Here is a 71376-nt window from a genome sequence, read left to right on the forward strand (position 1 = left end):
TACCAAATACTTCTTGATGTAGCACTTAGTTCAATATTCACTTTTGGAAATTTCAATGCATTTTTCTGTTTTAAATCTAGTGCTGTTTGTGTGGAGAAGACAATAGAATTCAATGTAAGTCAGTGATGTTAAACCAGTCTTAATATTTCCACTAAAATTCATAAAAATGCTATTTACTTACCCGCCTTAACGAAGAACTGCATGTTATGGCCAAAGCTGGTAAATTCACATGAAAATAGAAAAGACAAAGCGTTTTTACAATGTTAAATATATTATGCTGATTTCTATGGGCGAACCTTAAATCTCTGACATGCTTAAACGCTCTGGGCTGGTCGGATGTTTTTTGTGTCTGTTTACTTTGCAAGACCAGCCCTACAGGTTGACTTATGGCGTTGATTTAATTTCACGAGCGTTAAGTTGCTTTAATCTTTTGCTGAACTTGATGTTTTTTGCGATTGCGTTTGAATCTAAAGTGCCTGCGTGTGTCGTGTGACCTTTAAAGTGCTCTTAATGATGACTGCAAACCTGCGTGTTACTGATCTACTTGAATACAACTATCCTCCCTCTTATTATGTACCTGCTAGACACGCATTTGGAAAAGGGATATTTTAACTCTGTCCGCGGATACTTTTGTACCTTTTGTCTGATTCTCGAAATTATTTTTGTATCTGCTCCATTTGTGCTGCCTTTTCTGAAATCCGGAGACCTCTTTTCTCTCTCCTCCTTCCAGTTTTATACCATATTTAATAGTATTTATTTTGTACTTTTATTTATTTACTCTGTTGAACACTGAGCTGGGATTATAATTGAAGGCTGTTCTCTTCTTAATAAAACTGTCTAAGCGAACCTGGTGTCACTGATGTGTGTAGCATGTGCGTGAGTGATTGACAGAGGAATGTCAGAATGGCTGCCGGGATGTTTAGTCTTCACCTGGATATCCTTCCGACCTTAATCCAGACTGATGTCCTCTGATAAACACTGGAGTTCTCCATTTACCAGTGTGGGAATATCAAAACACATGAATAAGATAATATATCATGGTTCATAGCATATTAACTGAATTCAAATCTATTGAAATGGACAAATCCTTCAGGTTTTGTGCAGTTTCTGGGGAGGTTTTAAGTACTGGAAACTACCAATACCACCCACACATACACCATTCCACCCCAGTCCAGAGATGGCCTTATACTGTACGTGACATTACAGCACATTTCACAGGAAATGTTTTGTCTTCGTTGACGCATGGACTCAAATAACATGAAATAAATGAAATTGACATTTTCAGACAAGGTGAGTTTCTTTTTATGCGTTATGCTTAACTGTCTTTTGTGTGGACCAGTGGTGGAAAGTACCAAAGAAAAAATGTTGTATTTAAGTACATTTTGCAGTGAATACTTACTTTTACTACATGTGAGAGCAGGTATCTGTACTTTACTCAGCTACATTAGTACTTTATTTTAGCTTAACATCCCAACTTTGAACAAACAAAACCATACGAATAAAAACAGCCACAAAAACTAAGAAATCCATGCAGTGTTTTCCTGTTTTTGTTTTTCAGTTGAACAAAACCAGACTCTCCCTGACACTAAGGCTGAGACGACTTCTATAATCAAATATGTTCTATATTAACTTAAACACAACATATCTGCGTTGGCTGTATATAGCAAGTGGATAATGCATTTTTCTCCTCGACTTTGCTGTTGGGGAGGGACCGTCTGTGACAGCTCCTCCACGCACTCCTCACTATTACGACTGCTGTTTATCATCACACCACAAGCTTGTAAAGTCGTGCGGCTTTGCAATGTTTAGAAATGTGATTCCAGTTTATTGGCTAAAACGGATATTCGTTGAGTATCCTATCCATGAATCAGAGGATTAGCTGCTGGCTGCTGTACTGGCACAACTCATAACTCTTTCAACTTTTCTGATGTACAGCGGTGATTTCTGACACAAATTGTGTTAGCGTTGCTATGTAAACTGAATGATTGAGCTGATTTGAGTGACATTTCTCGGCAGCCATTAGCTCTGTTGCTTTTCCATATTCTCACAGTTGGTTGACTGACTGTAGTATTTATTTGAGTTTGTGTTTGGGGAGAATGATCCCATACATCACTTCTTGAGTAAATATTTGAAAGACTAGATTACAATTAGACTGTTAGATGTCACACTTTAGTGGTGCTCTATAAACATTAGGGCTTCTTGCATTTAAAGGGGACTTATGTTTGATTGTGGTGTTTTGTTGCTCCTTTATATAATTTACCCAAACTTATAAACTGAATCACACCATGTGCACTGTGATTCCTAGTTCTTAGTTAGATCACTTGAATATTAACTCTATGTAATATTATTGCCCATATTTTGCGGCCATGAGCTGGACACCTGAGTGTTCGGTGGATGCTGCTTGGACTGGAGGGCGCGAGAACGTCAGTCTGCCAGTTTTACGCAGACTGGGACAAGGATTTTGGGTGAATATGATGTGATAGAAGGGATTTATCCAATTTCCCCAAATAGACGTTCCTCTCTAAGATGAGCACATTCAAGTCTGCAGGTCCAGTTTGGTCCAGACCGCGCAGAAACAGGTCCAACACGGGAGGTGGAGATGTCCAGCAAAGAGCTTTAAGAGCTGAGTGTGTAACAGAGCTGTGCTGTTTACATGAGTGGGAGACAAATGTAACCACTTAAAATTGTATTCATTATTATAATTTGTGTTATTTATGCCCCTGAAGGTTGTTTTATTTTTATTATTATTATCTTGTCTATCTCTGTGTCAGCCCTGCGACAAGTTGGCCACTGTCCAGGGTGTACCCCGCCTAAGGCCCGAAGTCACTGGGATAGGCTCCAGTCACCCGCGACCCCAAACGGGAACAAGCGGTAGAAAATGGATGGATGGATGGATTATCTTGTCTATATTGGAATAGTAACACAACTCCAGTACACTAAAGTTTTGAAGTTTATTGGTTTCGATTCTGGCCATTCACAGAATGCACCAGACCACGCCCTAAAGTTGCTTCACTACACCTCATGTTTTGGCACGATAACGCCTCAGAATTCCAGGCTGCGCTGTCATCTATTGCCATCCATATACCAGGAAATGAGCTCCGCAGCGCCCAAGTTAATGCTAAGACCGGGGCCAAATATGACTCAATATGTCTTCCAAAATGTATTTAATGTTTCATGTATTTCAAATCGTTTTTAAATCCAAAATGCCATAGGCATAACACTATATGTTTATTCCTTGCTTACCGTAATCTATCATGAGTTTACATGGAACACAAAAAGAAACTATTCATCAATATCAAAGAGAGTCAATTCAAGGTAACACAGAAAAGACATATGGTTTCATTTTTGTTTTTGTTTAATTACTTTAACACGTATTACTACCGGAAAATATGTCTTTATTTCAATCTGTCCAACAAATAGCATTAAATTGGGGATGATACCAAACCTAGATTTATGTTAAAGTTAGGGCACCAGACCATGAAAGTAGATGTTTAAATAGATCCAACTTGTCTCTAGCTCTCAAAAATCCTTTGTTTTTTCATTTTCAGGCGAGTGCACGGCTTTAGAACAGCTTTTTCAGACTGTGAAGTGAAGTTGGGGTGGACCACACAAGCACAGCCTTCCAAAGAGCTGCACTCAACTCTTACTTCCTGGTCGACACAAAATAAAACTTAATTATTAGCTAAAGACAGCACGCTGTGGTCTCATTTACTCAGAAAGTGTTTCTTTTACAATATATTATTGGGGAAAACACAAAAGTCACTAATTTACAACAAAAGAAGGTCAGGTACCTCAGCTTTAATGGATACTAGTCTAAGTTATATTTTACACTGTAGATCATCAAAATAATCAGTTGTGTGGCTACAGACATGACCTTGAGTTATCTCTGGATTAAATCTATTGAGATACTGTCCAAAAAACAGACATGTACGAGCCTGTTTATTGGATTGTACAATGAAATAATTCTAAATAACTGTTAGTCATCTTCCATAATCTTCAATTCCAAGTTGCTGCAGGAAATTTGCACCAGGTACAAAAACATAATGAGCAACTCTAGCTTCTGGTTAACACCTTAACATCAGCACAACCCAAATGCTATTGAAGTCAGCCATGGGAATAATAGGTCTGTCATTTCCTTGTGAGTGGAGCCCAAAATGGCAGGAGCCCAACATGGGAGTGGCCTGACCTTCCCTTGAGTGAAATCTTTAAGTCAAGTGTGGACAATTACAGAAACGGCAAGTCAACACCTGCCCTGAAATGGCTCCTTGAACAGGCTGCAGGGGAGTGGCAGGGGCACGTTGAAACACAGACTCGGAGGATCACACTTCACCTGCCGCATGCCTCTGACCTCACCGAGTCCCTGAACCCTCCCCCAGACCCAGGTGGGAGAGCGGGTGAGGCTCGAAGGCATTCCTCAGAGGGAAGGAGGAGGAAAGGCAGGATTTATGGCTGATTCATTTTTGGAATATTACATGACATTTCGTAGTGTTGCAAAAATGAACGTCAAGTCGGGGTCAAAATAGTGTTCATTCCTAAAAAACGATTACGAAGGAATTGCGAAAGAAGCCCTTACAAAACGCACATTAGTTTTATTAGGTTGCGTTCACGTGACAACACATTCTAGAATCCTTATACTTTAAGTCAGAATTGTTTGGTAGAATGACTGTTGCTGTCAGATTGCACGTTTGCTGACCTGGTTTATGTATTACTTGTATTACTGTAATTTCTGGGCCTGTAACATGGAAAAGAAAATGACACAAACGTCTTTTCTGTCAGTATGAATAAACAAAGGTTATACAAAATGTCAAAATTGCTTCAGAAAGTGGTGAAATCATTCATCTCTAAAGACAACTGTCATTTGTGGCTTTCAATTTTGGATATTTCTTCTGAGAGCAGTAAATTCCAATAAAGTTACACAGGCAGTTGCCCTCCATTTGGGATTATCACATCATCAAATTCTAGAACATATATTCTGGTTTATTGACGTGCAAAGGGAGCAATAATATGTTCATGCATTTCATCATCATAATATTCTCTATTCATAGGTTACAGCTCCCCATTATAGTTATATTTGTTTTTAAATTGTTAATCCCTATGATAACAGTCTTAATCTTTCGTAAAACTGCATGGACACATTGGATTATTGGTGTTTTTCAGACTCTCAGATGGAAGAGCCAGATTCCCCAATTGATTAAATACTCTGCTATGCAATATCTAAAAGGTCAATTCAGAATGTTTAATCTGATTATTTTTTCTAGACTCATAAAACTACTGGACTATGACTAGACTCACAAAACTGAATTCTTACAATATTCATTTTAGCTGCCCCCATGTGTATAAATATCATTGGACTAGAGCAGACCTGGGCATTTGTGGCCCCAGGGGCAAGATGTGGCCCTCGGCATGTTTTAATCCGGCCCCTAGAAAGATTTTAGTTTTAGAAACTGTAGTAGTCTGTTTAATCTGTCTGCACTTGTATCCTTAATAAAGATGACATGGAATGAATTAAATAATAGATTCAATAGCCTATATTTGACATTTTATTGGATATTTAATTTGATTTAATTGTACTTTTTTCACCCCAATGATCGGCCCTCCGCTACTTGCCTGGATTTGAATATAGCCCTCGGAGGAAAATAATTGCCCAGCCTGGACTAGAGTGTTGTAATGTCATCTGAAACCCAGCAATACAGTTCCATGTTAGTTCTCAAATGTGTTTCTTTCTTGTTTCACCCTTAAAACACACAACATCAGTATAAACAGAAAAGACAAGTAGATTTAACAAAATAAAACGCCCCCTGTTGCACAAAACTTTCATTTGAGCTTTGAATGTAGCATCTCAATCACCACCGCTGTAACAAAATCATCAAAAATGCATTCTCCCTCAGCTTCATCATCCCCTCGTCACTATCACACACTCTCTCCATCACCGTCCACTAGTTTTTCCATTCAATAAAGTTCTCGTTCTCGTGTCTCTGTCACTTTGGGTCTCCTCTGATTGGATTCGGGTCCTGTGACTAAACAAAGAAAGTGTCCCTGGAGTGCAGCTGCTCCAGGCCTGTGTGGTGATGGTGGCAGTGTGGGGATCGGTCCAGCCCTGTCCAGCTGTTGTTCGTGTCCCTATAGGCATAACTTTAAGACTTTCCCCTCTTTCTTGTGGCCTGTAGGACGCCTTTGTTCTTTGTTGTTGAAGGTCATTTTGAGAAAGAGAAGAGAGGGCGCTGGTTAGGAGCATTGGGGTGTGACCTGGGCTGTGGACGTTCCTCTGGCAGCTCTCTCTGTCACATGTGGATGCACAGAGCAGAGGAATTTACATCCTGCTCAAATTTAGCGCTGGTTCCTGACCAGAAAACACATCCTTGTCCCTCGGTCTAAATGTGTCCCGCTGAGTCTTTCCGCTGCTCCGTCTCTGCAGGCGCTATTTGTATCTGCTCCGTCTGACACTGGAGCATCCCCAGGGAAAAAATAAACTGGACACTTCAGGTCAAGTCCACAGGAATGTGTTCACGTTTTAAACAAACGTGGAGAGATAGCAGTTATTGTTTTCATGTCTGCAGAGCACATGCCGATCAGTTTTTCATTGATTTATTGATTTTCAGCTCCTCTGTGGTCTGTCCTACTGTTCTATCAGGAAGTAGTTTGTCTCTCTATACTCTTGAGTTGTCCCTCTATCCTTTAGAGGAGTCACTCTCTGTCCATCTGTCCTTTAGAGGAGTCGCTCTCTGTCCATCTGTCCTTTGGAGGAGTCACTCTCTGTCCAGCTGTCCTTTGGAGGAGTCACCCTCTGTCCATCTGTCCTTTGGAGGAGTCACTCTCTGTCCAGCTGTCCTTTGGAGGAGTCACTCTCTGTCCATCTGTCCTTTAGAGGAGTCACTCTCTGTCCATCTGTCCTTTGGAGGAGTCGCTCTCTGTCGATCTGTCCTTTAGAGGAGTCGCTCTCTGTCCGTCTGTCATTTGGAGGTGTCACTCTCTGTCAGTCTGTCCTTTGTAGGAGTCAGTGTCTGTTCCTTTGTCGTTTGGAGAAGTCACTCTGTCAATTTGTCCTTTAGGAAAAGTCACTTTCTGTCCTTCTTTCCTTTGTAGGAGTCACTCAGTCTCATGCCCCTTGGCCTATCTCCGTCTTCTGTTTTATAAAAGTGATTAAGTAAATACGACGCACAAATCCACCTTCCATCCTCACTATCAGTGTCTTCACCACTGTTTGTTCTGGGTTTAGGAGCTCAAACCCAGAGGAAGTGGTTTGTTTACAATATTTAGATGTTCAGTGGTCGATAAATAGAGAGCTCTCAAACCGCCACTGATTTGAGGGAGCAGGTCTGTTTGATCCTCATAGGGGGGGGGGGGGGGGGGGGGGGGGGGGGGGGGCTTGAGGCTCCTGGGGCTGCTGTATGTGAGACTGGGGTACGGGTGGTTCATGTGGAGGCAGAATCAACTGGGGGCAGGGATCAGAAACACTAGCCCCTGTTGACATAAGCTATGTCTTTCGGCAGTCCCTCTGTATATTTTGAAACCTGGGCCTAATTTGTTCCATATTGCGGTAATGGCGGCGCTGATGTCACTCGTCACATGAAGTGCAGGGCGATGCGTTTGTGTGAGAGTAAACAGCATGCTCTACTGACAGCACCAGCTCACTGTTTAAACAACTCAGAGACAGTAGCCGTGCTCAGTATAAGGTGGTCCCACGTCATCAACAACAATCAACATCATACCTCAGATTTTACATTTCCACATAAATAACGTAATTAACATAGTACAAAAATAGTATGGTATAGTAATAGTACAAAATAGATGGCATACTGTATGTCCATTTTCCCAATTTTCAAAGAACTACTTTCAAATTGACTGCAAATACAATCTTTTCCTTTCTATACATTTCCGTTCTTATTAGTCTTTGATTGTTGGCTCATTCTGCGTTAGCCGTTTCTATGGCTTTGGCTGCTGCTCAAAGCCCCAGATACATGCTCAAGTGGGATGTTAATGTTGAACATATTTTGCAGTGCTTCATCAATCTCAGTCTAACTAATATTTAATGAACAGTCAGACAATCTCAAAACCCATGTTAAGGGTGGGTTACCTGATTTTTTCTGCAACAAGCTCTGTGAATAGTGTGCATTTGGACATTGTTTTGTAAAATACTATGGTACATCTTTCGAAATATGAGATTGTGCTGTTGTCTTTGCTTTGTGTATGTTCCTATTCATCATTTGTTATAACAAAATGTCCTCCTTTTTTCCATTTTTTCTTAATGCAACCAGTAGAAAGGCTGTTAAGAGCTGTAATATCTTCTAAAATTCCTGTGTCTGAGTAGGTTTTTTCTGGGTGCTCTGGTTTCCCCCATCAACCCAACACAGACGGACACAATAGGGGCCCGCTGCTGCTGACAGGTTGCCTCAGTGGCATTTAGGGTGGGTCAAATGCAGAAGGCTAATCTAATCTATAAGCAATGTTGTCGAATGGTTATGTAAAATGAACATATGTGACCTGCAGAGAACCAGTTGAATAGATGTCCATAAATAGAGCCTTTGCACGTACACTGTAAACGTGTGTATACAGTATGATCTATATTTACTGCAGCTCATTGTAGCTGCCTGTCTCTCTCGGAATAGTGTTTACGCCTCTTTGTTTGGTCCCTCTATATTTGACGCTCCCTGTACTTTACGGAGGACGGCTGCAGAATCACCTCCTCGTGTGTCCTCAGCAAGACAGTGCCAGAAAAAGGACAAATTCCTCCGGCCCAGTTTAAACCAGCTCGTCCTGCTCGGAAATCACATGTGAAAATACAACTTTAATAGCACGTTAGAACTCGACGATCCAGGGGCATATGCTGAGGTCTAAAACAACATAAAAAAGTTAACATTTTAATATTACTGAAGAAAAAGTAAATAAACAAGTGCCGTTTTATAGCTTTGTGTGGCTCTGGAAAAAAATGTGCTTCAGGGGCCCCTATTTGCAATGGAGTTTTTGTTGTATTTGTTTATTATTTGTTCAACCAGGATAGACCCACTGAGATTTGGTTTCTCATTTTCAAGGGCAGTCCTGGCTCTCTGGACTTTCTCACTTTCTCTTTACTTTCTAACTGTGATTCATGAGAGTAAAGAATGTACCGCAGACACGCCACAATATTGCACTTCAATAAATAAATATAATAGCCTATAATAATTTACGTGTGGATATGTTGAACCCTGCACCTGAACATTGTGTAAATTAAAATAAAACTTCAACAGACATGCAGTACAGAGAGCAATTTTGGATACAATGCTACTATTGTTACTTGTAAGAACACAAGCCAAGTACACGCCAATAGTAAGCTCCAAGGAAGAAGGTGGAGGGCAGTGGGGAGGAGGGCTGACAGGTACAACGTTGCCATGACCGAGAGCTCTAATTTGATGAGAAACATTTAACTGTAGACGGGATGGATTATTTTCTTTTTTTTTTTTAAAGCAACTCAGAGTAGTCCTTTGTCCAGATATAAAACAAGTTTATGTTTCCTAAATACTGCACATGGAAGATTCCTTTTACCTTTTCTGGAACAGTTAAACAGCAGCCCCTTATGTGTCACAAAGAACCCATCTATAAAAGTGTTGGCAGCTGTTGAGAGTAGGTAGCACCAGCAGTAAAGTTATAAATAAATACTAATTGTGCAAGTAAATGTCAACTTTTAGCGAAGGACAGTGATGGAGCCAGGTTTCCACGGCACCGTAAAATCCTCAACCAAGAACATATGTCTGACCCGCGCTATTGAAAGACTACATATAAAAACTGTTAAAAACCATACGCCGTGCCAATGTGTCACACTCAATGTAGGGACCGGTATATTACGGTTTTCACATAAGCGCTAACTTTACACATGTGAGGGAAAACAGCCGAAAATACCATATATGTCCAAAAAAAGAAAGAAAATAAGACAAGACGGTTTTAATGTGTTACAGTGGTATTTAAATTATTTTAGATAATTATTAAGTAAGTAAACACAAATTAATATTGTTTGTATTGGAGATTATTTGAAAAGTCGCACCTTTTTTGATAGTTTTGGCTGGGGTGCGACTTACTTATACTTATACTTATATTTATACTTATATACTTATACTTATACTCCGGATCAACTTATTTGTGATATTATTTGTTATTTTCACACTTGCAACCGCATTTCATACTCAAGTGCAAATTATATATGTTTTTTTCTTCTCTATTATGCACTTTTTGGCTGGTGCGACTTATACTCCAGTGCGACTTATAGTCCAGAAAATATGGTTAACTAAAATGTAACTTAGAAAAAGGATTGTGTGTTTTTTTCTCTTTTTGCTTGCCTCTCAGGGCTTCCATATTAAAGGCAAGAGAACCAACAGTACAACATGGTTAAATGAGAAAAAACAATCTTTACTTTGGTGGGATTGGTGTAATCAAAGTCTGATGTTTATGAGACTAATAAAGTGCAAGCATAATTTTGATTAGAGCGTTCACTTCCACAGCCACCATGTTTTTCCACTGTTTTCATAAATTAGCAGTTGATTGTGTGAGCAAACAGCAGTGCGGTCATTGCCATTAGAGCAGACTTGGTTCACACTGGAGGCATTTAAGTCAGCGAGCATATTGTTGCTGGGACATAGGTTTAAGTGAGATATATCCAACTACTTCAAGTTCTTCTGCTGTAGATAGAATAGTATATATACTGTAGACCCTGACTAGAGTCTCCTCTCCCAGCTCGACATTCCTCCCTTTCTCCAACGTTTTGGATCCTGTTAACTAAACCCTCTTATCATACCGATCTATTATCCATAACAAAAATGAGTTCCAATTCAAACTAAAGCTGTTCCTGAACCTTTGGAGTGATTGGCTGAACTCTTTGTGAAGCTGAGAATCTTAACTCTGACGTCTGATTTACTCTAAGTGGCATCAAGCGTTGACCAGAGGAAAATCCTATTTCAGATTCCACCTAGATTTTATTTGGTAAATATACATATTTTTACGTCATAAGGCGCTGGTACAGCTGGCAGCCCGGTGTAAACGCTCTCTCTTCTTTCTCACACTTATTGTGCTTTATCTCCTATATTTTGTAAATATAGTTAGTATATTTTTTCTATTTTACTGTACGATAGGGACACCCGCCAAAATAGTTTTTTAATTCAACTGTTTTTGACTTTTTTCGGCTGGATTTGAGCGTTTTTCGTTGCGTTCGTTGTGTTGTTGTGACGTGAGCTAGCTCCGAGCGAGCCCACCAGCCCCCCCCCCATAAATATATATATAAGTAAGTGTAAGTAAAGCTGCTGTTTGCATGATTGACAAATTCTCAAAACAAAATCTAATTTCACCAAAAATGGGGTTCAATAATAAAGTATAAAGTGCTGCGACAAGTTGGCCACTGTCTAGGATGTACCCCGCCTAAGGCCCAAAGTCACTGGGATAGGCTCCAGTCACCCGCGACCCCAAAAGGGAACAAGCGATAGAAAATGAATGAATGAATAATAAAATTGTTGATAAAAGTGTTGATTTGACAGAAAATTCATGGGTTAAAGCTTTCTATTTATATTTTGCATTCCCAGGAGCTTAGCAGACATTTTTTATCAGGTGGTGGACAAAATGAAATAAATTAGGAAAAAAAATCAAACTCCTGCCGATGGGACGCTGGTATTATAAGGTGGTCCCCAGCTCTGCACGCTCCCAGTGCATAATGAGGGTCATTAAATCAATTACAGGCAGCACACAGGGCTGGAGCTCTGAGTCAAGAGCGCCTCCAGCACCTTAAAACTCTCTGTCCTGCAGGACTGTGTTCAAGTGAGAGCAGGACCACTCAATACATGAAAAAAGGAGGTAGTGTCACTTTAATCTTTGCATTAATCAAGTGTAGTTTGACTCAGGGGATGTGGTTAAAAACTTCCCGTATTATAACATTGAGGTGGAGGAAAGTCAATAATTCCATGTAGAATTTGCTCTTAAAAACTGTCAACCTGAATAAAAGTGGCATGATTATAAGCAATATTACCGGTAATACATTTGTGGACCTAACCCCAACTAAAACATTTGTAGATTTTCTTAGATATACATATTTGATTTCAAGAACAGCAAATCAATTATATAAACTAGGAGTGTCCAAACTACAGTCTGGAGGCTCTTTTTCTTGGCCCTCAGGCTTCCTGCTGTACCGGCCCAATGACCAAAAGTAATACTTTTGACTGCACATGGAAAATCCTGTTGTATAACCAAACACAAATGTTCTGAGCCTTATTAAAGTTAAAGGTGTTGTGGCTCATCAAACCTATGTCAAATGCATCATGTGAATAGTCGTTCCCTCAGCTCTGTATATGTTTCAAAATGCAGCCTTTAGATTTAAAAAAAGCTTGGACCCCCGGAGTACACGCCCTCAATCTGAAACTATGACGACGAACACAATCTATCCATGGGTTTCAGAATGCCACAGCAATTAACAATTTAAAAAAACGCCTCTAAAGTCCTCTAAACACGCAGCTAAACCCAATAAAGCGGCGGCTGTGTCCTTGGGCAAGACATTGTGTCCTGTGTGAAATGTGACTGTGTCGTGGAGCAGTAACAACTGGCCCAACATTAGTAAAAGGTCTTGTAAAAGTGGCAGAACAGATGTAATGAAGATAAAACATAATAGTGTGAACTGACTGTCCGTAGGCTATTGGGCAACTTTAATACATTTAACACATGGACTATCCAAATATCTGTCATTTGAAGTTACTATCTGGACTTCATAAACATCTTAAAGATAATACTTCTGTGACAGCGTTCAAACATGATTTATGAAGCTTTATTCAGACCAGATTTTGGCTGATGAAATAAAGACATTATAATATGTTCTCATAATAATCCCTGAGGCTCGCGGTGTCACTAGCTCTCCTCTGCATTCACCCACACAGCCCAGTGTTGTGTTTGGCTCCTCTCCTCATCTCCTCTCCTCATCTCGTCTCCTCCTTCTCGTCTCCTCATCTCGTCTATTCCTTCTCGTCTCCTCATCTCGTCTCCTCATCTCGTCTCTTCCTTCTCGTCTCCTCATCTCGTCCCCTCATCTCGTCCCCTCCTTCTCATCTCCTCATCTCGTCTCTTCCTTCTCGTCTCCTCATCTCGTCCCCTCATCTCGTCCCCTCCTTCTCATCTCCTCCTTCTCGTCTCTTCCTTCTCGTCTCCTCATTTCGTCTCCTCATCTCGTCCCCTCCTTCTCATCTCCTCCTCGTCTCTTCCTTCTCGTCTCCTCATCTCGTCCCCTCCTTCTCATCTCCTCCTTCTCGTCTCTTCCTTCTCATCTCCTCATCTCGTCCCCTCCTTCTCATCTCCTCCTTCTCGTCTCTTCCTTCTCGTCTCCTCATCTCGTCTCCTCATCTCGTCTCCTCCTTCTCATCTCCTCCTTCTCGTCTCTTCCTTCTCATCTCCTCATCTCGTCTCATCTCGTCCCCTCCTTCTCATCTCCTCCTTCTCGTCTCTTCCTTCTCATCTCCTCATCTCGTCTCCTCATCTCGTCCCCTCCTTCTCATCTCCTCCTTCTCGTCTCCTCATCTCGTCTCCTCATCTCGTCTCCTCCTTCTCACATCCTCCTTCTCGTCTCCTCCTTCTCGTCTCCTCCTTCTCGTCCCCTCCTTCTCGTCTCCTCCTTCTCGTCTCCTCCTTCTCGTCTCCACCTTCTTGTCTCCCCCTTCTCGTCCCCTCCTTCTCGTCCCCTCCTTCTCGTCCCCTCCTTCTCGTCTCCACCTTCTCGTCTCCCCCTTCTCGTCTCCTCCTTCTCGTCTCCTCCTTCACCTCGCTCTCCTCGTCTCTCGCTTAAGCCAACAATATAAGCATCTGAGATAAGATCAGCTCAGAAACACATGGAGCAAAAGGACTGACCACTGCAGTCTGTATTATACTGACACATATTTAAGGCCGAGAGTCAAGGAGTACGAGTGATTTATTTTGGCAAAACAAAACACGTCTTTACGGGAACACATTTCTAGTTCAACTGAGCTTTTTCTATGTGTCACATATGTTCACTGTCAGGAACTTATTTTAGATACGCCACAGACTGCACATTAGTCAGCACATACAAGCACAGCACATAGGTGGATAGAGTCAGGAAGAAGAAATTGTTCTGGATCTTATTGGGATTTTAACTTCCCGAAGACAAGCAAATAGCCGTCTTCATGCCCTTATGTCATAAACCTTATCCAAACAAAGTGCTGTGGTACAAAATAAATCACGGTGATGGTTCTGATCCTGCAGCTTTAGACAGTTGGGCACAAAACTAAACAAAACGTGGCCTTCATCTTGCCTATAAGCATTTAAGTCCCATGTTCCCAGCTTCCTCTGATGATCTTATAATGGGGAATTCCCACATGCTGCGAGTGTGGGAGTTGATTTCACATTCATTTCCACAGACGGCAGAACTGTGCTTTTCTTTCAAATGTGAGAACCAAGAACCCGTTATTATTAACAATTCCAAAATACACATTCACCAAGTTGGCAAATATGTTATATACATGCGATTGAATGCAAGTAATCGTTATGATATTTGAACATAATTATGCTTATTAAAAGTTTCAACTTCTTGGGAAAGAAAATGAAACTATATTTAGGAAGAGAAGAAAACACCTAGTGCAATGATCAATGATGAAAGAATGCAAATGTTTAGTTTGAATTTAGGGCTGGAACCAACGATCATTTTTCTAATTGCCTAGTGTAGGGATTCTTTCGATGAATTGATTAGTTGTTAAGATTGCAAAAGTCTGGTGAACATGTGATTTGTACTGAATTAGACCCAGATGAACTAATGTGATGACGCTTGACGATGTCCTGATATTTACAGGCAAAAAAACACTACATTTACACGTTTTCATGCAATTACTGCTCAAACTTCTCAGCTCACTGTGATTGTTCCAACAGGTTTTGCAGCAACTCAACTAAAGCCACTGCACAGAAGAAAGAGAAGCAGGATGGATGGGACTCTTCTTTGATGTCAAGTGAGTTATATTCTTGAAATTGTTTTTACTGCGTCTGTAGCTCTGTTTTATGTTTATGTAGGGGATTGGTCCAGTCACGTCTGAGGGAAGAGCGCTGCCCATCGTGGTGGACGGCAGCATATGTCATGCTTAGAACGATAAACATATTTTTGTGATGGTTCCTTAATGGCCATCACTGTTTCTTGGAACTGACCTGGGTTCAGCAGGATCCATGCTGCTCCTCAGACTACTGACATGTTTTACATCAATGTGCCACCCATCTTCACTTTAAATGTTACATAATCATACTCTATTTACATTAGTTGCATTCATCAAAAGGTTAAATGTTGATTAGTGTTATTTCAAGGTGAAGACACTAATGTGTGCAGCTAGATGAGAACTGCTGAGTTTGTTGACTTCTTCCGGACTAAAGAAGAGTGGTAAGATATAACATTTTTAACACATCAATCATGTGACAGCCTGGATCAGGAATTATATTATCTATCTAGTTGTTCTTGTTCAAATCACAAGTTTTTTGATAATGTATTTAATTATTACTTTCTTGTTCATTCATAGGTCTGTTTTCCCTCCTAAGCAATGGAGCAATGTGTCTGCAGAGTACAGGCAGATCTAAAGCAGGTCTAAAACTAGGGCTAAAGTAGAGCAAAAGGGCAGAGGGTCCACATGGGCCGCCAAAGAACCAACATGTGCCAATGCTCAGATGAAATACAATGAACGTTTTTTTTTAATGCAGTTTTTTTGTCTGTATATTTTTTGTTCTCCAACAGAATAAACCAAGGGGAGAACACCAAGTGTTTCATCAACCCTTACAACAAAAACTAGTATGGATTCAAGAATAAAACTATGAAAATATTCAAAGTAATGCTTTGTTACTGTTGGCCTAAATAGCCAAATACTAAACTGCAAATGGAAAAATAGGACATTATTGATCATAATGAATTGTGCCACAAGTTTGGTTTAAGGCAGTGTTTATTTTATTTTAAATGGGTTCTGTGTTTGTCAAAACACATTTGTCAAACAAAACTGAACTCAAACCCATAATATGGGTTTATATTATAAAGAAATAAAGAAAATGAGTTGCCAAAACACCAGGTCATTTCTGGGTAATAATAATGGAAATCTGCCAAACGCTTGACCATGACCATGTAAATGTCATTGTGTATCGTTGCATTTTTCAAACTCTATACATCACATACGTCATTTATCCTTTCTTACTTCATATTTGATGAAATGTACTATAATTTATGTCCTCTTACAATTATTAAAAATGTTTCATCACATGTACAGGTTTAGCAGATTTCCATACATTACAGTCCCTTTTTTACCAGGTCACGTCTATGTTTTTAATAACATCTTCCCTGGCCGAGGCTATTTATTTTGAATTTGACACATAGTTGGCCTTCCCTGCTGTATGTGACGGATAGCAGCTTGTTGCAGTGGCTAATCCTCTTGTCAGAATTGTTAAACTGCCACTACTTCAGTTTTTGCATTTGTATGTTTTTTTTGCGCAGAGACATCTCCAGAGAGACCCCAGGGCAAGAGGGACACACAAGGCCCCACAGACTAATTAGTTATAAGACAAATTAATCACACATACACTTAATTAAACAAAGAACTGATTATACTCTACAATATGTTGTTCAAATTACAATAAATGTGCTTGCGGCAATGCGGTGAAAGATTTGACAAATGGCTCACTTCCTTGTGTAAACGTCTAAATACCTTATTAGCACTGACCCTTTAAAACAACTCATTGAGGACACAGTCATTACTGCACATGAATGTGTTATTTTTTATATATATGCTCTTATATGTAAATTCTAAAATTACTTGATGGATGGTTGTTTTTTTTTCAATTGGAAAGAGTTTGTCAATTTCTAACAGATTTTTTTCACAAATTGGATTTTTCGAGAAAGGCGGTTCACATTAGAAATAAAATGTGACTCATCAGTTGCATGTGTGAACCTCAGAACCCTGATGTGTCTGATGTGGAGAAGAAAACAGGACAAAAAAGGACTCGTGCTGTTGTCACATTATGAGACTAAGTGCATTCGTTGGATCAGAATCAGGATTCATTTGCCTCATTGTCCGATTCGTTTGGATGATTGTGAATCTGCAATCAAACTCTGATCCAGACCAAAAAAGCTCTCTGGTTCATTTGTGTTCACAATTCCGACCGGAGTATGTCTGCTTACCTGAAAACAATAACAGTGTATATCTTTTATGCATGCTTTCTTTGATACATTTTCTTTAATTGACTGTTTTGTTATTGCCTCTGAGTGTGAAAAACACCATAAATAAATTGTTGCCTACTTTTGAAGCAAACGTTATACTTTTAAACCGTGATATAAATAAAAGTCTATCATTGTTCAGTAAATTTAGATTTGTCTTGAAGAGTGCAACAAGTCCAAACAGAACCTTTATCCTCTGGCCTCTGACACCAATTTGTCTTTGCCGCAACTTGTCCATCTATAGTTTTCATCCTCTGTTTGAAAAGCTTTCAATCTTTCCACAGAAATCTCTACAACAATAAACATAAGTTTTTACTTTGTTCAGAGGTCAAACGTGGCCTGATCCTGAGCGTCTGCGAGCTGCTCTGACAAAAGCTCAGACAGACAAAGTGCTCGTGGTTGTGTCCATGTCTGCTCGGAGCGTTTCTGCTGAACTCCATCGCTGTCCGTCGCACCGTGTTTCTTTAATTTCTTTTCGTGCCAATTATTCCAACAGAACACACCAATAGCAGAGAGTCTTTGTTTCCATGGCGACCAGATCCTCCCTGATTGAGCAGCTGATGTTTGCAAAGCCCTTCTCCATACACAGAAGGAGGAACATGGACCCGATACTCTCGAGGTAGAGAAGTCCCAGGCCTCCTCTGAGAGTGCAGCCGCAGGTTGTGTTCAGCTGTCAGAGCATTCTGGGCCGTAAAGGAGACACGTTATCCTCTTTTTCTAGTGGATGGATCATCATTTTCATCGTGAGCTGCAATATTGACCAAAAAATCGTTATAAAAGAAAACAATAAAAAGTAAATCAATAAAAACTGTTCCATTGACTTCCTGATCAAAACTGCAGAGCTGATAAGCCCCACCTCTTCATAGTGAACAAGGTTGTCATTTAATGAGTGACATTTTTGAACAATCAAAACTAAGTACAGGGCTGTGGGCCGAGATAGGGGGAGGATGAAAAAATAGAATTTTCTGAGCGCTCAAGCTTCGACTTATTTTCATTCAGTTCCACATGCCATATATGTAACATTTTAAGTGTATATACACTAAATATCCATTAGATGGTGCCATTTTAAAAAGTTTACAATCCTCTTATGAGCTTATGTTTCTTTAGTTGATCCTTTTTGACCATAGGCCATCACAGATAACTAATCACATAATATAGAAAAAGATTCAGTTGTTGACATCTGGACACAAAAATAATTCAACAAGACTCTTTTGACTCTCATCCAAGAGTCATTCTGAATCTGCTCACCAGGTCTGAGAACATTCACAAAATAATGTTTAATGTTTCCTTCCAGACGTAACCAGGCACATGACAGAGTGACCACTGTGTGAAGGGGTGAAATGTCTCATGAGACACACTGCTCAGGCAGGACCAAACAACAACCCTCCAGGTTTCAAATAAAAACATGTAAAAAAACAATTGCAAGAGCAATTCATGTAAATGTAATTGTTAGTGAAGCCGATGCTCTCTGTATTTCTGTATTAAAGTCTGTGCTGCCAGGCCATGTCCGCGCTGTTGTCTTTTGTTATTTCTTTCTGCTCAAACCAAGTCAACATGAGGCAACTCACCTCTGCCAGTTCTACTCACTGTGGATGCTGTTATATTGCACTTCATAAAACAATAATTACATGAAGTGGGTGGAAGGGTGAGCGAGGTCTTGTGCTGTGGAGAAGAGGAACAAGTGCTACTGTACTACCATGTAAATTCATACGCCAGGTTAGACTACACATTGTAAACATGGATTTAAAGGCGCAATGGACGATTTTTTTCGGCGATTTGAGAACTCAGGCGGAAGTGCGCATGCGCACTCCTCGTGCGGACTGATACAACACACACGTGCGTTTGTTTATTAGCGCAATGGATCGCATCGCATCTCTCGTCTCCCGTAGATTTCCGTCTTTTATGAGTCAACTCGAACTGTCTTTCTCCGTCTTCATTTTGCCCCGTACACTGAGGGAACTATATTATGATAGATCAATGCGCTTAGACACGCGGAACCGTGCTGCTCTCGGGGGACGAGCCACACGCGGCTAAAGGTGAGCGGTAGGTGCGTTTTATGATTGATACGTGGCAGGACTAATCGGCAGTCCACGCCACGAGGAAATAAGACTTAGATTTGGGCCAAAAAATCGTCCATTCAACCTTTAACAACACATGTCAGTCCATGAGTAGTAATGACCGGATCATGTCCTGGAAACCAAGCCAGGGATTTTATAGTTCAGGGGTAAAGACTTTTGACATTTCCACTGAGCTGCAGTAGGTTCTTCAGTATCCTGCATTAACATACACAGATCTGACTTGCATTAGCTGTACTCTTCTACTGACCTCTTGTGGCTGGAGAAATCTGTGATATTCCAGACTATTCACACACGTGTCAACTTTGTGAGTTGACACGTAGAAGGCTTCTAGATCCACTTACATTGTTATATAGCTTACACGTGGACAAATCAACCTGCAAAACTATGTAAAAGTCAATGTCTACAGAGTAAAATGAGTGCATAGTGCAAGTTGTGTTGAACTCTTGTGTATTGACGGGTTTGCCAATGGCCAAAACTGCCTTGTCAGACTCAAGTTATGCAAATATTTTAGTTTGTTAAACTAACCATGTTGCACGATGCCACATGTCAATCTTTCAGTCTGAGAAAGGCTGTAGCATTAAGTCTTAGATGTTATACCGACATCACACGAAAAGAAAATCCACAGAATTCCATCCTGACAGCTGTGACGTCACTTGAATCCCAGCAAAATACTGACAGCTCATTTGCATGTCCAAATTTAGATATTCATGTGTTACATTTGCATATTGGCTGGCGTGAGGAGGTGAGGCGGTGGAAGCAGGCAGTGTCAACATGGAGAGTCCCCTCAATCCCAGGAGACACAGATCGAGGAGGAGCGAGGAAGCGAGGGAGGAAGCGAGGGAGGGGAGTCACCAGAGCGTCAGCAAACACATTCTGATTCCTCCTGTTCCTGCCTCTCTCCCCTCTCTGTGTCTGCTCCTCTCCTCCACTCAGCGCTCCAGCCTCCTCCGCTCCAGACCACACTCCACCGAGCAGAAGAAGTCTTAACCCACTGTCTTCAGACTTCAGAGGACGGTCTGCAAACAACAACGGACTGACTATATCTGCAGAACAACAGACCCAACGGGCGACAAGTGGGAGCAAAGACTTCATGATCCAGTCTTTGTCTGCAACAGTTATGGGGTGACAACTCTCTGCGTCTGAGAACGTTCCTCTGACTGAAGACAAACACCTGCAGAACTTGTTTGCAGACCTCAGCGTAGAACTACAACTGGATTTTCTCAACGACCGTCTTCATTCAGATTCCACCTTCAGATTCGGAAGAGGACAACAAACAACACTTGAGATTAGCATGCCACTTTTACTCCTTTACGACTTCTTCAGTCTGCGCCCTTCAACCCACAGCCTACATCCCTGACCCTAAGGTGACTTTGTGTTTGAGGTTTGCGTTGCTTCAAGGGGCAGTCGTTTGGAATCAGTCAACATGTGACTCTTCGCGCATGTGACTCTTCATTTATCGATTTATTTCGGAATGCAACCTGCAAAATAGTTCCACTGACTAAAGCCTACTCTCAACAAAGTGCAACTTATTTTCCTCTTCCCTCCGCTGTCTCCAACCTTCTTCAACTTCTAGATTCTCGATATGCCCTGAACCCTACGACCTCCAGGACTACACCTTGCGCTGCATCCTCCTTGCACCCAGACTTGTATCACCCCCCTGCCCCCTCAGCCTCCCCCTGGTCCGGAGCATGACGGTGAACAGATAACCGAGCAGCTGGACGTCCTCGCGCCATGGGTGCCTGCCTCTGCACAGGTCACAAAGGTCAGTCCAGCCGCGGGGCACTTGTTGGGGGTCGTCCGTTGGAGACGCAGAAGGTGTGTGAAAGATACAGCCGGTGCTACATCAACATACCAGGGGTGTCACTTTGTAGTTGAGAGACGCATGAAGCAGAGGGTGACGTGAGAGAAATGTCAACAGCGCAGAGGAAATGTAAAGCTGTTTTCACAATCGCAATAGGAAGCGATGAGAAAACAAGAAAGTTGAATCCTGGGAGCAGCCTGTGTGTGTTTGTAAGTCTTTTGGGAGGATTTGGATTAGGACCATGGTGTGTATGACAGTTTAATCCCGGTCCGTGCTGTCAATCGTGACTGGGGTTGTAATGTAATATCCCTAAACACTTGCCCTCTGCCAGTGCTTATGGTGCTTATGGTGCTGAAGGAGAGAACGTGCAGAGTGGTAGTTACAGCTGTCAGAAACACCCCATCTCATCAGGGGCCACGGTTTCGAGCAGGGAAGGGGGCCAATTTATGCTGTCAAAACCATCTCTGATCCCTATATTTGAGGCGACAGAGCCATGGAGCGACAGTGTGCAGCTCGAGCACAATTAGGAGATTTTATTGGTCGACTTGAGGTGCCTCCGATAAGCCCAGAGGGATTGATTTATTGATTGACTTTTTTTTTTCTTCACCTTTTATGTCACGAAACAAGCAAGGCCATAAGAGACCGAGTAGCATGCATGAGGTGAAATAATTTAAGGGTTTGTGCACTCCAGGTTGGCAATAACATATTTTTTACATTTTATGCTCAACACATCTAGGTCAACAGAACCATTGCAAGATCAACTGGCGACGCTTAATTGTAAGATCGACTCGGCCTTTTGTTAAGTCGTACATTCTGAATTAATCTTGGCAAATTATTTACAATGCCTTCTGCAACTGGAGATAACTTTATCACAAGTATATTACTTTCAGGAGGGACAGACAAGTGTTTGTTCAGTAACACGAGGGCTGGTAGTTGGATCTTCCAGAGAATATTCCTTGGGCAAGACATTGGTGGCACGTTGTCCCATTGTAGTTAATACACCTTCCTCACAAAAAATGTCCTAAGTTTGAATTGTATGATGTTAATTTGCTGCAAAGGAGAAAAAAAAAATAGCTCCCAGTGATTTCCTGACACATCACTGTACAGAAACTGTTCGTACAGGCCATGTTTTTTGGTCCATCTTTTGCTAAGGAAAGCATGAATTCATAAAAGGTGCCCACAGCGGTGATTAACCCAGTGCAATTATCAATAAATTAAATCAGACACAGGTACAAATATTAAAGCCAGCATAATGAGTGGATAATGTCTTATTATTTCACCGGTTCGTGGCATTTCACTTTACCCCTGGCTGTATTCATGACCTTCACCAGCAGCAGCCTGGAACATTTTCCAAAACAAGTCCTTTTGTTCACAAAGGTCTTGTTTTTACAAAGCCCGATGGAACACTGAACGCTGAGCTGCACAGGAGGAGTGGGCAGCTGTGTGCCTCAGCAGAAAGATAAGAGGACAAGAGGGAAGATTTAACCCAGACTCTAGAGGTGGAAGGAGCAGAAGAGGGAAAGGAACAGGGGAAGACAGAGGACAGGAGACAAGAATTGAAAGGAGGGACAAGCGTGGGTAGATGGAATTGTGAAGTGTGAGGACAGAAAATCACAGACAAATATTACAGAACAGGCGAGAACTGGGAAAAGTGTCAAAATAAAAACGCGAGGAACAATGTCTCTGAGACTTTTTAGACCGAAAAATTGGTTTCTCTCAAAAAGGGCAGTGTTTGGTTGCTGGGAGTTTCTATGGTGATATCTCTTGAGTCCCGAGAGGAAAGCCCTGGCAACTGCGCTGTTTCTGACCTTTCTAATACCTGCGCTGTGTAAAGCTTTCAATCTGCCCCTGTCATTTATGTAACTCCATCATTAGCATTCATTAGCGGAGAAAAGGGGTGTCTGCTGCTCCAGAGACAACCCCGGCTCCAGCGCTCACATCCAGGACCTGAATCTCACCTGTCCTCATCACCAGAGTTTCCTTTTTGTTTATTCACTAGTCTATGTGAAGAGAGTCCCAGATTTCTAAAACCACGAGACTGGAGTTTTGTATACTGACAATTTCTGTATTAAAATTGAGTATGTGCCACAGAGAATGCATCATTTTGTGAAAATAATTTAGCTCATATTAATTGATAGAAAAGCCAACAATGCCATCCCAATGAAGAGAAAAATAGACTAAAGTAAACTTAAATAAAAGGTACATATTTGTTCATTGAATGAGGCAGGCAGGTGTTATGGTTACTTATCTTAATTTACAACGGTCTTATGTTTTGGTGTGGTGTACTGGGACTGTAGATTCAGATACAGCTTGCATTCATTCTGAGGTGGTCTCAAACGAGGGTCAGTCGTAATAATCTTTCAGCTCTGTGTCATTGAGTAGAAATGGGAATGCCACACTTGCTTCATCTAGAGCTGAGACAGACATTTGAGAGCGCTGATGGAGTTTGGATGGGGTTATGAGAGCACTCTTTTAGCATAAACAGATGTCTGCTCCCAACATGTTTTCCAGATGCACTGGTTGAATGATGGAGAGAACACATTTACAGAGTTGTGACTTTGACCCATTCTAACCCTGACCCTCTCTCTGACTCTCCTGTGATGTGTCTTTAGATCTGCAGCAGCCCATGACTGTACTATGGGCCCAGACAAATGAGGAAGAGCCTTCATCTGACAAAGTGAGCCCTTCACTCCTCTTCCAGTATCAATGCAATGTTCTCAAACATCACGCACGACAATTCAGTGTAAAGAAAGGGTTATTTTAACACTTTTTTTTCTAACACTTGCAGACACATTCTTAATGATTTTCTCTGACTCTAGAATTGTTTTGTCCATTCAATGATAATGACCTTTCGCTTTCACTGTCGGCACTGATTTAATCAGAGAGGTGAACTTGTGTGAAAAATATGCAAATTGCATCTAGGATTCAGTTTACTGTGTGACAGAATAGTAGGCACTATAACACTGCATGTTCTGGCAGCGCTCGGGCAAATAAAGTGCAAGGAGGGTCCTGCAAACTGCTGCTTGCAAACAATGCCATCTGAATACTAATTACTCTTCCAGAGCAGAAACACTAATTTCATCTACAAGGCATCATTCGTTTTTTCTGAGGGAAGTTAGAATTATTTTGATCTGAGTTGCACTGTGTGCATCTGTCCAGACAGGAGAGCAAGAGTGTGCAGACAGAGTGTGCAGACAGAGTGTGCAGACAGGAGAGTGCAGACAGGAGTGTGCAGACAGAGTGTGCAGACAGAGTGTGCAGACAGGAGAGTGCAGACAGGAGTGTGCAGACAGAGTGTGCAGACAGAGTGTGCAGACAGGAGTGTGCAGACAGGAGTGTGCAGACAGAGTGTGCAGACAGGAGAATGCAGACAGGAGTGTGCAGACAGAGTGTGCAGACAGAGTGTGCAGACAGAGTGTGCAGACAGAGTGTGCAGACAGGCTTGTGCAGACAGAGTGTGCAGACAGGAGTGTGCAGACAGGAGTGTGCAGACAGGAGTGTGCAGACAGGAGTGTGCAGACAGGAGTGTGCAGACAGGAGTGTGCAGTCAGGAGTGTGCAGACAGGAGTGTGCAGACAGGAGTGTGCAGACAGGAGTGTGCAGACAGGAGTGTGCAGACAGAGTGTGCAGACAGAGTGTGCAGACAGAGTGTGCAGACAGGAGTGTGCAGACAGGAGTGTGCAGACAGGAGTGTGCAGACAGAGTGTTCAGACAGAGTGTGCAGACAGAGTGTGCAGACAGGAGTGTGCAGATAGAGTGTGCAGACAGGAGTGTGCAGACAGAGTGTGCAGACAGGAGTGTGCAGACAGAGTGTGCAGACAGGAGTGTGCAGACAGGAGTGTGCAGACAGAGTGTGCAGACAGGAGAGTGCAGACAGGAGTGTGCAGACAGAGTGTGCAGACAGAGTGTGCAGATAGGGTGTGCAGACAGGAGTGTGCAGACAGGGTTGTGCAGACAGAGTGTGCAGACAGGAGTGTGCAGACAGAAGTGTGCAGACAGGAGTGTGCAGTCAGGAGTGTGCAGACAGGAGTGTGCAGACAGGAGTGTGCAGACAGGAGTGTGCAGACAGAGTGTGCAGACAGGAGTGTGCAGACAGGAGTGTGCAGACAGGAGTGTGCAGACAGAGTGTGCAGACAGGAGTGTGCAGACAGGAGTGTGCAGACAGAGTGTGCAGACAGAGTGTGCAGACAGGAGTGTGCAGACAGAGTGTGCAGACAGGGTGTGCAGACAGGAGTGTGCAGACAGGGTTGTGCAGACAGAGTGTGCAGACAGGAGTGTGCAGACAGGAGTGTGCAGTCAGGAGTGTGCAGACAGGAGTGTGCAGACAGAGTGTGCAGACAGAGTGTGCAGACAGAGTGTGCAGACAGGAGTGTGCAGACAGGAGTGTGCAGACAGAGTGTGCAGACAGGAGTGTGCAGACAGGAGTGTGCAGACAGGAGTGTGCAGACAGGAGTGTGCAGACAGGAGTGTGCAGACAGGAGTGTGCAGACAGAGTGTGCAGACAGAGTGTGCAGACAGGAGTGTGCAGACAGGAGTGTGCAGACAGGAGTGTGCAGACAGGAGTGTGCAGACAGAGTGTGCAGACAGGAGTGTGCAGACAGAGTGTGCAGACAGAGTGTGCAGACAGGAGTGTGCAGACAGGAGTGTGCAGACAGAGTGTGCAGACAGAGTGTGCAGACAGGAGTGTGCAGACAGGGTTGTGCAGACAGGGTTGTGCAGTGGCAGGAGCAGTTTGTTGAAAGGTTCATTCACACCTCTTTGTTTGTGAGCGCGGCATGTGGAGAGAACAGCTGCTGCTCTCATTCAAAACATACATCTGAGGTGGATGTTGTCATCAGGAGGAAGTATTGTAATTGTGAATTAGAGTTATCTTATTGTGGGACAAATAAAGCTTTTCTTATCTTAAACACGTTCAGGACAAACAAGAAATTATTTCCGAACTTGTACGTACGGATCTAAACTGCAGGGTAAGCAGTTTTATCCATACAGACAGTAAGACAGAAATGTCTATGGTGTTTGTGGAGGAAATTATGGTGATTAAAAAACTTGTGTTTAGTGATTTGCTATTTCAAATTCCGATTATGATTTGAATAATCTTGCAGCTCAGGTGCTGGTTCTTCTGGATAGATACAATGTCACTCTACTGCTGAATAAAAAACATGTTTTTACATTTTACTCTTTGGCGTGTGGATTTTTCCTTGTTCCTAGGACCTGAACTCTAGCATGGCATGCTTTAGTAATTTATCTTTGTTATTTTGACTGATTGGGATGACTGTAAAAACAAAGAATTATAATTATTATTATTAATTTAAAAAAACGATTAATTTAGTGCCTGAACACACCAACATTTTTCCTGCGTGTAAAAACATGAGAAAATCAACTGTGCCTCTTAATGAATAAATAATGTGACTAATTTCAAGTGCTGCCAACAGGTGCAGGAAGACTATGCCTTTAACAAAGTCAAACAAAACATTCAGAACATTTTAAACTCTAAACTTCAGGCATCATTGAAGTGGCAGTATAATGACCTCAAATGTGGAATTTTTTGTAGAGAAAATAAAATTGTATTGTGGTCTAAACGAGCCAAAATGTGTTGTACACTATGTGGACACCAGGTCCCAGGAGGTTCATCATTGAGTAGTGTAGTACTGGTTCCTCTTTTCCCAAACTTGCTTTGGTCAGACCAATTCACACCTCATTACCTCATTACTAGTTCTCCGATAGTTGCTCTGATCCACTTCTCTTCATCGTTACAGAACAACTAGTCTAAGTGTGTTTGCACGATGTGTGAGCTCCAGGCGGCAGAACCAAAATACCTCAGTTCACAGTTCATTCAGAGAACCCTGTGACGTCTGTTATTGTTGTTTCCTTCATAAGTGAGAGTGGGAGTGGAGATCACACCTGCTGCTCTGCAAACACTTACACCTCAGGAGTTTGGCTGATTTTCTCAATATTGAAATGCACAGGAGAGAGACAATGAAATGTCTAGATGATGATGAAAGAGTTTGTGGATTTGAAATGCAGAAGATTCCATGATGTGTTGTAATGTGTTCGTAGGAAGGCCAGAATCCCTCCAATGGTGATGCGACTGACAAGAGCCGGTACGACATCGGAGAACTGGCCACTTCTTCACTCCTGGGTAAGAAAGAAACAAACAATCCTGTCTTGAAAATGAATTCATGTTACATTTAGTGGTGGAAAGTAACAGAAGTACAAACGTTACTTTTTAAGGTATCTGTACATTACTAGAGTGCGATTGACAGTGAATACTTTTTACTTTTACTTCACTATAATGCGCAAGTATCTGTACAGGCTTTGAGTTCAAGTCTCGACTTTGAGCAAACAAAAATATACATTCAAAAACATTGGAAATTTGATTTTTTTTAAATACAAATCTTTAACAAAATCACCATATTTCACTCTTTAATAGTTATGAAAAATCAGCATGTGATGCTTTACTTTATTTTTTAAATGTTCTTCAATACTTTTACTCAAATAGATATGTATATTATCATTTTACTTGATAAAATATTTGCTCCTGTATCTGCATTTTTACTGAAGCAACAACACTGAGTACTTACTTCACCACTGGCCATTTTTCTGAACCCTAACCATTAAAAAAGGTAGGTGGAATGATTAATTACGGTGCTATGACAACCGTGCAAATGTTTAATTCGTAAACCCATGGATGCAGTAGTGCAGAATATCGCTTCACCATGGCTAAGCTCTCCATGTCCTGACTGTCCAAAGCGATGTAGTACACACACCTTTAGCACCTGCTGTGTCTCATTACAGACCTAAACATGGAGCTGGTGAAGTCGACCCACGGGTGATTCTCTTATCATTTCCCTACTCGATCTGTGACCTACATTCACCCTCATTTTGAGACAGGGTCCACACAAACATCTGTCTGGGGTTCACTATCACCCATAATGTTCTTTTCTGAACCCTTCTAGTCCAACTGCCTCGTGGATATAGTAATTATGGCAGATGGATGCATCAGCTCCAGACACCTGCTTCATTTCAATACAACAACAAAGCTTTGGTTGGATTCAATCACACGTCGCGTTTAAAGCTTCTGTAGTCCATTTCCTTACACTCACATTGATTAACTTTTCACTTTAGCCACTTTATATGCAAATACACCCAGACATTTTACATTAACAAATCCCAATCCATTTCAGATTAAAGGTCTTTAATGAGGGAGCATTGGTCTTTTACAGATACAATGTTACTTACCATCAGAAGTTGGAGTGCAGCTTGTCTCCATGCTTGGAATGTTCCACACTATGCAATACTATCTACTAATAAATAATATGTGTGTGTCTGAATGTGGAATGCAACTCAAGAAATGTTCAACAATAACTGACCAGTTCAAAGCTAAATACAAAGAAATGGTTTTCTTATAGCAAAGTGCTGTAGAAAGAAATTAAATGTTAGATGCAAAATTGTCATCATTATCATATGTATCAAAAATGTTATTAGTATATCACACAGTATAGATCTAATTATTGCACGTTTAACAGTATCACTGGTAATGTTGGTGTGAATAAATTGATTATTGTATTTTTACATTAATACATCCTATGGAATGAATATATTATCAATAGAAAACTTACCTTAAATTGAAAAAACATAAAATAACATATAGTAATGTAATTATATACTTCAACAAGAGAGTTGATGTAATTTGTGGTGGGAGTAAAACAAAGTACTAGTTTGTTCATAAAAAGTGTTATTATGTTGTCTGCAATTTAGATTATTTGTGGAAACTGAATACTGAAACAAAGCTCAAAGTTTAAAATAAAAGATGAAAATAATACTACTGTAATAATACCCTTGAAGGAGATGGACCTCTTACTAGAAAAGTTAGTGCAAATGAATGCAAACAGTATTTCAAAAAGATATTATCAATTGGGAGGAAGAACAACGACTATTGCTCCTTATGAAACATCAAACCCACGTTGACATGTGTCAGCTGGACGCAGAAATAGTCAGACCGATGTCTCCAAGCACCAGTTTGTCATGTTCTGCACAAATGTAACTGCTGGGATGAAATCAGGGAATGAAAGTCAAATCACATTAGAAAAACACAATGCTGAGATTATTGGCACATTTATCTCCCTCAGTAAAGTTTAACTGCTGCCGGCTGCTGTGCTTTTATTTGCCATATTGAGGCCTGGGGCTCAACAGCAGCAGCAGCAGCCAATTGAGACACGACAAATATAAAGTTGAAAATAACAGGATGTTTCTTGGATAAAAAAGTGTTGCAAAAATCAACACTAAAACAATCACATATATTCTCTAAGGCCTGGAAGTGTTTCTGGCTTTCCAATCTCGTTATCACATACGTATGAGGTGCAAATGCATATGCAATTTTTGTCATTTTGGTTTCTTTTGCATTTATATTTTAAGACATAAAAATACACAAATATCAGCTACGTGAACTGTCTATAAATGCTGAAATCCTGCTGAGAAATAGTCCCGTTTTAGTCTGTTCCATCTGGTTTATAGCAGTGTCCAAATCAGACAAACATAAACACAAATACGATTTTATATTATCATTATATTATTTTACTATTCCTCTCAGGGCTGTTTATGGTCATCTGCAAACCACTCGGATATTTTGAGTAGCGTGCAGAGACAGAACAAACTCCAGAGGCAGGTGTCTGTATTCTGCGATCAGTTCCGAGTCCCATGCTAATGAGAAGTGATTAGCATAATGATTCTGCCAGCGCACTAATGAACAATGCAACCGCTTTAAAAACATCCGTTCTCCTGTCCCGCAGTGTGCATGTGCCAGCGCAGCGTCTTCAGCAACGACCACACCGCCGCAGACAGACAGTGGGCGTCGTGTCTCTTTGTGGAACATTTCCAAGATCACGTCCAATAACAGAATATCGTTGTACTTGTAGCAGCAGTTCCTTCCCCATTTGACATGTGTGACCTTCTCGTGATCTTTGCTCTTTTCTTGACATTTTTCTTTGCTCTATGTGTAATCCCACCTGAGTCTAACAGCAGGAATGTCAGAGATCTGTGCAGGATGATCACAGACTTCATCAGCTCACCTTGTTTCAAAATCTGCTGCTCCAAAGTCTACGATATTGTAATGTCTGTGTCAGAGAACCGTCTTGTATGAATGTGCCGGACCAGACCAGTCCACGCATGGATGAGTAAACTATATGAAAGGCCAGACTTAGCCTGTAATAGCTGACCAGACCTGGTTTTGTCTTCATTTCAGAAAGGACTGAAGTCACATGTTGCGACTGACTCATAATATCGGCCCCTTTACTCTGGTACTTGCAATGTAAAATTAACAAATTGTAGGATTGTTTTAGGTTCGTCAAACATTGTCAAATACGAGCTGTGGACAAAGACATACTTAGACCCTTATATACTTTATGTAATGTAGGATATTTGCATTTGCGTCAGAGAGGCTGTATGTGTCCATCTCTGAACAGAAATGGGATTTAATGTACAATCTGTTATCCATTTACAACCCCATCCTCAGGCCTAAACCAAAACAAAGGGAACAATGAGGCTAATCAAAGTATGCTAATGATCCATTAGAGTAGCTTAGAGTACCGTATTTTCCGGACTATAAGTCGCACCAGCCAAAAAATGCATAATAGAGAAGAAAATAACATATATAAGTTGCAGTGGAGTATGAAAGTGTGAAAATAACAAATAATATCACTATAAGTCACTCCAGAGTATAAGTATTAGTATATAGGTATAAACATAAGTCACACCACGGCCAAAACTATGAAAAAACTTATACTCCGGAAAATATGGTAGTTGAACCCTCCTAAATGTGAACTAGTTTGTGTTAGTTTCAGTGTCATTAGCTCCTCCCTTCAGACGGATATAAAGCATGACTCACCAGTTCTCTGCAACTTGACTCTTAAAACATTTGTCCAGTTGACAGAATTCAGTTTGTTTATTCTAATTGACAGTTATTCCCTGTATTGTGGTGGTTCTGACGTGTGCTCTTTGTGCTGTGCTTCCCAGGTCTGGTGGCCACGATAAAGGATCACATCACCAAGCCCACAGCCATGGCCCAGGGCAGAGTGGCACACCTGATTGAGTGGAAGGGTTGGAGTGTGGGCGAGGGGGCTCCTGGGGGCCGGAGCGGGGCTGGTTGGGGCCGAGGGGGCGCTGGATGGGGGGGCATGGAGGCTGAGCTTCAGGAGGACGCACACTTCTACTCTCAGATGACAGATGAGATTAAAGAGGCACGATTCGCAGCAGGTAAGAGCGCGCTGAGAGAGATTAAAGAGGATATATTCTGCTTTTAGGGCATGTTTAGTATTAAACAGATTGTAACAGACATAGATTATTATTTACATTTTGTTTATTACAAATCGCAATATGAACAACACAGCTTAATAGTAAAAACATTTCCTTCGGCACCCCCATTTACATGTTTTTATTGTTGTAAATGTGCTAGGTGACATTTTCTCGCTCCATGTTTGACACAGATTTTTAGTTTTTTTAAATAATGGCAAGTGGAGATTGTGGGTGACTAAATGAAGAAATGAAGGCCGTTGTTTCGGTTCGGTGGAAGTGTCCGAATCAGATTGCTGAATGTCTGTGTACCCGTTATATGTTCATTGCAATAAACATTGTATAGATCTTTGTAACAATAGCACTGGAATGTGTACAATATCATTCACTGTGAAATTGCAGTCATTTATCGGTTCTTATTTGTCACTTATTATTGATTATTGAGCGTGATGGTGGGCTGGGTACACTCTTTGTCATGTGGAGATGTTTTTGAATAGAAGAATCCTTTTTGTTTGCAAAGCCAGCACACACACGGACAGAAGATGTTCTCCTCTCTGTGGGACACCTCTCGGTCGATGGTCCTTTTCAGAGCCCAGCGGCTGATCGATGGGCCTCGGGGCAGAGTCAGGGCAGGACCTTGGGAGCACTGCTCTTACCGGATCAGTGGGGGAGACTCTTGGTGTAACAGGCTGTTTGTGTGTGTGTTTGTGTGTGTGTGTGTGTGTGTGTGTGTTTAGGTGTGGCACAGCAGTTCGCACTTGCTGAAGCTTCCATGAACGTGTGGCCCATTGGTGACGGCCTTGATCGACCCTCCACCAGTTTACAAGGTGAGGACAGAGGGACGGTGCACACATAAAGAGATATTGTTTCCTCTTTGCATCGCCAACACTTTCATCTGACTCGTTCTAAGTGCCAGAATGTGTTCGTTGTCCTTCACTCAATGTCACTCTCCTGCTTAAAATTATAATTAATTAAAATACTCTTCTCTAAATTAGATATTGACTGTATTTGAATATATTATGTCATATTTTTCCATTTAATTATTTTATGGTGATCCAAAGCAATTAACTTGGATTTTAACAGCTATTGAAGATATTTTATGTTTACTTTTTCAGGCGCTGTACCTGATTTTTGTCTTAAAACTTGAAAAACAGTATGTGGCGACCAAGAGGTAGGGTTAGCTTAGGCTACTTAATTACCCACTAACTCCCCAATAAGTTACCCACAATCCCAAAATCTATGCAACGCCACCTGATTAAGGGTCCAGGAAACCCACTTAAATTTAGCCACTCTAACTGGGCACCAAAATAAAAGGACTGACTGGTCGGAGACAGGAAGTATGAAAATTTCATTTATTTTGACAAATCTTAATTTAAACACATTTTAATTACCAAAATACTAAAAGCAAACCATAGACCATGCACTCTCTCATTCACACATAAAACCTGGCCGTTAATAGAACAATACTTAAAAACTAGAAATAGCTGTACAGGTGACAGAACAGTGCAATATCATGAAACTTTGCTTTGAGAGCGCGAGGTAACACGCCTGGAAGGCCTTTAAACTGACGCGTTTTTGAACTGGCGGCTCTGTTTCAAAGTTCCCACTTGTGTGCCAACGTCAGAGGTGAAAGCCAAGAGAGAGACAAAGGTGAGGATACTTCCCTAAATTAGCTTTGCGTCAACGTGATTGGCCAGCCTGCGGATGTGCGTGCCACTACAAGTATAAAACATGTATAGAACAGAACTAGTTCATTTTAAACTCTTTGCAGCGGTTTATAGAATGCATTCCTAGCATCTAATCTGGCATGCTAACAGTGCACTTCCTGCTTCACAGAGAATAAAATGCTCTATAATTAGATTAAGAATTAGATTAATTAATTTTCACGCTAACATTGTTTGAACTGGGGCAAAACTGATTTTTCTTTATCACATAAAAAACGGGTACAGCCCCTTTAATACTATATAGGCCTACACAACCTACATTTACAGTTCAGTTATGGAGTGTCCTCAGTTTGTGCTGATTCAGTTCTTTGTGGTCAATCCAACCTCGTTACAGCACTATCACTGAATATAAAGCTTATGACACAAAAACAATATGTCTTTGTACCAGTAGGGGTAGTCATGAGTCACTATCTCAAACAACTACATAGACCTAATTAGCATTATTTTGTCTTATGCTAGCTATTTTTATTTTATTTTGTTATTATTTTATTTATCTTATCTTTTTATTTATTTTTCCCTCCATTCCCTATTAAGATATGAGAGGAGTTTTGTTAATAAGAGTTTTGTTTTTGTTTATAAGAGTTCTTCTATTAAGTTATCTGTCCTTTTCTCTGTATCTACTGCAGTGTAACAACGAAATTTCCCCTTGTGTGGACAATAAAGGAATATCTTATCTTACCTACACAATGAAGAAATAAGTCATGTCATTATTACCACTCTGTTCAGAAAACATGAACTGGGTTTACATTTCAGACTTATTTGAAATCCAGACGTGAAACTAAATGACACTAAACAGCCTCTCCAGCTGCTGTTTTGTGTAAATGCGCTCTGCACACTAACACTGCCACACTGTTTAATTGGTTTGGTTAAAGTCTGTCCTGAGCCTGTGGAACACAATAATCAGACTGTGCTGCCGCTGGTGAAGAGGCACCTGTAATGAGTCTGAGTGCTGCCACTCATTCAATACAATTACAGTCATTTTATCAAGAGGCAAATGGATACAGAATTATCAATGTGGAAGATTATCTGCATAATTCCATGGAAATAGAAATTTAAAACTATTCTTCGGAATATTCTCCAAGTAGATAAACTTGATGCCGTAATGTGGGATATTACAGCTAAAACCACGAGAAACAAGCAGAAGTATGAGTCAGGGTTTTGGAGATGCAAACACGCTCACAGTGACAACACAGCTTTTATAATTGTTTTGTGCAGTGAAACAATCCAAAATTAAAAGTAAAAAAATAAAAAATAAACATGCTTTTTTTTACAAAGTACAAAGTAAATTAAAAAAAACACATCAACAACTATAATTTACATTATATATGAAACCATGACATGATGAATAAACTACACAAAAAGTTTAAAATTGATATCTTTGAATTTAAGCTCCATTCTAATCACCTGCAGCGTCTCTATGAAGGTTATTCTGTTCAATTACATAAATTCAGTGTAAAATAAAAGCTTCCGTAATAAAAACACGAAATAACCTTCATCTGTCTCGCTTTAATCGTCTTCACACAACTTACCGTATTGAATTTTGAACTAAAACATATAATATCATGTCTGGCTTTTGCAGTGCCCCACAACCACCTGCTGTCCCAGTTCCTGTTGGACGGGGGGAGCATGGGCGTCCCTCAGCACCTCTTCAGCCTGCACTCCCACATGCACACGGAGCCCGGCGCGGCCCCCACGCACGACGACTCCGTGTTGCCCACCACCAGCACCCAGCCACAGACGGAGGTGCAGCTGGAGCCCCGGGGGCCCCTCACAGCAGAGGCCAGTGTTCGACACGTGGACAGCAGCTCTCTCTCGGAGGACGACGTCTTTTATAACTGAACTCTCCATCACACAGCCTCCGTTACTCGGATTACAGAATGTACGTGTACTGAGGACCCCCACAGCACTTCTGAGGACCCCCACAGCACTTCTGTCAGGACTGTGGACCCCCACAGCACTTCTGTCAGGACTGAGGACCATGTCGATGCTCTGAAGTGTCTCTCTCTCTGTGTGGATATGTATTCTGAAAAACACCTCTTTCTTGATTACCTTATGAATGTTATTCGCAATCGAGTCCCCTGATGTGCGTCTGATTGTAATTATTTCCTTTAACAGACGTGGTCCATGTTTTCATCCATGCATTTGTAACGCGTGACATTGTAATTCTATTTCATTGCAACGAGCACTCATGCGCGTAAAGGCTTTCTAACAGATGGGGTTTGAGGCTGGTGTACATTATGAAACTGTGTTGGTGAGTGTTCGGTCAATTTGTCTTTTTTGATGAACAAACATACAACGAGCCTCCACTCTAAACCCGGATTGACAAACTATCATAGGAAAAGACTCAAAACCCACTGTAAAAGCTTGAAATAACGTGATAGATCGATCGACGTGATAGATCGAGAGCCCAGATACCCGAGCTTTAAGAGAGGATGAGCCAGACTATAATGGGATGTCCATTATGTGTCACAACATGAGTCCCCAGTACTGATGGGCAGATCGATACCAAATATTGATGTATCGATATTGATAGGTATTGAAAAGTATCGATACTTGTGCGATAATATAAATAAAAATATTTTTTTCAATACAATTTGTTTACATTTTTGTAATGCATTGTTATGTTGTTTAAATGTGATGTTTTCTGCACATGTATTAACTTTTCATATCTGTTCAAGCTGAGGGTGATAGAAAATAATGATGACCAATGTAAAGTTCAATGCATTTAAGTACAAACTCATTGGTATTGGTATCGGATTGATATTGCGATATTTGCCATGGTATTACTTGGTATCGGATCGAATAAAACATCAGTGGTATTGCCCATCACTAGATCCCAGGATCCTTTCACCTTCTGTCTCTAATGGTTTTGATGTGTAACATAAATATAAGTTGTTTTCACTCTCAGTATATTTAGTGAAAAAGAAGAAGTCATTACAATAATAGGTCCTCATATTGATTGGGCTTGATGTGTTTGTGGGAACCAGGAGGAGGACGGTGTTTGAACAGTAAGCATTGAACACCAACGATATTGACAAAAACTAAATGCCTCTTCAGCCCAGTGGAGCTGCATGAGCATAACAACAAGTTATACCCAATTACTTCTTGGGTTGTCTGCTGTCGAGCGGTGTGCCTTTGACCCCAGTACTTCATCTCTTTTGTTTGGTTTCTGTTATTCAGCCGCACAACACAACAGACAGACTATAGAAAGAAAGCTCACCACACATGCTTTTCAAGAGGTCACAAATGAGTTTCAAAGACTAAAGTGACGCCAAATCTGTAAAAACTCCTAATACATTGTTGGCAACAGAAATCTACTTTTTTGTCTTCGGAGGGAAATCGTGTAGGAGGGAAACATCCCCCTAACTAACACCTCTTCTAAGTAAAGTGTGAGCAAAGTAAGACCTGAGGACAGAGAGGTAAATGTACATCAGTCAGGTTGATTGCTCAATTGTGAATGTCCTTTAACTCCAGCATAAATGGCAGCGCTGAAAGAGACACGTGTACACTGCAGACATGTCATTTAACTGTTATTGTTAGTTGTAATCTGTTGAGTGGACGATGTGGGTTTTTGACAGAATTTTCCATGAAATAAATCTACAAGTGATTTGACCATCCTGTCTCCATTCTTTTGATAAGATAAGGGATAAGATATTCCTTTATTGTCCACACATGGGGAAATTTCATTGTTGCAACGCAGGTAGATACAGAGGAAAAGGACAGATAACTTATAGGAAGTTTAAATAGAAGAACTTTTATAAACAAAATTCTTATAAACAAAAACTCCTAAAGACAAAACCTCTCATTTTCCAAGGAATGGAGGGGAAAAATAAAGATAAAATAAAATAAAAACAGCTAGCGTAAGACAAGATAATACTAATAATAATGATAAAATAAACACTCTATTTTCATCAGTTATATGCACATGAATGTGACATTATACCATGTGAGTATGACAGTAATTGCACATGAATATGATGATATTGTGTCATTGGTTCATAAGTTCACAGTTTATCAGTGGTGGAAGTTCTCAATTTTGTTACTTAAGTAAAAGTACAGCATCAGGAGCAAAAATACACTCAAGTAAAATTAACTTGTACAAAATCTATTTAAGTAAAGGTTTTGGAGTATGTAAGTAAGCGTAATTTTAGGAACTTGTGTTGTCATTTTGATAAAGAACTATTTGTATTTCTTGTTTATTTATTTAAGTAAAAGGGGAACCAATGCATATTAATGAACAATCAAACAAATGTGAATGTGCCAGATTGCCTTATAGGTCTCGGGGTAATTTCCATCTGCAGACTCACTGGCAGCTTGACAGAAAGATAAACATAGACACACTATTTACACAGGCTAACGTTCATTTTTGGTCAACAGCCAAAGCCAGAGCTTGAACATTTATGCAGGATGTCAACATGAACATGCTCCTCAAAACCTATGGGAAATACTTTCTACTTTTCAGTCCAGTTCAAGCATGTAGTGGAGTAGAAAGTACAGATAGCTGCTCTCAAATGTAGTGAAATAAAACGTATCCACTGTAATGTGACTTAAGTAAAGTATTGTACTGTATTAGTTTCTACCCCTGCGATGTATCACTCACCTACATACTCAAACAGAGGTAATATACACATTTATACCCGCTTGATCCTGTTTAATTGAAATCATTTGTATAATAGCTACGTGTTAATCTTATAATCGTTATTACTCATGCTTGGCTCTCTCACAGTGAACAGCTTTTGGGCACTCGTTTGCATCTGTTACACCAGTCACCAGCCATATGTTTATTTCAATTCACTGTCACAGCTGAGGTTGCACGCCCACACATCAACCACAACCACAAGGGACTGCAGTTTGACAGAATACATGTGAGCAAGAGTCCATTTATCTCAAATGTGCAGGTTTATGATGGAAAAGCATATTCACACAGTATGGCGTAAACTACCTGGTGCTATAGGCCTGTCACGATAACACATTTAGAAGTGCGATGTACTGTTAAAGAAAATAGCAGGATAACGTTGAAGCTACATTTGCCACCGACACAGTGACCAAAAAATCAAGATATTCTCTGTAAACCTTTGTTTAATGAACAACGTCCCAAAAAGAACACGAGCTGGCCGAAATAAACAGCAGAATGAAACATGAGAATGGCCAGTTTGTATCATTAATGAGTTTTAGGTGTTAATGACTCAACCTTCTACATCTCAAATGTTAAAAGATAAAAGGATCATGTTTTCCTAATAATGCAAATTAAAGTCGATATAGTAATTACTGTGATAAGCCTATAGAGTGCAGAAGTTTGTGTATGTAACACCACCACTTGGGGGCACCAGAGTGAGCTCTCTATTATGTTTTGTATGCATAACACTATGTTTATAGCTCCCTGCTTTCTGCTTCAGTTTAAATGCATTATTGATCCTTTTTTTATGTGTCATTATAAAAAGCTTTGTCCTGTTTCTCACGAGTCCCGTCTGAGGACTGTAACGACAGATACAGTGTTCGCTGGGTTCATTGGTGTTAATGTACCTTCTATCTAAGTACACTTAGTTTAACTGCACCTGGTACGACTATATGAAGTACTTATCTCATCAGAGACAAGGACCTGATAATTACAACAGCAGCACGGGACAATGGCTGGTGATGAGGAGGAACAAGGGCTCTGTTTGTGTTGCTCACATGGGACGTGCTGCTGGTACTACACCTACACTATACGCTAATTAGACCCAGAACAGCCCACGTTTGATCAGAAGGAGCATCTTCATTTCCTGCCTTCAGATATCTCGGGCCAAATCCTCCAGCATCCTCTTCAACTAAAGACAGGAACAAGACATTACTTTGAATGCAAAAAGTGAATGATCAATCCGCACACAGACTCATTGAATGTAGACTCCCACACGGTAACGACATCATTAGCATCTTATTTATTTATCTATTTATTCATTCATGTTTATTCGATTGGCTCAGGTGTGTTTCATGAGCTCATGTCACACACTACAACATTTTAGCCTGGGCGAATTCTCAATGTCATCCAAGGATAAATGTGCCATAAAACACTCTGCAACAACAAATCACAGCAACTACACACGTGCCCTCAACAGAAGCATTAATTGTTTGCAAGTTAGTTTAAAATAACAAGCGGCACACTCAAAAAGAACCTAAATTATGACCTACAAATAATTTCTGACGCATGCAAACTAAGTAAATACAATCACGACTCTCAGTTTAGTAGATTTGTGGGCCTTTTGATGATTAATCAGATGAATATGTTTATTATTTGACTGAATTGGTTTATTGGGGTTATAAAGATGTACATGGTCAGAAAAAGAAGGCTTGGAGTGATTTATTTAGTGATAATTGTAATAATTGAGTAAATTGAGTTTAATCTGATTGATTTACAAGATAAACACAGCCTTTACAAGTGGTTTTCTGTCATTTCTGTGATTGTGTGAACTCCTGTGTATTCTTGTCAGTGACGTTTGGGTCAAATACGCAGCCTGATCATTGAGATACTTTTCCAGCACAACAAATCACCCACATTTACGACTAATTGATGCACAGGACGTGTCTTTAGACGACTACAACTCTGTAATTTACTAAACTTGTGTGTTGATAAAAATGTAAATAAGTGATCACCTTTTTGTTATTAATTCTTCTTGTATTTATTGTTCATGCTCTAGTTTTTGAAGCAGTGGTTTAGTAGTTTTACCTCCATAAATGCTGTTTAAAAGCACTTTAGACTTAGAGTAACAACACTTTCCCAATAACACAACAACCGTCTGGGGGATTGAACCCACAGCCTTTCTGTTAATGGGCAAAGTCGCCACCAACTGAGCCATTACCGCCTTCTTTATGTATATATATAAAACCTCAGAATAAGCCGTATATAAACAAGTAATGACTAACCTAATACGCTGCTCTTCATTAGAGTAGAATCTAGATTACATGTCATGTTTTAAGCCTTACCTCTGGCCGTGTTATAACTCCTCTCAGTTTTCCTCCGTCAGTCACAAACAATGTCTGTCCTCCGCTCGCGCTCAGGATCCTGAACGCCTGCGGCAAAACAAACAGCAGATTTTCATCCAAATCCGCTGAAATAGGACGACGAGAAACTCATTCTGTCGTCGCATTGTGTCGGTGGAGGATGTGTGTTTGCGCCTCTGTGGCTGCAGCTAATGCAATCATCATTCTTTATTGGAGCAAGGCATATTCAGCGACATAAATAAACACATACAGATTAAAGGTGAGCGTTATGCAAGATGTGAAAGAGGCTCCTTTGTGTGCAGTTCTGTTTCTTGTCATCGACATGATCCTGCACTTTAGCATCAGACAAGTTTACAAAGAACTCCACTCTCAATAAAATCTCATTATAATTACAATGTGACTTCAATTAACCTCACAAAACACAATTTGTGTTCTCTCTTCCAGTATCCCACAGCAACAATTGTCATTCTAATTACACTTGGCTTATCAGAGCTTTATTTATTCATTTTATTGTTTTAGGGTACCGGTAAATAGATTTAGAATTTGACTTATGAATAAAAAAGACAAATAAATGTGATAATATTCAAAATAATTATGATTAAAACTTAAGTGGCCTAAAACAAGGTAATTCACTACGACATTTGATTGAATTGGCTAAATGTAATTATATAATTAAATATTTTTTGTGCTTGTAAGATCTTTCATTTCATTTTTAGTTCACATGACATTATCCTGTTCAACTTGGCAAGTATTTCTAGACTCAAAATGAACATTTCAGTTAAACTCAAATATGTGGTACACCAAAACAACTCCACATAATGAATGTGAAATGGCTTAACCAAACTCAAAGTTACATGTGTGCTTATCTTTCAGAGCAAACATGTATTGTGTAAATTGTGTGTACCTGCTGAACAGTGCTGTGAGGCGACAGCAGAACGGAGGGACAGTGAACGCAGCACGTCTCATCCAGACGACTCCCCACGTTCTGTGTTCATCATTTTTATTAGTCTCTCCTGTTTTCTCCTGTTTTTAAACGTATGATTTCAGTGACATTTACCTCGTCTTGATTGATGAACTCCAGCAGCTCAGATCGGGGCACGTATCCCAGTAGAAAGAGTGACTCTTCAACACAACACAGAGAGTGGGATGAATCTTGTGCACACACACACACAGTCTGTTGGATTCAGCTGCTTCATCTGCTCCTTTCACTCGCTCAATTGCTGAGGTATTTCACAATGATGAACGATTTTCATAATCTCTGTCATCATTTTCCTTCTGATGCGGGGCATGTACCAGTCTGTGCAGGCTGGATTCTCTGCACAGACTCTACTCGCTCTCCACATTTCACACTACAGCTGTTCTCTCAAAGCCATTTAAAATATTTTTTTCCCAGAAAGTCTGCCTATCGGAAACTGTCAGTGAGAATGTTTAGCCTATTTTTAACTGGAGCTTCAAGTGGAGTAGAAAAATAAGAAAGTAGTCTTTAGATTGCAGTTTTTGAAAGGTTAAAGGATCTATTGAGCCTCAGTCGTAGGACAATAGAGGAACCAAGCAATTTGTCTGTCTCTGGCGCGTAGAAAGTCATCATTTAATAGACATAAAAGAATTGAACTTGTTCTCTATTTAAAGGGATGTTGAAAAATGTATGTGGGGAATATTATTGTTGACCTGGTCCACTCCATAAATTGTACTTAAACCCTGCCGTGAATGCCCTCACCGTCAGAGTCCACCACAGGGACGTGGGTCTGAGAGCTGCTGCAGACAGCAGCCTGGACCTGGGCCTGTCCTGCTGCCTTCTGGAGCAGCACTGATGGAGCCTTCAGCAGCGGTCCAAGAGGGGTGAGAGCCAGGCTGACACACAAAGACAGAAACACCAGACAGATGAGACAGGTGAAAAACAGGGAAGAGACAGGTGCAAGGAAGATTCAGGTGAGATACATGTGAGAGTGTGAGACAGGTGTAGGTTTGAGAGACAGGTGAGTGTAAGAAAGTTTAAATACAGATGAGACAGGCTTGAGACAGTTGGAAGGAGGTGAGTGTAAGTTGTGAGTGCCTCTTTGAACAAAGATAGCTATTCAATGTTACAGTAGCATGAGAAACTTTGAGACCATGATCTATCCAATCCACAAGATAAATACTATATACTGTACCTGTACTTTACCTCCATCAAATATCAGGAGGATCAGATAAAACCATTTGAGGTAAATGTGTTCTACTGAATAATAAGACACACAGCTTGACTTCCCTCTGAGCCGCTCTCATCTTCGGGGAAGAGATGTAGACTCAAAATTATCCCAATGTTTCCGACGCTAAAAATCTTTGTATTTACCTCATATTTATTCAAGTGCAATTTCTCTTACTCAGAGCCAAGACGTGGCAATTTACACAAAATAACTGCCTGTCCCTTTTCTACAGGCTGCTCTGGAGGGATATTTTCATAGAAGCAAAAAAACAGGATTACAAGACCATGGAGTTCATGGATGTAACTTGTCCCTTTCTCTTTTTCTGAAAAGCTTGAGTGATGGTAATGCACCCTCACAGCCCCATCAGAGCCCCCATGGGGTCCACCTCTGTCTAGCACACAGTCTTATCACACAGTGTCCAGCCTTTTAGGGCCTTGTCATGCTGGCTTGTCTCCTCTGATGACAGCCGTGCTAAATGGTTCCATTGCCCCTGGATGATAAAAATAACACTTTTATCTAACATGTACACTCACATACACACTCACATAAACATACGGCTTTGACACACACACACACACGCGCACACACACACACACACACACACACGCACGCACGCACGCACACAGACACACACACACACACACACAGACACACACACACACACAGACACACACACACACAGAGTTGCGGGGCACTCTATGCAATAAACTTTTATGGTATTATAAAAGGTTGTGGCTAGCTATTTATAGATTCTACACTACTTTAGCAGCAGGTACATTACTATTTTTTTTATTTTTTTTAAACAATGGCAAAGTATACAATGAAACAATGCATTAACTAATTATTATTTAAAAATAAATTAAGGATACATAATCAAGATGAATTTAAGTCTAGTTTTATTTAGATTATGCCGATTATAAGGGCCCTGGCAGTACCTGGGTGAGGCCTTCTTCAGCGAGGGAAGATGGGGCAGTCTCTTGCTGATGGACAGGTTATCGTAAAAAGATGGCCGCCGTCCTGCCCGCGCCACTATATTGGCGATCAGAGTGGAGATGAGGATGGGCCCAGCGTGAGAGAACTGTCCCGTCAGCTCCAGAGCCAGAAGGGCCGGGGACAGGCTCTGAGTGCAGGCCCCAGAGAAGGCCGCTGCACCTACGGGACACACCTTTTACACCAGCAGGTCCGAAAAGCGAGTTTGAATAGTTTCCAGAATTACTGAAGCTGGCTGCACCATCTTTGACAATTTGAGCGTGGAAATTGTCAAGACGTACACAGTATTTACTTTGACGCGGTAATGGTTTTCCAAGGCAGAGCCACTTGTGGACGTCAGCCCGCACGTCCTCACATGTCGTCGACACTGAAGCGCATTATTTAAGAGAACACTGTATATAACGCACCAGCCAGAGCGTAGCCTCCCGGATTCACAGCGTCCCGGCTTTGTCCCGATGTCACGTAGGCCAGACCTTCTCCGAGCAGCCTCCCCAACGCTGCCCCTGTGACACCAACACGCAGCGCAATTTAAACTCCATCTGAAACGAGCCTCAGATCATTCACATCGCAAATCTGGCACCGTAGATAAAGACTGGCATGAAGAATCCCGCTGGTATGGGCAGGGTACAGGCCAGCAGCAGCATCCACAACTGCACAGAGCAAAAAAAAACACTGTGTGTAGTCGCACTGTTTACACTAAACGCGCACAGACACCACAGAAGCCCTGCTCATTTGCATATCTTATCAGCTCCACACCACGAAAAACTGATTATCCACACACTGTTTATGCAGGTATTATGCACATGGATGGCATTCTCTTCAATTCAAAACGGAGAATAAAAGGAAAAGTGGGTTTTGGTTTGGTTCAAAAGCAAGCACGAGCACATTAGTAGGCTGTGGAGGTTTGGCAGCAGCCTAGCCATTTCGACTCCAAAGGTTAAATATCAGGCAGCTCTTATTGTTAAAAACCTACATTATTTCCGTACCTGCCGTATCCAGGGGGATCATTGTTGCAGTGATAATGAGACGGGCACCTTGAGAAGCAGGAAGATGAGCAAAGGCAGGAGAACAGGGAGCTCTGAAGAGGTCCACTCCACACAGGGCCCCGCGGCTTGCCCTGACGCATTCTGGGACGGGGTCACCCAAGACTCAGCGTGCAGAAGAGAAGTGAGAAGCTGCTTCATAGGACACTGGAAATACAGCAAGGCTAATGAGAAGATGACACATAACAAATGCTGCAGGACCTTTAAAGAGCTTATTCAACAAAGCGGCATTAACTAATTAAGAAGCCATTCAGTAGGCTTTGTATTGCTAATGGGTAATTATGGTTAATTTATTCATTCTTATGTAATGCTTTTTCTGGTACATATAATAAACTATAACATAGATCACAGTGTCATTTCACTGTGTCAAGAAGAGGATTTTAATTCATGCTTTTTTAACACTACATGTATGGCCTCCAGTCAACACTTTTTAAGTAATTGCAAATAAGTACAACGATGTGGGTGGAGATAGGGGGTAGTTGAAAACAGACATTTTTGGAGCAGTCAAGCATCAAAAACAGTACGATACAGGACTACACAAATATACAAGAATCCTTTACAATTTAAAGCTAATGTTAAGGGAACGAGTTAATGTTAAAGTACACTGTTATAAGATAAGATAAGATATTCCTTTATTGTCCACACATGGGGAAATTTCATTGTTGCAACGAAGGTAGATACAGAGGAAAAGGACCGATAACTTATAGGAAGTTTAAAAAACACTCTTAATAGAAGATCTCTTATAAACAAAACTCTTATAAACAAAAACTCCTATAGACAAAACCTCTCATTTCCTAATAAGGAATGGAGGGGAAAAATAAAGATAAAATAAAATAATAAAATAAAATAAAAACAGCTAGCGTAAGACAAGATAATAATAATAATAATAATAATAATAATGGTAAAATAAACACTCTATTTTCATTTATATTTCAGTTATATAAATGTAAATAACATGGTTAAAAGTCAATTTTTCAGAATGTGTCTCCTTTAATGTGCAAAGTGAGGGAAACATTGAAGAGTCACCAAATCTTCTACTCAAGTAAGAATACCGGTACTTTTACTTGAAAATGTTACTACTCAAGTTCAAGTGAAGGCTTAATGGAACTACCTATCAAGTCAAGTAATTATAACTCTATGTATCCCTTCCCTTCAAAGGCTTCAAAGGCTCAGAACACATACTACATGCTGTGGGACAACCCTACCTGCAGCACTGTGAGCTGTGTGTCTGTCACTATGTCAGGTGTGCATGTCTCCTGTGCTGATATTTAAAGAGTTCACAGCACAGAGGACAGACTCAAATCCAATTTCATGTCAAAATGAGTAGGACAATTGCATCTTTGTCAAGAAGCCCTGCAGCAAAGAAAGGAAATGACCTTCGGTGCACAAAGTGTAGACAAAAGAAATGATTCACCTTAGAGTGTGCATTAAGTGTGTAACAATCAAACCAGTAAAAAACGACTGGAGGAGTGGCAAATCTGTCATATTATTATGTTCATCATTATTATGTCTGAAGTCAGGGATCAACTTTGGACAAATGTGTTAACACTCAACATTTTACAACAGCACTTTTATCGCTGTTTTGCACTGAACAAAAATGGATCAGAATCTGCGAAGCTGTAATTAGACAATTATCCCTGTTTGTTTGTTTTTTGTGTTTCTTTAACAAATAATGGTAGCTTGTTCTGTGCCTTTTGGATTATTGATGTATCACTGTCATATCTTGCGCTACACTGTGATTCTCCTGTTTTTGAGGGCTTTTCCGGTCGGAACACCAGCCGCCAGCTATTGGAAGAACGAGAGCTTAGTCAACTGTGACCTCAGCACTAATTGGTTGACCTGCAAACACCCTGCCAGTTAAACCATCGAAATCACGCCAAGTTTACACTGCACGGATAAACGTTCTTCTGCAGTTGCTATTTAGTATGAAAAAGAACATGTCGGTAAGTCCATATATACATTATTGATTCAACCAGGGACAGAAAGGTCACTCAGATGATCAATAATCCTCCTGGGCTGTTCAGTCTCTGCATGGTTGTGTCGACTCCTGTTGTTATGCATGTACCGTATGAGAGTTTGGGTATATTTGCAGATGAGAGTTACCTTGGAGGCTATGAACTGTCCAGCAAAATGAGGGAAAGTGACACAGGCCAGAAGGAAGCCCACCGCAGCAGAGAACAACACTTTCCTACACAAACACAAACACAAACTCAGTGTCAGCGCAGATGTATAGACAGAGGCAAGGAAAACGGCGCCCATTCCGACTATTTATCCAACCGGAACACAGATCTCAGTTATAGGAGGCAAAGCACTTGTTGATGTGTCCCTGAGCGAGACACACTCAGTTTCACCAATTAGAAATAAAATGGTACAGTATACTTTATTGATCGTTCTGCATGTGAGCTGCCCGTTGGGTCCCTGGGTGCTGTGCTGCAAAATGTCTTAAATCTTCCGATGGGAACAACAGTGATTTATTCATTCATTCATTTTCTACCGCTTGTTCCCTTTCAGGGTTGCAGGGCCAACACAGAGACATAGACATTACAAACAATCATTCACTCTCGCATTTATTCACTAGGGCCAATTTAGAGTTGCCAATTTTGCCTAACACATGCATGTCTTTGGGCGGTGGGAGGCAAGAGCGCTAACCACCTTTGCCACCATGCACCCTACAGTGATTTAATTTAAAAAAAAAATAATAATAATAATAATAATAACAAATAAATGCCGATAAATACAAAGAAAATACATACAATACAATCTATGCTCATTAGATAAACTCTCCACACAATTGTATTCTTTGCTAATTCACTTGCTGTTCCCACAAACCCCACTCACCCCCTTTTTTAGTGTTTATCTGCATTTATCTGCATTTATCTGCATTTATCTGCTGTCTGTCTGTGTGACTCATTCCTAAGCTGCGTATGTGTAGACAGGAGCACTCACTCTGTCGCTAACATGCCGACCAAGACGGGCTGAGTTCTGGTGTAGCTCAGGAGGTGACGGTGGAGGCAGAGGTAGAGGCAGCTCACCGCCCCACACAGGAGTCTGTCCCAAACACAAGTCAGTCAGTTCACTTCGACAAGGACGAGGAAAACTGTGCAGACGCTAACAGTGTCAAAGCTAATCTTGGGTTACAGACTCTTCATTGATGTAGAAAAGGCAATTATGCAAATTTTGTAGAAGCAATCTCACCCTAGAAAGGCAAAGAGAAGAATTTCCAGTGGGTTGAACGGCAACTTTGAGGAGAAGTTTGTTTTGATTAAAGTCTGTAGAGTCTCTGGGGACGCACAAAATAAATATAACGATAAAGATTTGATCAGATGTCAACGTCAATAGAGCAGATAACACTTTTTACGGGAAGATACGGAAGATTCGCCAGGGTTTTGCAACATCCCATCTCGTCCAAGATTTGAATCAATAGCATTCAAAGTCAAGTTTAGAGTAGTTTCCCGCTGTTGAAAACTTTTTGGAGCCTACGCATGTCGACAAAGGCAACATAGAACCTGCAAAATGATGCTCAAGCTCTCTAACCAATTAGTACATTAGAATTTAAAAAAACCTGGGAATGTGCTGTGGTGATTAAGCGCAAACAAGGACAAGGTGCAGAAATCACACGACGCACTATAAAGATAATATATTAAAATAACAGCAAAGCACTGCAATAACAGGTATAGGCAACAGTTGCTCATTATCAGTGGTGTTACCTTCCTCTCCGCTCCAGACTGCAAACAGCCGGAAGGTCAGAGCGCCACAGACTGCAGCCAGGAAACAGGGCAGGTAATGTTTGAGAGGGAAGAGAGAGCACGCCACCTCAATACTGAACAACACACCTGCACACAACACATACAGTCACAACTTTAGTGTCCTTCATTTACTTGTAATAACTGGTTTATTAAGAAAAACTCAATAGGCCGACTACAATTTGGTGAATAAGAGACATTGGATTTGAAGTCATTTCAATAGCAAGATTTCAGTCCCCACTATAATTATTATTTTTGCCAATTATGATATGAATAAATACAGAAGACAGCCTTTTAAAAGAGAAAATACATCACATAAAAATGCTACTTCTATGTAAACTATGTACAAAAAGGTTAAAAGTGCACTGGTTGCACTGGGGTTCTAACTACCAACCTTGACTTAGTGAATAGTGAATTTCTAAGTCTAATTTAAGTTGAATAACAAAGCCAAGTCTGATTTAAAGTGCAGAACAAGATAATACATTGAGTGCGTGTTCGATGCTCTCAACAGATTTCCTCTAAGAGCACCGTATAAGACGCACGGAGAGAAAGTTCTGCAAATACTTCAAGAGCATGAGAGGTTTGTGAAGAGCGAGCAGAAGTACACGGCTCAGACTGATTATCAAAGGGGAGCAGAGAGGTGCAGAGAGGCAGCTGAGGTGAAAGTGCCCACAGACACGATAAGTATAAAGGCTCGGGTATGTACCACTGATGGGAGCGCCGAAACAACTGGCCACGCCCACCGCGGCCGACACCACCGTCATCTGATGGGCGGCATCTGCCTGGAACATGATGGAATTAGTCATAACCAACTTGATTTATTGAAGCTGGGTTAAGTACGGCTGAGCAAACGCTGCAAAAATAAATATTAATTATTTTTAGATGAGTTTGAGTTACTTGAATTCAGAATATTCATCTTAATTTGAGTAGTTTTGACTAGTTAAGATCTATTCACTTGTTTCTTTCGGTATATCACTTCTTATTTCAAGACAGATTATTTGCCAGTGAGTGACAAAAAATATTCCTTTCCTCATTTCAAGTAAAATGAGCCAATCGGAAATGTCTTAAAACTAGTAAAATCTACTGTTCTATTCCAGATGAATACTCTGAATTCAGGTTTTTGCAGTTATAATGCATCAATAGAATGGAACAAATAGAATAATCTTGTGGGTCTTCATAGTTCAAACCGTGAGCAGACTTCTGAGACAGACACTGCACAATCTGTGAGCGTGAAGACCACAAGCTCAGAGTGAGGGGCACTCTAAAGGCACACTAAATCATGCATGCGGGACATTTATCTTTTTCATTTATCCACTGCACGGACAGTAACCAATTTGACTGCAATTTCAGCAAAGCGCGATAATGTGATGTGGGGGGGAAATAGACAAAAAGAACTAAACAGCAGAATTACCGGTACTAACAACACAAATTTGAGTGAATATAAAGAGTTGTGCTCTCTACTAGAAAAAAAAATTAAATTATCTTATACAGTTTGATTAAACAACACAAAAACAGAATATCTACATATGTTATAATTACTTGAATTCATAATATTTAGTTTTGGGACAATTTGAAATAAATTTGATTAAAGTGGGGTTTTAAGTTCAGATTTTTTGTACCTAAACACATTATAGACCTACAAACTAAAAACAGCCCATATTATTGACGACAGTAAAGTTTACGACATATACTCAATAATATATAATATATATTTGGCTTTTGAAAACACTGATAGACAAAGAGTCCAACATAAACCTTAAACATTTTGGTCCAAATGGAACTTGTTTCAAACTAATTCCTCTGGATTCAAGTTATATTTTTGCAGTAACAGACCATATTATTTACAGTACATAGAAGGTAAAGCCTGGTTGAGATAATTGTACGGCTTCTTTTAGGATTACAAGGTGTGTCCCACTCATACAAACAATAACAGCAACAATTTCTCTCGTAAACAGACCATATTTAGCTTTTATGCATTTTAAATTGTGAATTGTTATTCCATGATGTTTTAATAAATGTTTTTTTAAGATGTGGACCCCAGGAAGAGTAGTCATTGTCACGCCAATGGCTAATGAGGATCCTAATAAACACACTAACAATTTTGTTTTCCAGTCTTAAAACCCACGTTGCTTATTATCCATGCTTGTTTACCTTGTCGTGGCCTTGAACACGAGTGCACAGGCGGTTCAGGTACGCTCCCATCATGGTGGACACATGCACAAAGGGCCCCTGCGGCTCAAACAGCAGCTCACAGCAATCGCACTCACACATTAAACACAACAATAAAACAGAGCGAGCGTACCACTTTGCCCAGGAAAACGGTGTTGCCGGCGGACAGTGTGCAGATCATACCCAGGCTCTTGGTGAACATGTTGGTGAGGGTCAGGTAGTGCGGCAGTTCAAAGCCCGCCAGCAGGACTCGCACTTCTGGGATCCCTGAGCCTGTGGGGGACACAAACATGACCTGAAAATAACGTCAAAATAACAAGGACATTTCGAGATGAATGTATCCTAGCATCTCTACATACAACAAAGAGCAGAGTATGGTGCATGCAAAATAGTTTTTAAAAGGGACATATAATACAAAATCAACATGAATGAATGTTTAAAGCAGTTGTGTTTACAATCTTTAATGCTTCATAAATCCCTTATTGTCCTGCAACTGAGGCTCAGTTAAGTCCCCCGAGAATGTCTGTTTTCACTTACTCCCCTTCCCTGCCCATATCCCTGTACTGTTAACAGTACTTACAATTATTTTAATAAAAATAAGACCCATGCCGGGTTCTAAATGTCACATAGCTACTTTTCAAAATTAAAAACGTGTAACTGACTGCTGTGTATCTGCCGCTTGTTACGTCACTGTGAAGAGGTGGCTCATCCGTTCAGCAGTTTTCTACAGGAAAATTCCGGTTTTCAACAAAATGTAACATGTTGATCTACTTATGTTATAGTTCCATTAAAGTCTCTGAGAAAAACAAAAACATAATATGTCTCCTAAAATACCATATTGTTCTGATGATAAGGATGTGTATCTTTACATTTACTTTTAAATTTATCTAAGCTGTTGTCGTAAGAAACTGAGTGAAAGTTAGCTGACGAATCAGAATGTGAATCAAAAAAAGATTTATTGTCATTGTCAGTAAAACAAAATTACAAACTAGGAACTTGCTCCTGCGGTAAGATGTAACATACAACAATGAACAATAGTAATAGCAAAAATTATATAGAATGAGTTATGCATAAAATCAAGAATTTACTAATAAAATAAAAAACAGACTTGGTCTGAAAATATATATACAAAAGGATCAGATGATGATCTGGTATTAAAGAATGCTAACACAGACTTTGTTGGGTTAAAAAATGCCCACTCTTTAGAAGTTAACTTAAAAAAATAAAATGGCTGCATCCGTCAGCGCAGGTCTGCCCTGTTGAAAAGCTTGTAGGCAGTAAATGTCTCACTTTATTGTTGCCCCGGAGGTCTACGCCCTGCTGACCTGCTCTGGATCTTAATGTGACCCTCACACTGGGGTCAGCTGGGGTCATTCTGTGTCAAACAGGAGGATATTTACAGCAGGTCACAACGAGACGTACGACCTCCACTTTTACCACACGAGCTTGGCCTTGTGCAGCCCAACAAGCACATTCCGTTATTTATTTTGAGCAGATTGAAGGCCCACCATTAAACAATTCAATGGATATAATACTCCCTGTTGCGACGTCTGAGCATTGAAATAAATAAAACAAAATTGGGCAAAATGTAAGGATTTGGGTCAGTAAAGGACAAATTATGCTGTGATTATGACTGTATGAGTCAGTGGCTACTATAGCACCTGCTGATGGAAATGTCTTGGCCCGGGGTAAAGCCATATAGTGGAACAACAAACAACGGAGACAAGAAAAGTACAATATAGAGAAAAAACAAACTTCAAAATTTGTATTAGAATAAAAAAAAATACTTCAGTCAGATTTTGAGAACTGTTAGTGTCAAAAATGAGGCTAAATTGATTTCCAATTTTTTCTAGCTTTTTAAATATGTTCTAACAATCGTCCCTCAGTCATCTCAAACAGTAAAGAAAAGTACTTTTTACTTTTATGTCTGGATGAAAAATGTAGGGAATTAAAAAGTACAGATACAGCATCTTCTCTTAAATGGAGTGAAGTACAAGTGAAAACATATGCACAGTATAATTCTACCTAAGTACAGTATTTTACTTTTACTGTTGTACTTTCCACCACTGCACAACGTTACCCATTGCTGTAAATTGCACTGTAACATAATGAAGCAATAAGCCACTGTTACAAGTGGATATTTAGACATTTCAGCCCTCAGGTAAGAGGGGGGGGGCTTACCTGTGGAGAAGGGACAGACATGATGACAAAGCCAGGAGGCCAAAGCACAGAGGCATGCTGGGTAAAGAGTCCAGCACAGAAACTGGAGGAGGACACTGCCTTCCAGATGCAGGTAAACCCGCTGATGTGCTGCAAAACAAGAAAAGAATGACATATTCTATATATTTTTGTTGCATTTCTGTCCAGTGTTTTTGATGTTTATGTTTCATGTGGCTAAGTGCAAAGAGAATGTAATAGATTAATTAACTGTACATGAAAAGACTCCCCACACACACAGAGTTAGTACCTCTGATGATCTTGGCCACACTTAGATCCATGAGAACACTGAGCAGAGCTGTCAGGACACCCAGAGCAGCGAAGCAGTACCACTCCAGTCCACACGGGGTCTCCATACACGTCCTGAGCTTCAATAGACCCACTGCACACACACATTATATTAACCTTGAAGTTGATGTGTTGAAGTGTTCATTTCACACAGTTTTTCAGAATAATTTATTAAAGCATCAAGTGAATTATGTTAAGCAAAAGTACCAATCACAGTATTTTATGTTTGTACTTAATGTTTGTACTTGTCCCCACTCATGACCCAGTGACTAACTCTGATGCTTAATTAAACCACCATCAAGAAAAGTATTAGTATTGTATAGTATTGTAGTTGTATTAAGGCCTTAGTCTAGCCATTGTATTACCTGCAGTTATATCTCTGTCTGTAATTATATACTTAACTAATAGTTAGATAAATACAAACATGAATACATTTTTACAATTAAAAATAAAGTTACTAACTATTATGTTTACTATTACAATGTACTATTGGTACTGTGGCGGTGAACCGTGACCTAAGCACCTGGGTTTTCAGACAATCATATTTATCCAGTATTATCCAGTATTATCCAGTAAAATGTCTCTCAGTCCCTTCTCTCACCTGTGGAGCGCCGCAGATACATGAGACACATTGCTTTTAATACACATGTCAGCTCCTCATGTTCACCCAGAAGTCTAACTACACTGGCAATGTTAAAAGCATAAAACAAGTTTGTGGAACAGATTAGAGTGAAATGCTCTGCTTGTATCCACCTCTCCATCACAACATCAGCTGGGCGATACAACCACACGAAGCACAAGTCCAGACAGAACCGTTAACAAGTGAAAACTGTATTGTATTGTTTTGTATTTCTCTTCAGGCTGATTGTATTGTTTGTTGTTTTGTATTTCTCATTAGGCTGATCTTAGTTTTCAACTGTACAGAGCCTGTATTATAAGGCACATCACACTGTAATTACACTTAAGTCACCCTCACTGCTGCTGCCTTACCCAGATGAGAAGTTTATTCACTTGTACACGTCTGTATCATCTGTAATCCAGAGTTCATTCATCACATAGCCTTTTCTCAACAAATCTTTTTGTCAAAAAAGCAATATCAGGCGACGATTGTTTAGTTCAGTTCTTACAACATCCACTCTGTTTTCTCTTTGAACAGTTGGTTGTCATTTCATTGAAGTATTTTCATTGGCTCGGTAATGGCTAAAACATTTGGTCACACATTGAGCCACAAAATAAGAGTGCGGTTTGTGCTGTCGGCCAAGTGTCCAACAAAAAAGTGTGCGCTGAAGCTTCATACTTCTAACTCTCTGGTGATAACTCGCTTAACTTCACCCCATTGAGGCCCACAGCCAATTATCAAATACAATATGATCATTTGAGTCCTACAGTCGATTCCTGACCTCATCTCTCTTATCCACAGTGTTAGAGGGAAGGTCAAACTGCCTCGGCCTCGATGGCCCACACGCTGCGCTTAGATTGGCTGATGATCTGTTATGGTGACACATTGAGTTGGCAGATCAAAGGAAGGGGTGATCTAACCTTTGACTGTGGTCCTGGCCCTCCTGCAGGGTCTCCACGTGTGAGGGAGCAGTGGTCTCTCAGCATCTCCACTAGGGGCTCCTCTCTGCGGGTACGTGCTCTCCGGCCCTTTGCTCTGCTCCATCCTGTCAGAGTCCGCAGCCACGATTCAAGTCTATGTGACAGGTTAAACTGCACATTTCACTAAAACTAGAGAATATGATTATATAAAAAAAAGGTTTGATTAAAAATTTTACCAATTGTGGCCCAGTTTGCTCATTTTGGTTAAGTTTAATGGAGATGTGACATAAGTAGAGGTAATTCCACGACTTTTACATGGCAACTATACTTTAAGTTTAAACAATCCATAAAAATTCCAATTATTATCAAACTTTTTCTATGGAATGTCGCTTATTTTCTATGGAATGTCGCTTATTTTAAAATTCAGCACTATTTCCCGTGAATTTCAGCTTCTTTTTTTCAAATTTGCTTTACAAACTGCAACTTGACTGCTGTTAAAACTATGACACACATTTACCATCGGGACTGTCCCACCAAACAAGTAATAATTAGACCCAAAAAAAGTCATATGCGTTGTAATTCTACAGGTGACATATCAGTATCAACAAGTACACATGGGCCTTTATCGTTATGTAAAGATTCTATAACATCTATAGCGGTTAACTTACCCGATTCCCCAATTCGTGTCCTGCTGGTGTCAGAAAGCTGCTGGATTGTGTTGTGGAGTCAGTGGGGCGGTAACGGTCTGGTGGCAGCCTACATTAACTTTATAAATGTCCTTCATGTGCATAGACTTGGGCATATTTTTTCTGAGAAAATGGGAAACGCTTCAGTGATCATCGAAACGCTCCCTGTGGAGGACACATGAGCACTACAGGGTCAGACCAGTCGCAGAAAAGGTCCACACTGGAAGAAACCCAGAGCTGTGGCCTGATTTCAACCAAGAAAACGATATTTAGAGTCTCATTCCTTTACCAATCTTTTGTTATGGTCAATCTGAGCTCCTAAGATTTCAATATTATTCACTCACTTTCCCTCCGTCATCCATCATCCTTCCTCATCGTCTGTGTTTCAAATGTAAAAGTCGATGTAGTATTTATTCAACCACAACCGCATTTCTCACCACACACAACACATTTCTCAGAGAATAATGTAAATGTATTAATGACAGAGGTGAGTACAGGTTTACTCATAATTACTTGAGAAACTTTTTAATAAAATTGTTCTTCTCAGACTAGTTTTCGAGGCCCATATTTTAACTCCCACTTGATATATTTTGCTATTATTGATTATTCATCGTTGTATGTTGCACCTTAATGTCTACGCAAGTTCCTAGTTTGTGTATTTTGTTCACTGACAATGGCAATAAGCCCTTTTCTGATTCTGATTCTGAATATATTTAGCAGTATAACAGTACTCTTGTTTTGGGTGAAGGTTTTGGTTACTCTTTCTCTCCTTTGTGAGTCTGTATGAAATGATTAAAATATTTGTTCTTCTTGCGCCGCTCTTTCAGACATGATTTAGTTTTTGTCATGTTTGAGACTGTCAAAAATAAAATATCAGGTTTGTTTTGTTTTGTTTTTTGCATTATTCAATGTTTTTTCAACTTCAAATGATTAGTTTACATCCAGACGGGACCACTACTACTTTATACTACTACTAACTTTACTCTTACCTGAGTGTTTGGGTACTCTAGTTCTTACCTCTGATACATTAGTTGCTTTAGTTGTTTTCTGTGACAGTGATCATTTGTTTTAACCCATATAATATATAGTGTAGGCTTAGTTGTTGTGTCAAGGTAGAAAAAGCCATTAGTTAGTTATAAGTATCTCTTTCTTTGTCTAAACAAGCTGTGTTCAAGGTCAGGCTAATCATTCTTCTCATTCTTAGGCGCTGCACATATTATTAACTTGTGCTAGTGTTTGTTTCTCCGAGCGCAGCCCCTCCAGCTCCTTCATTAGCCTCTGCATCAGTCTGTCCCAAACTCAGCGCGTGTCCCTGAAGGCCTCACGCCTACGCTGCCAAAAAACACAGCAGAAGAAGGAAGAACTCGCCACAAGGTCAAACGAATCCACTTTACGAGAATGCTCATACGTTTATGCTTTGATTTAGTCAGATCAATGCAGAGCGGTGCAGCTGCCGCCGCCGTGGAGGCTGTTCACGCTGTTGCCATGGCAGCTCCTCCTCTGGTCCCAGCGGGTTATTGAGCTCATCACACACAATTACCCCGACAAACGAGGAGAAGCGAGGATTGGACCTTCTTTGGACAATTCTTTGGAGAGAGCAAAGATTTGTTAAACACTTCAACACTTCAACACACATGTGCGTTTGTTGAACAAGTCGTAAGTGTCTGTTGTAAACCAAATGAGGAATTATGTTCTTTTGGGTGTGAATTGGGATTTTGGTCAGGGTCCAACTGTCCAGAGGGGTTCTTACCTTTTTGAAATCAGAGCCCAACAGTTTTCAGATAGATATAAACTGTAACAGCCTCATTTAGTTAAGTCAGTGTGCAAATTGTTGTGTATTTAACTAGCACACTGCTAAATAACACCTTCTTAAAACTTGAAAAATACATTTGTTTTAGGTAAAAATATCCTTGAAATAAGTTAAATTATCTGCCAATGCAGTAAGTGAATTTTACTAATCAATTATTTTATTATTTTGCTAATATAGCGCATACTAGGAATGTCCATAATCCAGACAAAACATCTGATTTATCTTGTGAATAAATCGATACAGAAATTTGCATTGCACTGGCAAATGTAGTTTATTCAACTAGAAGTAAAATGTTATGAGTTAGAAATGTAAAAAAGTGATACAGAGAGCAGGAAAGGGGTGTGGCTAGCTCAAAAAGTACTTTCACCACATCTAGTCGAAAGCCTTGACAAAGTCGAAAGTTTAACAAAGGCAACACAAGAAGTAGACTCTCATTGAAACAGCTTTGATAACTTGCGTGTGCTAGACAAATGCTGTGATCTAACTGAGTCACAGCTTTGGCACGAGCTTTCTAGTTCTAGTTGAAATAGAACTAGAACGCTAACAAATCCTGACAATTTTCCAAGCGGCCAGCTGCTTTCATACAGACAATAAACCATCAAGGATAAATAACTTAAATCCGTGACCTTTTTGATTGCGGCCTGGTTACCTTTCCTTTGTGTGGTGGGGCAGTGTGATATCTGTCTGATCCCTCAGGTTCGATGGCAAGTGGAGGCTTTGAAATGAATGATTTGCAAACAAGCTTTTCGCATATTTAGAACATGGACTACGATAAAACCCACACAGAGAGAACCTGGAAAACTCTACAGAGGAATGTCAGCGCTGGAAGTTTATCCATGAATATTCTTGATATGAGTTGAAAGTTATTGTTTCATTTGTTTAACCTTTATTTGATGAAGAAAGCTTTGTACCAGGTGGAATCTTATTCTACACGTTTTAATGGGTTTAAGTATTTCAGCCTGGCTAACCAGTCTATTTGGTCTCATCTCATTTTGAACCCACAACAATACAAGCATAACAATCCTCAGACTCATGAAATGCCTTCAGCGTGATCCCAGTCACACGATGTAACTGACAGCAGCTGGGACGCACCTCACCCCTGCCCCGGCCGCCCTCCTCACCCAGTCTGCCCAACGCTCACCATGTCCTCACGCCCCCCCGGCTCTGATCCTGCTGTGGAATGTACACAAACAAACACTGACAGCTGATGACGTGAGCCCATAGTGTCTAACTCAATAACACCCTTTTTCTTTTCTGATATTATCATTGGGTTCATCGAACTTTAAAAAGGGCAAGTTTGGGCTTTTGCGCCTTTAAAAATACTGGTCTTTCCTGCTGTTCGGTTGTATGGTGTGAATGATCTAAGAGCTGACCTCTATCAGGCCCATGCCAAAGCGCCTGGACAGTGATGACTCAGCCTGAAATAGCCCTGAGTCACAGATTAGAACACTGTGGAAAAAGATGGGGCTCCTCACAGATGATGGGAGAGGTTGTTTCTTCTGGGAAAGAGAGTACACTCATTCTCAAGGTCAGGTTAGACTTTTTTCCTCACATGAACAGGGATAAAGCAGTGTTAACGTGACAGGAAAGGAACAACAACGTGAGTGTTAAGGGCTGGACGATGCGGTCATAAAAATATACTTTATACTCTTGTTTGGGAGATTACAGACGTTTCTGTCTCTTTTTGAGCTCATTCATTTAACTCAATATTCTATCAATTGTAATATTATCCATTTTGATCCTTTTATGATATTGCAACATTTTATTAAAACACATTTTTAAACATTATTGTTATTCGTTTTTGATAGACTGTAAGGAGCCTTTTTGATCAAACCTCTGAGATGAAAGTTGAAATGCAATATGCTCCCTGCCTATTTAAAATCTGTGACAAAACTCTGTTAATAAATAAGAAATATAATCCTGGATGTGCCTGCTGTGCTCTAGTGTGTGTCTAGTTGTATCTTCTGTCAAAGCGTTATCGTTGTCATCCTCTGTTCTCTGCTGTGGGACGACAAGTGCTGCAAACTGTCTTCATTTAAACAACACAAATATATAAATGTTGTACACTACTAATCATATGAAACCAAAACACATTACTTTCACAGAGCAGTTTTATGGAATAAAAGCTCCCCTCTCCCAGGACTGTTCCTCTTCAACCTCTTTGGTCCTCTCTTTGGTCCTCTCTTTGGTCCTGTCTTTGGTCCTCTCTTTGGTCCTGTCTTTGGTCCTCTCTATGGTCCTCTCTTTGGTCCTCTCTTTGGTCATGTCTTTGATCCTCTCTATGGTCCTCTTTTGGTCCTCTCTTTGGTCCTCTCTTTGGTTCTCTCTTTGGTCCTCTCTTTGGTCCTCTCTTTGGTCCTCTCATTGGTCCTGTCTTTGATCCTCTCTATGGTCCTCTCTTTGGTCCTCTCTTTGGTCCTCTCTTTGGTCCTGTCTTTGGTCCTCTCTTTGGTCCTCTCATTGGTCCTCTCTTTGGTCCTGTCTTTGGTCCTGTCTTTGGTCCTCTCTTTGGTTCTCTCTTTGGTCCTCTCTTTGGTCCTCTCATTGGTCCTCTCTTTGGTCCTCTCTATGGTCCTCTCTTTGGTCCTGTCTTTGGTCCTGTCTTTGGTCCTCTCTTTGGTCCTCTCTTTGGTCCTGTCTTTGGTCCTCTCTTTGGTTCTCTCTTTGGTCCTCTCTTTGGTCCTCTCATTGGTCCTCTCTTTGGTCCTCTCTATGGTCCTCTCTTTGGTCCTGTCTTTGGTCCTCTCTTTGGTTCTCTCTTTGGTCCTCTCTTTGGTCCTCTCTTTGGTCCTCTCATTGGTCCTGTCTTTGATCCTCTCTATGGTCCTCTCTTTGGTCCTCTCTTTGGTCATGTCTTTGGTCCTCTCTTTGGTCCTCTCATTGGTCCTCTCTTTGGTCCTCTCTTTGGTCCTCTCTTTGGTCCTGTCTTTGGTCCTCTCTTTGGTCCTCTCATTGGTCCTCTCTTTGGTCCTGTCTTTGGTCCTGTCTTTGGTCCTCTCTTTGGTCCTGTCTTTGATCCTCTCTATGGTCCTCTCTTTGGTCCTCTCTTTGGTCCTCTCTTTGGTCCTCTCATTGGTCCTGTCTTTGGTCCTCTCTATGGTCCTCTCATTGGTCCTCTCATTGGTCCTCTCTTTGATCCTGTCTTTGATCCTCTCTATGGTCCTCTCTTTGGTCCTCTCTATGGTCATGTCTTTGGTCCTCTCTTTGGTCATGTCTTTGGTCCTCTCTTTGGTCCTCTCATTGGTCCTCTCTCTGTTGTCCTCTCTTTGGTCCTGTCTTTGGTCCTCTCTTTGGTCCTCTCTTTGGTCCTCTCTTTGGTCCTCTCTTTGGTCCTGTCTTTGGTCCTGTCTTTGGTCCTCTCTTTGGTCCTCTCATTAGTCCTCTCTTTGATCCTGTCTTTGATCCTCTCTATGGTCCTCTCTTTGGTCCTCTCTATGGTCCTCTCTTTGGTCATGTCTTTGGTCCTCTCTTTGGTCCTCTCTTTGGTCCTCTCTTTGGTCCTCTCTTTGGTCCTGTCTTTGGTCCTCTCTTTGGTCCTCTCTTTGGTCCTCTCTTTGGTCCTCACTTTGGTCCTGTTTTTGGTCCTCTCTTTGGTCCTCTCTTTGGTCCTCTCTTTGGTCCTGTCTTTGGTCCTCTCTTTGGTCCTGTCTTTGGTCCTCTCTTTGGTCCTCTCTTTGGTTCTCTCTTTGGTCCTCTCTTTGGTCCTCTCATTGGTCCTCTCTTTGGTCCTGTCTTTGGTCCTCTCTTTGGTTCTCTCTTTGGTCCTCTCTTTGGTCCTCTCATTGGTCCTCTCTTTGGTCCTGTCTTTGGTCCTCTCTATGGTCCTCTCTTTGGTCCTGTCTTTGATCCTCTCTATGGTCCTCTCTTTGGTCCTCTCTTTGGTCCTCTCTTTGGTCCTCTCATTGGTCCTGTCTTTGGTCCTCTCTATGGTCCTCTCATTGGTCCTCTCTTTGATCCTGTCTTTGATCCTCTCTATGGTCCTCTCTTTGGTCCTCTCTATGGTCCTCTCTTTGGTCATGTCTTTGGTCCTCTCTTTGGTCCTCTCATTGGTCCTCTCTTTTGTCCTCTCTTTGGTCCTGTCTTTGGTCCTCTCTTTGGTTCTCTCTTTGGTCCTCTCTTTGGTCCTCTCATTGGTCCTCTCTTTGGTCCTGTCTTTGGTCCTCTCTTTGGTCCTCTCTTTGGTCCTCTCTTTGGTCCTCTCTATGGTCCTCTCTTTGGTCGTGTCTTTGGTCCTCTCTTTGGTCCTCTCATTGGTCCTCTCTTTGGTCCTCTCTTTGGTCCTCTCTTTGGTTCTCTCTTTGGTCATGTCTTTGGTCCTCTCTTTGGTCCTCTCTTTGGTCCTCTCTTTGGTCCTGTCTTTGATCCTCTCTTTGGTCCTCTCTTTGGTCCTCACTTTGGTCCTGTCTTTGGTCCTCTCTTTGGTCCTCTCTTTGGTCCTCTCTTTGGTCCTGTCTTTGGTCCTCTCTTTGGTCCTGTCTTTGGTCCTCTCTTTGGTCCTGTCTTTGGTCCTCTCTTTGGTCCTCTCTTTGGTCCTCTCTTTGGTCCTGTCTTTGGTCCTCTCTTTGGTCCTGTCTTTGGTCCTCTCTTTGGTCCTCTCTTTGGTCCTGTCTTTGGTCCTGTCTTTGGTCCTGTCTTTGGTCCTGTCTTTGGTCCTCTCTTTGGTCCTCTCTTTGGTCCTGTCTTTGGTCCTCTCTTTGGTCCTGTCTTTGGTCCTCTCTTTGGTCCTCTCTTTGGTCCTCTCTTTGGTCCTGTCTTTGGTCCTGTCTTTGGTCCTGTCTTTGGTCCTGTCTTTGGTCCTCTCTTTGGTCCTGTCTTTGGTCCTCTCTTTGGTCCTCTCTTTGGTCCTCTCTTTGGTCCTGTCTTTGGTCCTCTCTTTGGTCCTGTCTTTGGTCTTCTCTTTGGTCCTCTCTTTGGTCCTCTCTTTGGTCCTGTCTTTGGTCCTGTCTTTGGTCCTGTCTTTGGTCCTGTCTTTGGTCCTCTCTTTGGTCCTGTCTTTGGTCCTGTCTTTGGTCCTGTCTTTGGTCCTGTCTTTGGTCCTCTCTTTGGTCCTCTCTTTGGTCCTCTCTTTGGTCCTGTCTTTGGTCCTCTCTTTGGTCCTGTCTTTGGTCCTGTCTTTGGTCCTCTCTTTGGTCCTCTCTTTGGTCCGCTCTTTGGCCACTGCAGTGGCTCTGAGCAATGTCAATGTCAATGTGACGCATAAAATACAATCAATGAAATTACTAAATTAATAGTTTGTTTCAAGTAACTTACTCTTTCTTGAGTAGGCCTAAACGATTTATTACTCTTCCAACTGTAAGTTTATAATGACAAATACTTTATGTTGACAATATTAAATATTTAAACCTTTGCTCTTCTTACACCTTTCCTTCAGACATGATTTACCTTTTTTTTGTATATTCTTTGTGTCTGTCCTTTGGAAATACCAGAATCTGTGCATTATTCAATGTACTGTCTGTCACTTCACATACATCATAAATCAGATTTGTCAGGTCTAAACTATAACGCAGTTCTCGACTAGTAGTTTCTTCAAATCCTTTTTCACTCTTGAGTCATTATTTGGGTCTTTTTGCTACTGTTTTCAAATTTTGGAAGCACCTTAGAGAATAGTCAGATCAAAGCTGCATATTTCCCTATAGCTGTGAGGAGCTGGTACATTCAGTCTCTTTAAAGACCTTTCCACCCGGCCTGAGAGTGTAATCACCACGGCAGCGGCAGCAGCAGCAGCCTCAGAGCCTCTGACTGGAGTATTCTTAGCACTAAACCACGCCACCATAAGACCTGCCGCAGACCGGCCTTTGTGTTCACACACATTCTTTCCATCACAGATTCTGCTCTTAACTTACCCTTAGAGATGAAATAACCATCATTTAGCCAAGGAATCTTTACATTCACCCCAATAGTTCCAATAGTTAGAGCACAGCCAAAGTAGTTTTGTTTGTATTTGTGTTTACATCTATGCAAATAAACACATGAAAAATAACTGGTTTCAACATCATTGCAAATCATCATTTTATACCAGAAATGTGCTTGTTATGTGTAGATGATTTTATTAATCAAAGAGCACAATTATGATATCTTCGCAAAACTCCAAAGGAAATGTAACTCTGGACTTAATTCAGTTAAATGATGTGGAGTCAGGTACAATAAGAGTCAAAATGAAAGTATAAGACTGTAAAACATGGCTTGATGAAAACAAAATCAATACTTAATTTGTTGTAGAATAATGAATTATATTTCAGGAACAAAAGAAGTTAGTAAAGTGTGGATAGAAGCGCACACAGAGGCAGTGATTCAATCTGAAGTGGTTTATTTTGAGGTGTGCATGAGAGAGGACAACTGCCCCCTCCCTCACTGCCCCTCTCTCTCTTAACCTTCGTCCCCCCAAAGCAATCTTTCCAACCAAACATAAATATAGCTCCCTGTTTGCCTTTTCCATCGAGCTCACGTGAGAACCTCTAAAGCGCAGTATATATAAGGACCTGTTGTGATTAGGAGATCACAACCAGCACAACATTCCTACACAACATCCAAAACACATCATAAATATCCAGCGTTTTGTTTGGCAGTTGTTTGGAGCAGAGTTCAGCAGAAGACATCAGAATTTACCTCTCTCTCCTGAGTCTCCTCCATGAGTGTTGGGAACTCGTCAGTGTACAGATCGGAGCGCAGTTTTCATCAGACCTCCTCGTCTGCTCCTGGGGGCCCAGGCATGGAGAAGAACCGGGGGCTGTTCACGGAGGACTTTGGTTCCTTCATGAGGCCCGGGAGCGACACCTTCTCCGGTAAGTGCCAGGGCAGAGGAGGGGGATGAAGGGTTCAGGACACTGGGGGTCTGGGGGTCTGGAACTTAAGGCATTATTCCTTCTTGGGTTGTTCATTTGTCCGTTATGTATGATTGAGATTGAATTGAATGTTACAATATCTTGGCAGTTCAATGATGGTCCAATGATTTGAAAATGTGATCAAGAACACAGATGCTGTTATCAAAATTAGACAAATATCAAAGTCGAATTCCTGTTTTGAACTAAAATATTACACATTAGTGAGAGCACTTTGGTAATAGGTGATAGAGTCTATAGAGGAAAACTGGAGTCACAAATACATCAGACGTGTACATTGTTATAGACACAGCTTAGAAGGACATCTTGAGAAAAACAAATTTTAGTGTGGATTTGGGAGTGTCTTATTTTCTGAGTTGATCAAAGTGACTGTGTGCAGAGGTCGCAGAGGTCAGGACAGTGGCCTTTAAGCCTTACTTTAGACCTGGATCAGTGCTGGATTAGGTTTGCTGTGTTTCAATCAGACATGAAAATAACGTGTTGTTGTGTTGTTCATCAGAGTTGGAAGGCCGACAGAGACCCGGGGCCCTCAGCCGTAAACATATTCAATTTATGACTACAAACAAAAGATAAAAACTGTGATTATAGATTAAAAGATGGTTATATTTAGGAGGCGACAAGCTGATTTCTCCTGCTGAATTGCTCCTTTTTTGACATGTAAACTTGAATGTGCGCACACGTATAGCCTTTAACAGTGAAGAGGAAAGAGGTGGGGGGTCCCAGAGGTGCTGCTCAACCCAGAGACAGACACAGGCTGGAATGAGGGTCTGCTGCCAGTCCCCATGAGCTCACACTCCTAATACTGGGATGACGGATGCATGAGGAATGAGCAAGGGGTTGCCTAGTTACCAGGAACAACACCACTACAATTACACACCTTTGAATGATGTCAGAAATTATATTAGTGAGGTTCAGAGGTTAGAGAATGGATTTTGTTTAATTTCATTACTTCAATCAATACGTCAGATTTAATCCTCAGGGAAAGGTTGGTTTGATGCAGCAATTATGTGACTATTTTTTATTTTTTTTTTAAGTTTATAAACAGTTCATTCTTGGACAAAGGTCACTGATATAGCCTATATTTAGCTGCATATTGTTAATGACTGAAGTGTCAGTATTAAATGGTATTTGGTGTGACAGATCTGATATTGTAGTGTTTTTATTATTGCAGAGTCCATATTGTTAAATCTGGCAAGTGCTCTAGAATCTGAATTCTAAAGTCATAGATCATAACAATTACTTTTAGGGCGATCTTACCATTTGTATAATATGAGAGCTTTGGGAGAGCCTCCACAGACCAGAACCTGATATGGTTTAGATGAACAAGCTTTGATAACATGCTGCAGAAGTCAGCTGGTTTTGGTCATTATAATTCTGAAGTGTCTATGACCAAAACTGCTCTTACTATAAGTATGCAATTGTCCAATGAATAAGTTACCTTTTCAGCTCAGTAGATTCCGCCTTAAAGCAGCAGTCAACATGTCAATAATTGTTTAATTCAGCTATTTATAATGAATTTATGTCGTTTCAAAGTATCACAATATGCGTCCGTCACGATATATATTGGCAATACAATATTTTTTTGAGTACAGCCCTAGTTGAGTGTCCAGTGGGTACAATGGCAATGCAATACCAGGATTCAACAGTACTACAACTGCTCATCAACTACAAGTTAAACGTCCAATCTTTTCCCCCATCTGCAGGTGACGCTGGAAACATCAAGACTCTGGGAGACTCCTACCAGTTCACTGTGGACGTGCAGGACTTCTCTCCAGAGGACGTCATCGTCACCACGTCCAACAACCAAATCGAGGTGCGCGCTGAGAAGGTATGAAACACTGTGCATCCTCCATCCTCCTCTGCTGCATCACATCGACGGTTCAAACTAACCTGCTGCTCCTCTGCTACAGCTGGCCCAGGACGGGTCAGTCATGAACACATTCACCCACAAGTGCCAGCTCCCCGAAGACGTGGACCCAACCTCAGTGACGTCGTCACTGGGGGCCGAGGGGACGCTCACAGTGAGGGCCCGGAGACAAGCGGCAAAACACGAACACGCACAGACCTACCGCACCGAGATCAAGATATGAACATGAACTTCACTCGTGATGTCCTAGTGTCATTTTGTACCAGATGTTTGTCTTGTCTCCACACTACTGAAGCCCACACCCTTCACATGATCCGTACTCGTGTTCTGGTATAGCAGGGACAGGGAGACGATCGGGTGTGTGCAGAACACTCAGTTTTTGTTTTTTTTACTTATTTATTTCTTTGAGCTGCACGTTGATTGAATTACAGGTTAAGATTCATGACTGTTGTCCCATAAGGGCTGCTCACAAAATACCTTTTTGCTCAATGCAATCACAATTTTTGAATTTACAATGAGATTTTTTCAGATCTTCCATCCTTTAACTTAAATCTTGGAGTCTGCTTGTTTACTCTGGGTCACCATTATGATGCACAGTAAATATAACCTCCTGATAATTATTCCTGACTGGAATTAATTCCCCTACGAGGCCAATGTTGGAGTATCTTAGAGGATAGAGTACTAGCTTGATATTGCTAGATTGCTTGATTATGATTATATATTACAATGAATTATCACAAACGCACCATGTAATTGCATACTAAAACATGCAGCGCCTATAGCCTACATAAACTGAATGCCGTAAAATCCTATTCTATATTATGGCTTGGATACAATTTTGGTGTTTATCATTGGGTGTTTGTGTTGTAATGATGCAGCTGTGTGAATAAACATTTTCTTTTCTCAATTAGTGGTCAAAATGTGTTTCCTGTTACGTGACATATGAATCTACAACATAAAACGTATATTTCATTTTGAGACCTTATTTTAGAATATGAAAGGTTGACCTGCTCGTGCCTGTCTGCAATGAGGGCTGTGGGTCTGGATAACTATGTTATTCTCTGTTGCTACGCTCCCTCGTCACCCTAACACACACATTAGAACACTTTTGATTCTTTTAACTGGCCACATCTATTTAAAGTGCTGAAAAAATTACTTAATTATAAAAAATATTGGGAATCTTTACGGTGGTCCAACATCAAGAAATAAAATCAATGATCACCCGTCAAACTCACTGACTCTGGAAAGAGGGGTGAGGCAGGCTATTCTTTGGTCCCCCCTCCTGTTTGCTTTGTACTTGGAACCATTGACCCAGTATAGACAATTAAAACAACAATCAAGCTCGAGATTTGTATGGCAAGGCAAAAAAAAAAACATGTATACAGTTCAAAACTCAAATCAGAGTGTTGCTGAACTGGTGTGACCCAGAATATGAAGCTCAATGGAAATTTGTCCAAGAACATTCCTGGACAAATGATGATGATGGATTACACCGTTTTGAGTGTAGCGATGTGCCAAAGAATCCTGTAAAGGCCTTACTGGCAGATGACAAATGGTTGAGTCATTTGGAGGAAGTGGAAAATCCCAGGGTAAAATCTAGGCTTACAACCAGGAGGGAGCTAATCAAAAGGTATGAAGGTTTTTGACCAGATTGTTAAAGATAATCACATGAAAAGCTTTGATATGTCGAAAGAATTCTTTGGAGAAACAGGACTTTTGTAGGTAATTACAAGTACCTTACAAGAAATTAAACAAAGGGGGTTTAATATCTAAATTATAACTGCATAAATAATCTCTACCATATATATTAAAAACAAATGGGAAAGTGTTTGTAATCTTGTTTTGATCCAAGTGGAGGACCACAAAATCACATGTTTGGGGGTAATTTTGTTGGAAGAACGTGTCTTATTTGTTTATTACACGTCATGTCAAAAGTCAAAGTGTCATTATGCACAAGGGACTTCTGGCGAAACTGCGGCAGCCAGGAGACAACTATCCAAACCACTATTGCAGGTTTTATTACTGTCCTGTTGTTCAAATGTTTTGGACTGAAATTAACAAAGCACTACAGACTGTTTTTGACAATGCCACCCCACTCGATTTAGGAATATGTACTTTGGCTTCAAAACTCCAGCCATGGACACAATAAATGGATACCTTTGTACAGTACTTTTGGCTGCAGGAAAGAAGGCTATCACAAAGAAATGGATGACTCAAGCCACAGCAAAGACCAAGGACTGGACTGACATAATAAGAGATATTAGACAAATTTATATTTTTATAATACTTTGTACATATTTGAGGTTTTCTGCACATATATTTACGATTCATATTAGTTCAAGCAGAGGTTGAAAGAAAATAAAGATGACTTTCAATGCATTTCAGTACAACTCATTGGTATCGGTATTGGATCGATATTACCAAGTATTACTTAGTATTGAAAAAAAATTAAAAAATGGTAAAATCTAATATTTAGCTGAATAAATCTGTTTTGTTTGGTATGTAGCGCCCCCTTGAGCGTCATTGGTAGACTATAACAGTATTATGATCATGACAGTAGGTGGCAGCATTTTCTTTTTCCCCGTGTGACTGAACCAAGTGAAGTGAGTCACTTTCAGTCCCGGAGCTGAAAGAATGATGCTGATGATGATAAATTACTGTCTGAATGATCTATTATAATATCGGTCTGATCACTCGTGCGCTTTAATTGTCTGTGCGCACAATCTTTGCAGCTCCGTGGTACTTTATGCGCATGCTCAGTTCACACGCCGCCTGGTGCCAATCAATCGATCAGAGAGAACAAGATGGCGCTGAGCTGAGCGAACCAAATAGGATCGATCACCGAAAAACTCGATTGAGTTGTAGCGTTCAACAATCTTAAACTTTCTTCTGTACTCCAGGCTTCTCGATTCAAACATCACGCTAAGGCGCAACAAAAAGAAGGTATGTTTTGACTCTAACAAAATGGCGTTTCCTAATGCCAGGCAAACGTGAGCGACAACAAGAGCTCCCACCATCTTCCCCGCAGTCCACTGCAGGACAGGGCGCTAAATTAATCCCTGATAACCAAGCTGCAAGGATGGAGGAATTGTAATCGATGTGGGGCACCGTCAAACCTCCAAACTGTCCAAACTAAACTATCATAAACGGTGACTACATGCGCCAGTATTTATCTCTGCGAGTCCTAGAGCAGCTTTACTGTTAGCATTACTTAGCTATACTAGCATCGTGTGTTAGTGTCACTTCATCCTGTTTTTATGGTCCTCCAGGAAACAATCCACTTAAGTTATCTAATACATCTGGAGAATAAAAAAGTAACTGAGTATCAGTGTCATAAGACTTCATCATCAAACAAGATGATTTATGGTCCTCCAGGAAACATAATCCACATTTAAATGATCTAATACAGCTGGAGATAAAACAAAACAAACCCAGAAGAACCCAGTTTTTGCATTGTTCATTTCTGTTCAACTTACAAAACTTCTGTAAATGCTTGTTTAGTATTGTAGAAGTCATGTTACATTTGAAATTATAAGTGTCAAACGGGGACAAACCTTTTATAGCGCAACCAACAACAAATCATTTTATTTTGTTTTTTGTGTAGCTGTATCTTCTTTCTTTCCATTTTCAATTTCCATTCTCTCTCATCACAATTGTAGGACGATGGAGTTCCCCTGGCACTGTGAGAAGGTCCTGGAGCAGCTGAACCATCAGAGGAAGCAGGGCCTGCTGTGTGACTGCACTTTTGTTGTGGATGGGGTTGATTTTAAAGCACACAAAGCTGTTCTTGCCGCCTGTAGCCTCTACTTCCGTACTCTCTTTGTGGAACAGAAGGATGTGGTGCATCTGGATATAAGTAATGCAGCAGGTGGGCTTTGGAAAGGCGCAGCTTTCACCTCAAATGAGAACGTTTTACTTGGACTAAGGTCCATTTTTATGTGTGATCAAACTTGTTAATGAAATATAGAAGTAACAATTAGTATTTAGTAGTATGTTTCTACACTAGTCCTCTTGCTAAAAGATTCTGTTCACTTAGGTTTGGGCCTGGTATTGGACTTCATGTATACATCCAAACTGAATCTAAACATAAGCACTGCAGTTGACGTGATGACGGTGGCAAACTTCCTGAAGATGCCTGAGATTGTAAATGCCTGTTCTGCTTATCAAACCATGGCCGGCCCTGGTCCCACCATTGTCACTGTAGATGTACCAGGTGAGCGGGTTTGGCTGAGCGGGTTTGGCTGAGGTTCGCTCAATGTTTTCACTCACCAAGGATTATAATTAATGTGTTTTTGTGTTTGTTTGGAAACATCAGAGGATAAAGTTTTCCAAGTAGATCCAAGTGTGCCTATGGAAAGTGACTTGGCCGCAGTGGCAGCACAAGTGGAAGAACGTCAGCCGCAAATAACCCCTGAAAAAGATGACAGTCATGCTGCAGGTTCTACGCAGGAAGAAGTGCCCTCTGACACACAGCAGACGGGCACGCAACAGACGGGCACGCAACAGACGGACACGCAGCAGACGGACACGCAGCAGACGGACACGCAGCAGACTGGCACAGAGCAGACTGGCACAGAGCAGACTGGCACAGAGCAGACTGGCACAGAGCAGATTGGCACAGAGCAGACTGGCACAGAGCAGACGGGCACGCCGCAAACAGGCACGCAGCAGACGGACACGCAGCAGACGGGCACAGAGCAGATGGATACACAACAGACGGGCAGAGAGCAGACGGGCACAGAGCAGACGGTCACGCAGCAGACGAGCACACAGCTTAAACCACCCTCCTCTGGTAGAACAAGGCCATCCAAAACTCCTCCAACAGTCACTAAGAAAAACATAGTAAAAAAGAATGTTGTGGCACAAGGCTTCAAAGACGACCCATCGGATGCTGACTACACGCCCAGTTAGTACAAACTTGGTCAACAAGCTTATTTAGAAATGAATTATGCTTTGAAGAATCCTTTTTTAACCTTTTTTGTAGAATCCCCCTTCAAATCATCTGGGCGCTCCTCCTATATGAGTTCTAGAGGGAGGAGGATCAGAAAACCGCCTCATAGGAACTATCCACCTGGTGCGTAACTGCCTTTTATTCATTTGAATTATATTTGTTTTTATTCAACTGTTTAACATTGGACAAGAAGCCAATTAGGGTAATCATTATAAACTGACATTCTAAATCTAGAGTATTTAATTGTTTCTATGATAGACAATGACTCGGAGGAAGATGGCCCGTCTAAAGAAGGCGATCAGAAGAACACTGTGACGGAAGAATCACAGGGTAAGACTGAAGCTAACAGTGAAGAGGCTGAAGACGAGGAGATGGAGGAGACAGAAGACAGTGAGGCGAGTGGGCAGGACGATGAAGGAGGGAGCGATGAAGACTCCAGAACAAACCAGTACAGGCCAAAGAGCAGCAGATCTGAGACCAAACAATACAGCTCGATAACACACAAGTGTGAGGTGAGTTGCTGGATATCAAATTATTCTATATGAGTAAATGCTGACGTCTATGTGCCCCCAGGACTGTGGGAAGGTGTTCACCCACACCGGAAACTTCAAGAGACACATGCGTATCCACACGGGAGAAAAGCCATTCAGCTGCAGAAACTGTAACAAGGCCTTTTCAGACCCTGCCGCCTGTAGGGCACACGAGAGAACACACAGGTACAGGAAGAACACGTATTATTCCAATATACTGTCATTGATGAGTAGTTTTTGAGTCATGTTACATTTAATTATCTTTATTAATGATTGTCTAGCCCATTGAAACCCTACTGCTGCTCCACATGTGGGAGGAGTTACCGTCACATCAGTCTGCTGAACATGCACCTTAAACGCCACACTGGAGAAGCTCGTTACAGCTGTGACCTGTGCGGGAAACTGTTCACCACCTCAGGGAACTTGAAGCGTCACCAGCTGGTCCACAGCGGGGAGAAGCCTTTCCACTGTGAC

General features: G+C 41.0%; 5 protein-coding genes across 5 annotated transcripts in view; 4 read left to right on the forward strand and 1 right to left on the reverse strand.

Annotated features, from left to right (window-relative positions):
• The window catches only part of epha2b (eph receptor A2 b), a 36449-nt gene extending 35603 nt beyond the window's left edge, over positions 1 to 846 (forward strand). The window contains exon 17 of the mRNA XM_072449464.1: positions 1 to 846. This exon is cut by the window's left edge and continues 629 nt beyond it. The gene's annotated coding sequence lies outside the window, so the exon portion shown is untranslated.
• A 19894-nt stretch (positions 847 to 20740) lies between these two features.
• On the forward strand, positions 20741 to 34994 carry fam131c (family with sequence similarity 131 member C). The gene is made up of 6 exons (XM_072449479.1): positions 20741 to 21019; positions 23671 to 23735; positions 27116 to 27197; positions 31070 to 31309; positions 32083 to 32172; positions 34649 to 34994. Exons 1-6 carry the CDS (start codon positions 20989 to 20991, stop codon positions 34906 to 34908), a joined length of 768 nt encoding a protein of 255 aa, XP_072305580.1. The 5' UTR covers positions 20741 to 20988; the 3' UTR covers positions 34909 to 34994.
• Positions 34995 to 38640: 3646 nt separating this feature from the next.
• clcnk (chloride channel K) lies at positions 38641 to 54343 on the reverse strand. The gene is made up of 19 exons (XM_072450224.1): positions 54220 to 54343; positions 52643 to 52774; positions 52357 to 52485; positions 50309 to 50448; positions 50158 to 50235; positions 48713 to 48788; positions 47971 to 48096; positions 47459 to 47543; positions 47210 to 47311; positions 46367 to 46451; positions 44255 to 44410; positions 43801 to 43870; positions 43628 to 43723; positions 43166 to 43382; positions 41765 to 41898; positions 41105 to 41169; positions 40952 to 41032; positions 40030 to 40116; positions 38641 to 38876 (listed from the first exon to the last, which is right to left on the reverse strand). The coding sequence occupies exons 1-19, from the start codon at positions 54341 to 54343 to the stop codon at positions 38838 to 38840; spliced, it is 2022 nt and encodes a 673-aa protein (XP_072306325.1). The 3' UTR covers positions 38641 to 38837.
• Positions 54344 to 63212: 8869 nt separating this feature from the next.
• On the forward strand, positions 63213 to 66328 carry hspb7 (heat shock protein family, member 7 (cardiovascular)). Its single transcript, XM_072449465.1, has 3 exons — positions 63213 to 63497; positions 65258 to 65382; positions 65465 to 66328. The coding sequence occupies exons 1-3, from the start codon at positions 63344 to 63346 to the stop codon at positions 65642 to 65644; spliced, it is 459 nt and encodes a 152-aa protein (XP_072305566.1). The 5' UTR covers positions 63213 to 63343; the 3' UTR covers positions 65645 to 66328.
• A 1842-nt stretch (positions 66329 to 68170) lies between these two features.
• zbtb17 (zinc finger and BTB domain containing 17) overlaps positions 68171 to 71376 on the forward strand; it is a 7726-nt gene continuing 4520 nt past the window's right edge. The window contains exons 1-8 of the mRNA XM_072449478.1: positions 68171 to 68364; positions 69081 to 69289; positions 69458 to 69634; positions 69737 to 70327; positions 70406 to 70495; positions 70631 to 70884; positions 70946 to 71088; positions 71184 to 71376. The exon at positions 71184 to 71376 is cut by the window's right edge and continues 108 nt beyond it. Of these exons, the coding sequence (XP_072305579.1) occupies positions 69085 to 69289; positions 69458 to 69634; positions 69737 to 70327; positions 70406 to 70495; positions 70631 to 70884; positions 70946 to 71088; positions 71184 to 71376 (1653 nt within the window). The 5' untranslated portion in view covers positions 68171 to 68364; positions 69081 to 69084. The remainder of the gene's footprint in view (positions 68365 to 69080; positions 69290 to 69457; positions 69635 to 69736; positions 70328 to 70405; positions 70496 to 70630; positions 70885 to 70945; positions 71089 to 71183) is intronic.

This window comes from Eucyclogobius newberryi, unplaced genomic scaffold (genome assembly GCF_026437365.1).
Source record: "Eucyclogobius newberryi isolate DKJ021-1_F unplaced genomic scaffold, fEucNew1.0.hap1 SCAF_17, whole genome shotgun sequence".
Taxonomy (NCBI): Eukaryota; Metazoa; Chordata; class Actinopteri; order Gobiiformes; family Gobiidae; genus Eucyclogobius; species Eucyclogobius newberryi.

Excerpts from the sequence above, each read along its gene's own strand:
- fam131c (XM_072449479.1), top strand. The coding sequence starts at position 20,989 with ATGGGTGCCTGCCTCTGCACAGGTCACAAAG. Across the intron at positions 23,736-27,115 it reads AAGAGCCTTCATCTGACAAA|GAAGGCCAGAATCCCTCCAA; the intron begins GTGAGCCCTTCA and ends ATGTGTTCGTAG. Across the intron at positions 27,198-31,069 it reads GGCCACTTCTTCACTCCTGG|GTCTGGTGGCCACGATAAAG; the intron begins GTAAGAAAGAAA and ends TGTGCTTCCCAG.
- hspb7 (XM_072449465.1), top strand. The coding sequence starts at position 63,344 with ATGAGTGTTGGGAACTCGTCAGTGTACAGATCGGAGCGCAGTTTTCAT. Across the intron at positions 63,498-65,257 it reads CGGGAGCGACACCTTCTCCG|GTGACGCTGGAAACATCAAG; the intron begins GTAAGTGCCAGG and ends CCCCATCTGCAG. Across the intron at positions 65,383-65,464 it reads TCGAGGTGCGCGCTGAGAAG|CTGGCCCAGGACGGGTCAGT; the intron begins GTATGAAACACT and ends CCTCTGCTACAG.
- clcnk (XM_072450224.1), bottom strand. The coding sequence starts at position 54,343 with ATGGAGCAGAGCAAAGGGCCGGAGAGCACGTACCCGCAGAGAGGAGCC. Across the intron at positions 44,411-46,366 it reads GACAGTTCATAGCCTCCAAG|TGTCCTATGAAGCAGCTTCT; the intron begins GTAACTCTCATC and ends CTGTATTTCCAG. Across the intron at positions 43,724-43,800 it reads CATGCCAGTCTTTATCTACG|GGGCAGCGTTGGGGAGGCTG; the intron begins GTGCCAGATTTG and ends TTGGTGTCACAG.